This window comes from Stigmatopora argus, chromosome 13 (genome assembly GCF_051989625.1).
Source record: "Stigmatopora argus isolate UIUO_Sarg chromosome 13, RoL_Sarg_1.0, whole genome shotgun sequence".
NCBI lineage: Eukaryota > Metazoa > Chordata > Actinopteri > Syngnathiformes > Syngnathidae > Stigmatopora > Stigmatopora argus.
The window spans coordinates 5,097,748-5,169,836 of NC_135399.1; the positions used below are offsets into that span (position 1 = coordinate 5,097,748).

General features: G+C 38.9%; 1 protein-coding gene across 1 annotated transcript; it reads right to left on the reverse strand.

The window, feature by feature from the left end:
• Positions 1–16,867: 16,867 nt before the first annotated feature.
• Positions 16,868–52,095, reverse strand: satb2 (SATB homeobox 2). The gene is made up of 13 exons (XM_077617030.1): positions 51,885–52,095; positions 48,084–48,269; positions 40,540–40,666; positions 38,979–39,102; positions 38,376–38,478; positions 37,755–37,805; positions 37,096–37,685; positions 35,201–35,413; positions 35,020–35,106; positions 33,887–34,039; positions 30,590–30,784; positions 19,562–19,762; positions 16,868–18,567 (listed from the first exon to the last, which is right to left on the reverse strand). Exons 1-13 carry the CDS (start codon positions 52,054–52,056, stop codon positions 18,106–18,108), a joined length of 2,664 nt encoding a protein of 887 aa, XP_077473156.1. The 5' UTR covers positions 52,057–52,095; the 3' UTR covers positions 16,868–18,105.
• Positions 52,096–72,089: the final 19,994 nt, after the last annotated feature.

Here is a 72,089-nt window from a genome sequence, read left to right on the forward strand (position 1 = left end):
GACAAAAAAAATCACACATTTTCGTATATTTTTACTTTTCAATTCTGAGAATGGCTCTCAAGAAATAACATTAGAAAATATGAATTGCTTATGGCTCTCTGTCAAAAAGGTCATTTTATCTTTTGTAATTGTCACAAAAAGTATGCATAGCTTCTAAAGGCCCGGACTTGTTTCTTTTAATTGCAGTTTAATCTTACTAATCTTGTTACCTTTCAAGTGACTATGAAAATAATGAATCATTTTCAACAAGGTCTGCTTTTGCAGTAAGATCTTCCAAATAGTCAAGATCTGTGGCGAAGATTTAGAAATAGCATAAGATGATGTTGAATAAAAGGTAGGGTGTTTCTTTAAAGTTGCACTCCTTCATTAATCTGTGATTGGCTGGAAACCAGTTCAAGTTTTATGCTGCCTCCTGCCCGTAGTTGTGTGCGCTATTCTCCAGCACCCCCCTTCTAAAAAGGTGGCCTAATTCTGAGATTGAGGGTTCAATCCCACCTGGGTCCGACCTTCTTGTGTGTAGTTTGCATGATCTCCTGGGGCTTATCTGGTTTCCTTCCACATCCCAAAACCATGCATGGTGGCTTGGTTGAACATTTTAAGTTCCCCCATGGAATGAGTGCGATTGTGGATGGTTGTCCGTCTCTTGATGCCTGCAATGGGCTAGAAACCCTTTGATTAATTTTTGTTAATTCATAGTTGGCTGGGATAGGCTCCAGCAACCCTTGAGAGCCTTGTGAGGATAAGCTTTGTGCAAAAGTTGTGGTATAGGTTTTGATATACCATACAGTGGATGGACAGCCAACATGGCATCTCTTGAATGAATCAAACAAAGTCAACAAAGCAAACTACTTTATTATCCTATTTTTGTGCTATTTGTTTTTGAAATCGTGGATTGACTTTTTCTGAAGCCAATCAGGTTGTTACAGAGTGGACAAACTCATTGTATAAATGCCTCAATAAATTGGAGGAAAGGTCAGGTAACTTTTTGAGTAAATGGTTATAATACTGCATTTCTTCCAACACCAATATTGAACACTAATAAAAGCTTGACGGCCATTTGTGTTAATTATACATTTGAATTTGTATCTTTAGGTCTCTGCCCTTTCTCACCAATGCAAATATAGTGTGTGTCAGCTCTTTTGACTCCAACTGAAAAAAACGCTTTTGTGACAGCTTGTGCTGATAAATATTGAATACACTGTGAGCCCGTGTTAATGTGTGCGTGAGTTTTGAAAATGTACAACTGTGCAATAACTTCTGTATAATGACTACTATCTCTTGGATATACTAACTGCATGCAAAAAATGGCTAGTCTTGATTTTAGTTGATTAAATCACACAGATGATGAGGGACTTGTTTTGGCAGGCACTCATTACTTATTTTCATGTTAGCAAATATTTGAATCGGTCTTGTTTGTCTTTACTCTTAATGAATGGCTTAGGGGGCCTAGGGAGAGTAAGGCTTGTGTCCTGCAAATCTGCGAAATGATCGTTTGAATGTATTAAGATAAACACGCACAAGAAAATAAGTGACTCGTGGCCATTCAAGCCACACACCTGACGAGGTAGGCTCCTGATGCGGTTAATGTCTGATGAGAGTTCATCCTAACATTTGTAAATGCTAGTTACTTATCCATCGTTGGTTGTCTTGTTTCGAGGCCTTTATCCTAAGGTTTGTGTGCGTGTGAACAGTTTTACTTCAAAACATTTTGGTGTATTGGCAGCACAGTGGTTTAGCCGTTAGTACTATACAGTACATTCGGCTCAGTGGGGTTCAACATTCAACATTTCACTTTCTGTATGCATTTTAGATTAGATTATTAGATTAGATAACTTTATTAATCCCGTATTCGGGAAATTTCATTGTCACAGTAGCAAAAGGGTGAGAATGCAGACACAAGAAAATACATTTTAGACATAAATAGATAGGTAATAAATAAGTTAATATATAAATAAGTATATGAATGAATGAATAAATAAATATATAAATAAGTGTGTTGCTGAAATATATATATATATATATATATATATATATATATATATATATACAATATACATACACAGATGTATACATAAGGTTGGTCTTAACATTCAGCCATTTGTTTTGTTAAAGAGTCTCTTCCTTTACTTGTACTGCTCCGTCTCAAGTACTCTGGCTTCTTCCTACATTCAACAAACCATGATACAAGGTTCACTAAAGATCTGAATTTTCTATGCTGTAGTTGAGAATGTGAATGATTACCGTATTTTCACGCCTAAAAAGGTGAAGTTTCAGTTGTGGGTGCAATTTCTGTATTTTGTCCATACACAAGGTGCTTTGGCTCTATGGGCGCAACATTACAGTAGTGCTAGCAAGGGGGTCGGCAACCATCAGTTCTGGAGCGACATGCGGCACGTTAGCATCATCATATTGGCTCGCTGGTGCTTTTACAAAAAGTTTGAAAATGGTGGAGAGATATATTTTTGTTTTAATATTGTGTCTGTAGGAGGACAAACATAATTGGATTGGATAACTTTATTCATCCCGTATTCGGGAAATTTCATTGTGACAGTAGCAAGAAAAGGCATAGTTATAAGTTAGACAGTACAGTCAAAGGCCGCAGAACAACAAAGCAAAAGCAAAAAGCACAAAGTACAAAGCAAATCAAAGTCAATGGGATCATCAAGAATCACCAAATCATTAAGACAGAAAAGTAGCAAAAAGCAAAAACACAAAACGAGCTACGAGTTTCGGTAGCAAAAACGGATAGACTCAAAAAGACGTAAAGTTGGACAAAATCTTGAACACACACAAACATTCTTAACGTTTTCCAATGCTGTAAGAATGTGTGGAATAAATATTACATTTCTACATTTCTGCCAACGAAGATTTGCGCTTTAGCCTACCACACATGCTTTTATCAGCAGGGTGGGCTTTAGCTCAGAGCCAGAAATTCAAAGATAGGTAGTAAAGTACCTAAAAGAGGTTCGAGTAGTCTTTTTACATTTCCACAGTACTCTATGAATGGTTTTCCTTTCATAAATAATTTTCTTATGTTATTTTAAGTTAATATGTAACCAGTAGGCCTCATAGTTCTGAGATCGAGGGTTCAATCCTCGATTCCTTCCTGTGTGAAGTTTGCATGTTCTCGCTGGGCTTGCATGGGTTTTTCCAGGTACTCCGGTTACCTCCCACATTGCATGTTCCCTTGTGCCCTGCAATTGGCTGGGCACCAATTCAGAGCACCCCTTGTGAGGATAAGTGGTACGATAATGAATGAATGTAACCAGTAAAATCTATAAAAAATACCTATAGGCTCAGCTAAACTATAAAATTTAGAAAATCCAGTATAATGGTTTTGTAGGACATTCTACTGTTTTAGTTACTCTAGTCTCGTCACTTTCCAGGGTGTGTTGTCCAAGCAGCTCCTCTGTCAGGAAACATTAGAGCAGCGCTTAGATAAGGCTGTCACCGAGAGACGGCCCGAGGCAGCGACGGCCTGCGTACACCTGCTGCCCGCTTTCCCAAGGGAAGTTTGTCCAAGCGTGTGGTGGCAGAGTTTAAAATGCTACCAGCTGTTTAGATTGGTTGCTTCCTAACTATTGTTTTATAGTACATTTAAATTAAAAAAACGAATATGTGGCGGAAAAATCCCCATAGATCAATACAGTGGTACCTCGTCATACGACCGTTCGTCATACGGAATGCTCGTCTTACGGGGGAAATTTCGATCGAATAATTCGCCCGTGATGCGGTCAAAGTTTCGTGATGCGACCAAGCCAGGTTGCCATGGCATTTTTTTTGGCATATCTTTCGTGTATAACAATATTTACGAGCACCGGATGAGCTATTCAGACCAGGAAACGCACAACGCGCATGCGCGGTGAAAAGAGGGCTTTCTGGGTAATGAAGTATACTCGTGCTCGCAAAAGTATCCCCGGTAGCAACTCTATCATAGGCGCCGTTCGATGGGACGCGAACACAGATGCTACAAGCTAAAAGGAGCCGCTAGCCAGCGCCCCTGTAGCTCCCATGAGAAATCCGACTCGGATCGCTGCCGCCTGTGCGACGAGGAAACAGAGTCGTCTGAACACTTATGGCTCCGCTGTCCGGCCTTAATGACCGAACGCTACCATCGCGGCTTGGGCAACTCCCTGGATGAACTTATCCGTGTTCCAGTGGCAGCCCTAGCGCTGCTGAGGGTAATCCTCAGGTGCCTGAGGTGAAAAAGAAGAAGAAGAAGAAGAAGAAGATGAGCAGCGGGGCGATCGCTGATAAGACTGCTTGCTGCTCGTTGGCAAGTGGTCGTGCGTTCTCCGATTGTGAGGACATTTGTGTGCATCATTTTCGGAATATTTTGAAGGGAATAGTACGACAGCAAACAGCCCATCGATAGCGAACGTGAGGGTGGAGTGTTTGTTCTGTTTACGAGTGCGTTGTGTGGAGGAAAAAAAAAAACGAAGCCCCTCTCCCCTCGGCGAAATCCGGCCAATTTTAGTTAGATTAAACACTTTATTTCTATTAAACCACTCGTTATTTATTACTTTGTCAATATATGGCGAATTATAAGAAATAAAACATTTTTTTTCAATCCAATATCCTGTTTCTGGTGTTTTTTTCAGAGAGTTGGAACGAATTAAATTGTTTCCCATTCATTTCAATGGGAAACTTTACCTCGAGTTACGAGTAACTTGTCATACGAGCTCAGTCCCGGAACGGATTAAGCTCGTATCTCGAGGTACCACTGTAGTAATAACTGGCTGGTTTTAACATATTTCCCTTCAGATGCTTGAATATGTTTTGATTGAGCTGTGAAATGTATTAGTTTTTTAATCACATACACTGGAAAAGCTGTTTAGTTTATCAATTAACTCAAATTTGACTGTATTACAGTAACATCCTTAATGTACTGTAAACCAGTGGTCTCCAAACTATGCTGCAGGATTTCATTTCAACTAAACAGGACAGCGTCTTGTCACCAGTTCGGTGTCTTACGAGGGTAACCAGTTGATTGCAGTCAGTCAGTCACCTCAAAATTTAGCCGGGCCTGCAACAAATACTCAAATGTGACTGATATGTGGATTTTTTCCTCTCTGGCTACTGAAAACCTTTTTAGGCTGTACAGTAATACCTTGAGATATGAACTCAATGTGTTCCAGGACTGAGCTCATATGTCAATTTACTCGTATCTGAAATATTTTTTTCCCATAGAAATGAACTGAATACAAATTAATCCGTTTCCACCCACTAAAAAAACACCAAAAACGATAAAGGATAGTGGATATTATAGGATACCACAATGGAAAAACATCTTTTTATTTGTTCTAATTTACCACCTAGTCACAAAATAACAAATACCTATCTTAACATTATGATCTTCAAAACTAAAATGGAACATTATTCAGTACAGACAGACGGTGAATCAATAAAATAAACAACTGTATATTTGGCAGTGACTGATTACCATGTAAAAAATATATATATTGGGAACACAGCACAATGGTGGTTCTGGAGAACTGCACTTATTTGATCATGGTGATCTTTCTCAGTGCTATGTAATCTATAACATTTCTGAAAATTATTCATATTCAATCTACACAGTCCACACAGTTTTGTTCGTGTCTATAAACACGAACAAGTATTTGGCCAGAAATATGGTTTAATGATGGAAATGAAGGGCTTCTGCTCAAATCCATCAACCAGATTTTGCTAACACCTATTTTGATTTCTACTTTGTTCAAAAAGAAGAGAATTCATTATATATTACCATTGTATTATGACCTAGGTGAGTCTTTAAACTCATTTTATTTCCAGTTTTGCCGCCTGTACTTATCTCATTGTTTTCACTCGGTAGCCTTCTTGATTTAATCTTTTGATAGTGGAAATCATTGCATCATGCATCTTTCATGTCCCAGTCCAGATTAGTTATTCCAAGGTTTAGAGAAATGCTGAGTGTGATTTATTTTTAATCACAGCAGCTGTTTGCCTTCTCGTATTGAAAATCTAGGCTGACAAAGAGCCAGATTGGAGGAGACGCTTGTGACATGGTGCAACACGGGAGGGACATTGTTTATTCACATCATATTCAACTTTTTTACATGTAAAATTGTGTGTTTTGTTTTTATGCAGCTTGCAATGACCTTCATTAGAGGTTGGGACTCCAACCAGAATCCTAGATTCTTCTATTACCAACACCTGGCAACGCAGTAGTTGTTGCGAAATAATGACTATACAGTTCTCGATAAACCAGCTGGAGAATTTTTGATTTTACTGTAAATTAAAGCATTACGAAATATAGTTTCAAACCTCTTGTTAGTGGAACACGGAAACAACAGAAATACTTTCATAGTGACGATTGAAAGGGAAATTTTAGCAGCTTAATTTGTTCGTTAAAGGTTTTTTTATTTTTTTATTTTACTTTTTTTTTATCCCTCATTTTTATTTATATTTTCCTGATACTGTGTCAGAAATCAAGCAAGATGCAGTTATCGAGAAACTTGGTAGTCTTGCAAGAACTGTGTTTTGCAAATTCTAGACTGGAGGACCCTTGCTTGCGTATACAATTCCGGCTTCTTAGTTGCACACCATGTGGGCTCAGTATTTTCAACAGTCTCTTGGTTGTCTATTGGGTCACAACGTAGTCGACCATTTCAAATACATCATTTCTTTTTAATCACCTGTTTATCCATTCTTGGACAAACATTGCAACGTAGTGGATTTGAATGATCTTTTATCCTGACCAAAAAAATAATCAAAATTAATTAATCAGAAAAACACAGAGTTGAAAAAAATAATTTCTAAAAGCACCCACTAAAATAAATTACGTACAAAAAACATCTGAAAAAAATTAATTGAAAAACCCTACAAAATTTGTTAATCAGAAAAACAGGGAGTAGAAAAAAATATTAATTAAAAAAACAACCCCCAAAATAAATTATTTAGAAAAAACAGTCAGGGCTTTTTTTTACTTTCAAAGTAAATGCAATAGACTTCCGTAAAATTTCCATCATGTCATGTCAGTAGAAGTCCTTAAACCAAGTAATACTCCTCGTCGCTGGGAAAAGTGATTTATAACAGTGACGCTTTGCTCAGGTTTGATTCTATATATCAGGGGTCGGGAACCTTTTTGACGAAGAGAGCCACAAACAATTCATATTTTCAAATGTTATTCCTTGTGAGCCATACTACGAATTTAAAAGTCAAAATACATACATGTAAACGAGTGCCTTTTCAATTTTTTTTTGTAATTTCACCACTTTTAAAGTGGAAAAAACTGAATATTTTTTAACAGATTCTTATGCTGTTGCTAATCAATGAGGGTGCATTCCAGAAGAGTCTACTGCAAAAAAATGAAGATTATAGCAAAAAAAATGAAGATTAAAGCAGTTCTAAATGTAATATATCAGTTCTGTCAACAGCGATTTCCATATTTTAGCTCACAGGTTAGCAAAGAGCCAGATGCACCCATCAAAAGAGCCACATGTGGCTCCCGAGCCATAGGTTTCCTACCCCTGCTATATATGATGGTTTAAACTCTACATATATTCTATATATAATGGTTTGAACTGTACATATTGATTGATTGATTTATTTGATAAGGGACAGCACATGTTAATGAACATATATATGTAAATATGTAAGATTATAGCCGCCGGCTAATTTCCGTCTTTTGTCCCTTGTGTAGGAACAAGATAAACAATAACACACACTAGACACATACACGTAGCACAATTTTAGACAGCGTTGTGATCGCAATTTTGTTCGCCTAACAGCCAGGCTTTTCTATATGTAATGGAAAAAACTGGAGTACCCAGAGAAAAACCGATGCAAGTGTAGGCAGAACATGCAAACTCCACACAGGAAGGTTGGAACCCGCCGGAAATTGAACCTGAGATTTCAGCACTGTGAAGCCGACGTGGTAATCACTCCTTCACCTGGCCTGCCGCAGTTAGATATATTTTATCAGCATATTTCAAGAGATTATTTGTGGTTTGTGAAGGCATTTCACTTGACGAGAGCATTTAGTTGGATGTGATAGTGATGTGTGTAAATATTATTTACAAGCGTGTACTGTGTTTTATTAAAGACGCTTATATTTATTGGCAAGTATGTACTACTTGCGAGGGTTAAGCTTTGCATCCGTGTTCTAACATTGCCTTCTTACATCTCTTGTGGCCACAGCAGGGGATCACAGGTGTTAGAGCACCCTCTATATCGGCCCTCTCCTGTGATGCTGCATTGTGGGTAATAATAGCAACAGCAGATGTGCCCCGCCCCCATATTCACCCCTAATGTACTCTAATTATCCTTTTTCAGGCCTAATAATCCACAGTGGTGCCTTCACAGCTGCCTCGGGAGCCCTGGGTATCCACACACCTGTCAATCTCGCCCTCACGGGGATGCACAAACCCGTTAATTGTATCTGACTTTGAACATTAAGTGTCACTTGTCGTTTTTTTTTTTTTTTTAATATCCAACCTGGTCGTAACAGAAGTTGTGCCAGTTAGTCCTGATACTTTTCCCAAAGACAAGGGTGGCAATTTTAAGGGCATTTTAAGCAGTAACAACAAAAAGTGGTAAACCTTTATTTGGATGATTCTTTATTTGGATGATTCTTTATTTGAATGCGGGGGACACCTGAATTGTTGGCCAGCTAATTGCAGGGCAGCCCAGTGGCTGAATGGTTAGCGCGTTGGCACAGTTCTAATATTTAGGGTTGTATTCCAGGTCCGGACTTTCCTGTGTGGACTTTGTATGTTCTCCCTGGGCATGTGTGGGTTTTCTCTGGGTACTCCATTTTCCTCCCACCTCCCAAAAGCATGCAGGGTAGTCTGGTTGAACTCTCTAAATTGGCCCTAGGTATGAGTGTGAGCGTAAATGGTTGTCCATCTCCTTGTCCCCTGCGATTGTATTGCCACCAATTTAGGGTGTCTCCCACCTGGTGCTAATAGTTGATTGGGATAGGCTACAGCTCACCCCCGACTCTTCTGAGGATAAAGGACAACAATAGGCATAACACGACATGCTTTACTGGACTGCTGCCAAAGTGCCCCAATAAGTTGAAATCAATCAACTATGACGAGCTAATATTGACAATGATTAAAAAAATACTAAACCAGTGTGGGTGAAAACATGACAAGTCTGTATAAAATAACACTGTTTTAAGAATGTTAAAAATGCTTTGATGAAAACTAAAGCATAGAGAAAAAATGGCAGATTTCAAATCAGTGATCAGAATTATATGGACAGTCAAAAAGAACTCATGTAATAGAAAATGAAAAACAAACAAAAAAACGACAGTCAATGTTAAAATTCCAAATATGAAGGAATGGGGCCACTGATCATGATAGTTGACAGCAACCTGGCGCACCCCCCGCGTTGTCTCCATGTGTCTTAAGTAGATCGCAAAGAAAAGATTAATTCAATGTGGTTCAGACATACTTGGTCAGTCACAATGATTCTGGTTCTTCATTTACTGATTTTGTTTTATTTGAGGAACATTTGAAAGTGCATACATGGTATTTTAGTACCCCAAAATGCTGCATCCCCAGATGAGCAGCACAATATTTAAAGATGGACTGTAAATTCTTTGCATGCACAACAGTACAAACAAGAGCTGGGGTTCAATTTTCATTCATCCTTTGGCATTCCCTATGAAGGTGGCAGACTCCCATTATTAGATTAGATTAGAACTTTATTTCATCCCGTATTTGCAGTAGCAAGACAGACACAAGACACACAAGACATTGTAGATCTAGGTAAAAAAAAGTGGAGCCACACATATCCATGGCTGCATCTCTGTGTGGAAACGTATGAAGCAATCATTGCGTGAACAGTGCATTGTCACTGTTATTTCCGTCAGCACGTTTGTTAGTAGAAATCCTATTCATTCCGTACTTAACCTATTCAAATTGACCTTTGCTGTTCGCATATGTAAATCATAATAGCCACATTAGCGGTACAAATGTTCGTTTGAAATTTGACTTTGATCAGCTGACCTCTATCATCTTGACCGGGAAGTAGTAAGAGGATGTGATCACTTCATCCTTAAAGCTTAATGTGCCTCCTTTCAACGCGAGGTCAAATTCATTCCCCTCAGAGACTTCCCAGAAGGCTTGACTGGGGCAGATGCTGCACACACATCAATACGCTGACGACCACAAGAGCCTCTGGGTGGTCTTGCGTTTTGATAGAACTGTCTGTCTTTTCTACTGTATTCACCGTAGCCCACTCCCATCAAACCTGCTGTTTAACATTGAGAGGCTGATATATGTTTAACTGCTGTGACACTCTCCTGCCCACTTATTCTGAGCGTGTGTGTGTACGCGTGCGCTCACAGTCTTAAGTCTGCTAATGACTACCAGCCTCCACAGGACCCGAGGCAGAAGAAAGCAGAGTTTGAAGCCCACCAGTTGAGCAAATAATGACTTGAACCGGGAGATTTAGGGATGAGGTGGAAGAAGGAGGAGAAGAAGGGGTCGTTTGGAGCAGAATGGAAACCAGTGGTGCTTATTGTCACCACCGCAGCTGAGGGGGTTTGAGACCAATGATGGTGACTGTGGTGTGAACACAGTGCAAAATATGCCAATCCTCCTGGAATGTTCTTACAAATATATTTACTCTTGTTTTCAAGATGCTTAAGCAGTTGTTTTTGTTAGACGGGAAATAGGAATCTAGAATCTGGGGAGTACTAGCAGAATGCAAAAAGGAAGCCAATGGTATATTTTTGTGGTGTGATTTAAAATGTTTTTGGTCCTCCCACTGAGCCAGACTGTCATGGAAATATATATACATACTTTCAGCACTAAATATTTTATGTTCTATTAGAAACCCAAAAATGTAGAGTGTAATGTGTAATGTATTGTGTGTGCGTGCGTGCGTGCGTGCGTGCGTGCGTGCGTGCGTGTGCGTGTGTGTGTGTATATGTACATGTGTATATATGTGTAAATTTCATTGTCACAGTAGCAAGAAGCTGAGAATGCAGATACAGGAAAGGAATTTTAGACATAAATAGATAGGTAATAAGTAAGTTAATAAATAAATACGTGAATACATGAATAAATATATATAATAAATAAGTGTGTTGCTGATATATGTATATATATATATATACATATATATATACATAAATATATATATATATATATATATATATATATATATATATATATATATATATATATATATATATATATATATATATATACAGTGGTATCTCGAGATACGAGCTTAATCCGTTCCGGGACTGAGCTCGTATGACAAGATTCTCGTAACTCGAGGTAAAGTTTCCCATTGAAATGAATGGGAAACAAATTAATTTGTTCCAACTCTCTGAAAAAAACACCAAAAACAGGATATTGGATTGAAAAAAATGTTTTATTTCTTATAATTCGCCATATATTGACAAAGTAATAAATAACGAGTGGTTTAATAGAAATAAAGTGTTTAATCTAACTAAAATTGGGCGGATTTCGCCGAGGGGAGAGAGAGACGCACAAAAGGGGCGGGGGGCTTCGGTTTGTTTTCCACACGACGCACTCGTAAACAGAACAAACACTCCACCCTCACGTTCGCTATCGATGGGCTGTTTGCTGTCGTACTATTCCCTTCAAAATATTCCGAAAATGATGCACACAAATGTCCTCACAATCGGAGAACGCACGACCACTTGCCAACGAGCAGCAGTCTTATCAGAGATCGCACCGCTGCTCATGGGAGCTTCGGGGGCGCTGGCTAGCGGCTCCCTTTTAGCTTGTAGCATCTGTGTTCGCACCCCCTCGAACGGCGCCTATGATAGAGTTGCTACCGGGGATGCTTTTGCGAGCACGAGTATACTTCATTACCCAGAAAGCCCTCTTTTCCCCGCGCATGCGCGTTGTGCGTTTCCTGGTCTGAATAGCTCATCCGGTGCTCGTAAATATTGTTATACACGAAAGATATGCCAAAAAAAATGCCATGGCAACCTGGCTTGGTCGCATCATGAAATTTTGACCGCATCACGGGCGAATTATTCGATCGAAATTTCCCCCGTAAGACGAGCATTCCGTAAGACGAGCATTCCGTATGGCGAACGGTCGTATGACGAGGTACCACTGTATATATATATATATATATATATATATATATATATATATATATATATGCAAGTCACACTGGAGTAAGTAAGTTGGATATTTGGGAGGGCATTTTTAAAATTTCATCAGTAACCAAGAAAACACTTGTTAATTGTAACGATAATAAAATGGAGAACAACTGGCTAAATAGGCATCCATTAACATAAAAGTTTTGAAGATAATTACAGCCTAAAACAAAAAAAGTCACATTCGGTATTGACCTGGTCAAACTATGAAAAAAAGTGCCACTCAAATTGGAAAATCCGGTATTTGAAATGGCAACAAAGAGGGAAAAATGTCAATATCTTCAGTTTTGATAATGCTAGAAACCTTTCTGTTGATTAAATTCACAGTCTGATAGAAATAATTGGAATCATCTCATCTCATCTTCTTCCGCTTTATCCGAATTGGAACCAATCCCTGTTTTTTTTAAATACAGTATCATGGAGAAAGCCTATTGAGAGCAGCATGGAGATTCTGCTCGATTCCATTTTAATGCGACTGAAAAAAAACAGAATAAGCTGAATAAACTGCATTTATTCCAACCACAAGGACCCCAGACAATAGATAGTGACATTTCCATTTTTATATCCTTTCTCCATGTTAGTTTGCATAATATTTATTATTGGTTGGGCTCTGATGTTATATATTGATGGGAAAATAAGGAGTGCAACTATTCTGATGAAGTTTATTCTTGAATTTCCAAAGCATTTACTAAGAGCCCATGTGGCAATTCCCTTTTGTTTTCCAGAACAAACAATTGCATGCAAAACATTTTGCTGCTCCATTGAGGTTTTGGCTACTTATTATTAGCCCTTTCTTGCATAACATTGTGCCTTTCAATAACTGAGAGGCTGTTTTTGTGTGCTGGCCAAATTGTACCTTAGTTCTTGCAGCCCTGGAAAAGCTATTTAGTTAGACATTCTTTTTTTTCTATCTAAACAAGAAGCTGCATTGTCATCTACGATTTCCAGTAAATGTATCCCAAAAACATCTCAGGGTGTATTTTTCAACTTTGGTTTGGTCTGATTGCACGCATGTACAAATGAAGCAACATTTGGTTCCTGCGGCTGAGGCGGCTTCATCTCCCTCGATTGTTCTTTTTGCTCGTTTCTCGTACAAACCGCTGTTTTTCAGACAGTTTTCGTGACACAAAACAACTCAACGTGCTTTGCGCAGAGGGAAATAGGACAAGTTTCACGGACCAATAAAAATGGCAGCAGAGGGTCATGAGAAATAACATATTAATGTGTCATCCTTTAGAAATATATTGAAAATGTTTTATGCTGAAATTCTTCAGCTAGCTTTTTTGGGGAAAGATAGTCAGTGGACAAAAATCTCACCTTGTTATGAGTAGGAATTTATTGCAAATCGTCTAAACGTCATTTCAGTGAGACTTCAGAAGTTTAATTGAAAAATTGGGGTACTGTATTTTTCACGCTCGAAGTCGCACTTTAGTATTAATCAAATTATTCAAAATTTGTACAAGGAAGAGGAAATACGCAAATGAGTCACACTGGAGGTGGAGTTGGGAAAATGTAAAATAACCTTACCTGAGGCAACTTACAAATTGGTATTTAGTCAAAGACAAGGAACAACGATTTTAAATTAAATGCATTTTCCATTCTGCTTATCATCACGAGAGTTGGGGGGGGGGGCTGGACCTTATCTCAGCCAACTTTGGTTAGTGGGCGGGGGTTGCCAGACAATTGCAGGGCACAACGAGACCAACAACTAATCACGCCCATACTGATGCCTCGGGGCAATTTTTACAGTGTTCAACCTGCCTACCATGCATGTTTTGGGCATGTGGGAGGAAACTGGAGTACCTGGAGAAAACCTATGCACATGCAAACTCCACACAGCAAGGTTGGAAACTACTTGGGATTGAACCCTCAATCTCAGAACTTTGAGGCGGATGTCATAACGACTCGAACACCTTGCCATCCTTATTTACATATATTTGGATTTTTTTTTACGTGTGAGAATGACAGACATTTAAAACAATGAACACGAGGAATTTCCAAAATATAAGTAAAGAAAACTAATACGTCTTTTTGTCCCATTCAACGCACTGGAGTGAGAAAAAGCTTTGCGCAGATCTGTAAGATAAAATCGTTTTCTAGGGGAGAAGGGCGCAGTGTCGTGATTTACTGTGAATATCTGCAGGTGTAAATCATCCCTTTGTGTTGAAATCGCAAGCGCTCATTCTATTTCCTATTCATGTGTGCTGCAGATGGTTTAGACGGTTTGAACCTTCAACGACAAAGATGTTTTTCCTCGCCACCGTGTGGATATTTTTCTGACAAGGTAGATGATTCAGAAGATTTCACACAACAAATGTTAACTTTATGTCTGCCAAATGGCCCTTGATTGACACATCCCACAGGGCGATACTGTGCCTGTCTTACAGTGTGAACCGCAGCCCATCTTGAGTCAGTTTAGTTAAGGTAGTTTTGCCCGTTTCAGAGAAACCTCCGTGACCCATCAATTTTCAACCACAAAGCCACAGACTCCACTCAGAGCCAAATTGACTCTGTCTTGATGAAGCGAGTGAGGCAACAAGTAAGTTGAAAGGGTCACTAAAGATGACACTGTTAGATCAAGATCATGTACATAAGGTTTGTCACTTAAATAACAGCAGGAGTTACGTACTGTATCTCACTTTGAATTACAGAGCTGTGTTTTAAGCCACTTTCACATTGAGATCCTGGATTTTTTTCTCATCAGAGTCACAACACTAGATGCACCATTTAACCGCCCTTAGACTAAACCCAATGAAACGGGAGTTTGCTGTAACTGTGTATTCTTTTGACTAACAAAGACTACCAACTAACAGATAATTTGACACAGGCCAAGGTTTGGCGTACAAAAAGCTGTCGAACAGTTCTTCTCAACACAACAAAGCGAAAAACGTGTTAGTTAAACATTGTGGAACACCTTGACACGCCTTTGTTACGTTAGTGATGTTTCCTCCGAGGCCAGGGGTACCAATTACATAGCTTGGGATATACTGGAAGATCGCAAAGGAACTAGTGGTAGATCGCCAAGGTACTATTGGTAGATCGCACAACAATTACAGTTTGATCCCTCACTTCTGTCGGTTTCCTTAGCTAGGCCAGGGGTAGGAAACCTACGGCTCGGGAGTCACATGTGGCTCTTTTGATGGGTGCATATGGCTCTCTGCCAACCTGTAATGTAAAATAGGGAAATCGCTGGTGAGAGAGATGAGTTCCGAACGCACCCATAGGAATCGTGGCGTTGACACTACTTCTAGCGCCACCTTATTCTTTTTTTTATTACACTCTTCTTCATGTATACACACATTGATCCTCATTGATTAGCAACAGTGTAACAATGTTGACAAAAAAATCTGAGACTTTTTGTACTTTAAAAGTGGTGAAATGACTAAAAGATGCACACATTTTCATATACGGTTTTTTTTTTATTTTAAGTATGGCTTTCCATGAATAACATTTGAAAATTTGAATTGTTTAAGGCTCTCTCTGTCAAAAAGGCTCCCGACCCCTGAGCTAGGCTGTTATGAATTTGGCATGTGTGCATTAAGGTTTAGCATGACTCAAGAGTGGATTTTCACTTCCATTCCCTATCGCTCCCATACATGTTGTCTAATGCGAGGTATATCAACATAGATAATTGCTGAGCTTTGTCGGTGGCCTGTAAAAAAGATAGATCGTGGAAGATTAATTCCTTGAAATGTAGATGTTGGTGGAGAAAAGTTTGAACCCCCTGTCCTAGGCCATGACATTCTAAGGTCACCTTCATCGTTTCTATTTGTGGTAATGCTGTTTTAAGGGCACTGTGAAATTGCAAGTAACTCATAAAACTTTACGGTCCTTAACAATTTTGTCTTTTTTTATCTTCGTCTTTTGTGACATATGGTAACATTCTAACCAGAATCAGTGTGCAAATGCATGCATTGTTTGTGCTCATTGTTATAAGAAGCTAAACACAGATGTTTTTCTATTGTTAAATCCCTCCTATTAATTAATTCCATTTGAATTGGGAGGGCTGGCAATGGCTTTTCAGTTCAAATTGCAGTTAGCCATTGAGTTAACCTCCCTGTGAGAAGTTTATTTAACTATGGTTTAAAAGCAGAAAAATCTTGAATTGTGTTCATAACCATCAATATATTTGGATGACTATGAAGTTCTAAAATGTTGGATCCAAATTGATGAAAATAATAGGTTTATAGTATAAAAAAAAGACACTTGAATTCACAAATTTTATTCACTTCAACACTGAATGAACATTGAAATGAACAATTTCATCGGAACTGTATTCAACCCTGATTCCTGTCTTACAGAAAAGAACAACAATATCTTATCCATGTTAACGTGATAATTAGAAGGCAGATCGTCTGATGTAGTGTACGGTCATGAGAAACGATCCATTCTCATATAATGTTTTGAACATATGTGTACACCACGGCACCGGACAATAAACACTAAACACTTCACTTCTTAAATACTCTTTTTTTTTTTTAAAAAAGATCGGATTTAGCTGGCACAATGCAACAAACTGATTTCACAGAGTTGACATAAAAAAGAGAAACTCTCCTCTGCTGCTCCATACTGGCTCAAACACTTAAAAGTCATTCTGAAAAATGAAAACAAACATAAACTGATAACAACTTATCCCACATTGGGTATTTACAAACATTACAGACCAGAATTTGAATAGCTCGGAAAAGTAGATTGTCATTAACTGCAGGAAAGTAAAGCACAAACCCCCGTTTTTTTTATTAATTTTTTATTTATTTTTTATTCTCTTCTGGACGTTTTCCCTGCAAACAACTAAATAACATAGAAATGGCTATTTTTCTTTTCTTTTCTTTTAATCAGGGATTTTATTTTTCCCTCTCAAATATCAATCAGTAACTGCTTCTTTTTAAAATATTCCCTCCCCTTTTCAACCCTGTGTGGCTTCTTATCAAAATAACTGCCCTTGTTTAAAGCCAGAGACAAAAAAAATGAAGTAGCACTTAGCAATCCGAACCATAAAAACAACAATAATAACAATAATAATAATCATAGATAAAGATAGCAATAAATAGGGTTGGTGAGATTTAAGTGCAGGAAGGTGTGGTTAGACACAAGATCATGGGCATCAATTAGAGAGGGGGAAAAAGAGTTGGATAGGGGAGGTGGTTGAAGGAAGGGATAGACTACCGCTTCTAAAGTGAGCGATTGCTTGCCTGCTGAATCTTCGCACGATAACCTCTTTTCATTTTTTGGGGCCTTCTCCCTGCCACATGTGATAATGGTGACCGAGAAAGCTTTGAGGTGTGAAGTTGAGCGTCCTTCTTGCGCTCATCATTTGACTATGGCCCCCTTACCAAACTGTCTGCAGTGTCCTCTTAAGGTTTCTTTGTACAGCTCGCAGTTAGTGAGATTAACAAGGTGAAATGGCGCTGGGTAGGTCAGGTGGGCTGGGCAGGGGTACACCGCATTCATAAAATAGTTATAAGTGCTAGATTGAATGTGTACTTATTCTTAAGGGTAAGGGAGTTTTGTCTGGTCTTCCTGTCAAGGAAAAGCAATAGCAACACAAGCGTCCATCCTGAGGTTTTACGAGGTGACGAGAAGTCCCAGTCTGTTAAAGTCTCTCCTTAAGGGTCTTCCGTCACTGTGCTGCTCAGACTCAAGAAAGAGATGACGCCAACGGTCTTTGGCCTGAGCTGATCCTACCCTGCCAACCCATTTTTAGAAGCACTTGAGTTGTTCTTGAGTATGTCGACTATATCAACAGCTTTATTTCCACTATTGAGATGTTTCACATTTACACTGGGCCCACCAATTGCGTCTTGGGGCCAAAGTAATTAGTCAGTCCACGATTGTCATCCTGAATCATTTTTGGCCAGTGGTTTATGGCTCATGTACTTACTTCAACTGTACACTTTTATCATACTCCATTTATCAAGAAACTATAAGTTTAATTGTCATTTCAATCGCTTGTCCTCTTGCCGTTTTTTTGTGTGTTTTTATTGTCTCTACCTCTGGTAGTCAGGCTGCTCTCTTGGACTAGATGAGGCGCTTCCTGCGGCCAGAGGACCACCTGGTCGGGAGAGACCCTTGTCCTTGCCCTCCTCCTGAGCCAAGTTGTTGGAAGAAACCTGAGGCTGGAGCCCTCCTGTGCTCCCAGCAGCACTTGCCTCAGACTGGTAGATTTCCTCTGCCCCATCCTCACTGGACTCTGGATCCTCGGAGCCTGAGAGCAACTCTTCCTCGTGATATTCGCTGACATCCACACCCCCGCTGGCTGTGGCTCCCTCGCTAAGCTCTTTGAGGCGGCCGTGATGTTTGACGTGATAGCGCTGGTTCTGAAAGAACTTGATGATGGTGTGCTTGGGCAGGTCTAGCTGTGCCGACAAGGTGTGGATGGCTTCTTGGTCTGGATACAGGCCAACATCCTGGATGAAGCTCTGCAGAATGCCCAGGGCCTCCAGAGAGATCTAAAATGGATTGGTAGAAAATATTCAGCCCGGCCACAGTAGCATTCATAGAATGATAGCTTTTTAGGATTCCCAAATTATGGTGTGGTTTAGACCATTTTGCAGGGATAATCATGATGCCTTTATTGGCTATACCATTGTGCAATAGTGTAGACTTATGCTTCTGACACCACCACTCCTTTTTTAAGAGGGTGTCAAACGTTTGTCTAACCACAGATTTGTGGACTACTGCACTTGGTTCACATTTAACAAATAAGTGACCCAAAAATGGACCAAAGCCATCAGAATGTGACACAAAATCAATAGGAGGCAACCTCAAAATTCCACAAAATTACAGAAAGTGACCGATGAACAGTAAGTGTGCCGGAAAGAGCCTAAAGTCAAATAATTCAAAATGTACACGGAATGGCTTTGAGATAGCCCAAACAGTAAAGGAAATGAATTGTAAGTAACCTAAATTCTTATAATGAGAACAATATCTATCCAATTCACTTAAACCGAGAGGAGTGACTGAACACTCATTTCTGTGCTATTGATGACACTAGACGTTTCGTTCATTTTGCCTTCTCAGTCCAAATGGATTGGACATCTAGCGCCAACAATACCAGCCAGTAAGATAAATACTGTATTTTCTCGCATATAGACCCCCGCCGCGTATAAGCCATACCCTTAAAATTGCCTTAAAATCGTAGAATTTTACGATTTCTCTCGTATAAGACGTCCCCGATTCACATTTTTCACCCCCATATTCATGTTTTTAATAAGGAGTACAAATGTGTTACTTTGAAGGGAAAATCTAGAGAAAAATCATCGCACGTGGTATTTCTGAGATACTATATCAATCGAAAGGATTGTATGGTGGATAGCACATTCCGAAAGTGTGTTGCCTGCACGTCTCTGGATGCAATAATAGCATGAGATACACATTATGCAGGTATCAAGGCTGATATTTTAATTTGAATTTGTTACACTAAAAGGCCCATGTAGTCTATACCTTTGTGCGCAATCTGGGCTTCTTGCTGCTGCCAGAGCTAGCAGTGTTGCTCTGTGCACTTCCAGCGGCCGTTACCACAGTCTGTGTGTCCTCCTCGTTAACAGGGGCTGATAAAAGCTCCTCTCGTATGGGGGGTGAACGGTGCTCCTTCATCTGGGTTGGAGGTGGTCTGTGGAGCGCCTGCCGAGAAAGGCAAAAAATCTAATTAATGGGGCGCGATGACCCCTGATCAAGACTACAGCCTGGATAAAATTACTTAAGTGAGTGCCTCAAATAGGCTTCATTTCAAATGTTTGGGCATATTTTCACCCTGAGCTGTTTTAGCTTGTCTTTGAAGCACACAGTATTCAAGGCTTTCGGGGTGAAATGAGTCCACCATCACAGTCCATAGTTTGTCACGCACTATTAACCTGCATGACGAACTGACAGTCTAACTACTATTTATCCATTGTACCTTTGACCTAATGTGATGCAGGCGAACAGTTCTAGTCAAACACCAACTTTACATGTCTCTCAATTATTACAATTTTAACTTATTCATAGTGAGTGATTCAAAGTGTATCTTAGAGTGATTATTAAAAGACACCCATTTAAGGCAGGGAATGTGTGAGAGGAATGGGTTGGAATTGTGATTAATTTAATCTATTTAAAGAGATTAAGAAAGGAGAGCACGGCATCATAAATTGTTAGTAACTTGAAATACATCGGATTTTGGAGCAACTAAACAATGCATTTGTAGGATACTCTAATTGTCTCGTCAACCCCTGTTTGTCTATTTAAACTCTTCGTCTTTGTCAGCCTCATGTCGAATCGTCAGTTCCTGTCTGCTGCCCAGTTTTGCTTGTGTCATCCCAGTCTAGTCTTCCTCGTGCCGCCATGTTTCGCTCCGTGAATTTGGTTTCTTTGCCATAGCAGTTTCCTTGTTACTTTTCCCCAGTTTAGTTATTAGAGTTTTTATTATTAAAGAACACCTGTTTTTCTCATTCCCTCGTGTCTACCTTCTTCCCTGCATTTTGGGTCTATTCCTCCGCTTCACTCCACAACCCGGTTTTATCATTATAGTACTAGTTTAGATCAGTGGTCCCCAACCACCGATCTGTGGACCGGTACCGATCCGTGAGACACCTGGTGTGTCAGCGTAATAAATATTAAGGTTTTCGATATCGCCCTCCTACCTGAAATGAGAAAAGTTGTTTTAATAATAATAAATAATTGGTATTATGCTTGGGACTTTTTTTTGTCATCGTGGACATCATTTGTGAAACGACCCCACCCCCACACAATTTTGTCTTAAGTTGTCGCCCTTCCCATTAGCCGGTCCGCGAGAAAATTGAAAGAGTTTTACCGGTCCGCAGTCAGAAAAAGGTTGGGGACCGCTGGTTTAGATTACTAAAGTGTTGGTTGAATCAAAATTTAAATGCCCTGGTCTGATCTACAGCACACGTTTGGGTAATTCTACTCATGATTACCGTATTTTCAGACTATAAGTCGCACTTTTTTTATATACGACTAATACTCAAGTGCAACATATGTTTTCTTTTTCTTTCTGGCCTGTAATATGTTGTTTTTTAGGCTATAATTATATGGAAAAACAGTTATGTTAATCAATGCCTATTTAACTAGTTAATTTAATGTATGTTTGTTCTTGGTTTCTGATTTTAAAAAAATTCTGACCTCCTACAGTACAACTTATATATTTTTTCCTCTACATTGTGTATTTTTAGGCTATTGCGTCTTATATGCGGGTGTGACTAATAGTCCAAGAAATATGGAAAATTGTGGTATTGTTAAGTCTCTCCAGCTAGGAGCACCTTCGGTGTAATGCTGGGTGTGTGGCCAGTCACTCAGCCAGTTGGGGAGATGTGTTGTCTTGGTTCTATTGCTATTCTATCTGCTTTGTATTCCATTTGGGGTTTTTATCTAAAAATTAGCAAAGTAGTACAGTTGGGAGTTGGAATTAAGCACTAAAGCTTCAGATCAATGAATGATGTCTTTGACTCCGCTTAATGGGCAGAAATGTCATCGGTTTTGATTTTCTTTGTCGTCTTTGTGTTCCTTCATGTTAGATGCTAAAATGTAAAAACTATTAGTTGAAAACTCTTATGTTACATTTGTTTTCTGAAGTTAAACACTACTTTGCCATATTTGTTTGCATTTCAAGCTATGTACGTTATCGGTCAAACTAGATTGCACGATTTACATTGCACTGTAAAGGGATAAAAGAGGGGTTTCTTAAATATTGTGTGCCGTAAAGATGCAGTTAATCTGAAGTATTGTGCCATAAAAATGTAATTCATCAGAAGCAGAAGTACATAGATATTTTCGGCGTTTTCATTCCCATCAAAAATATCATCTCACAACTTGTTTTGAAATATTGTAATGTTTTTTTTACTATACTGTGAGGCAGTATGGAAGAATTTGCTAGCGACCTTGAGAGTCGCACAAAATTATTGTTTAGTGGAGTAAAATTAGGCTGGGACTGTGAACGCTTTTGCTATTCTGTCGGTTTTGGGATCGAGTGTTGCGAGACTTGGCTTGTTTGTCAGAAGGTGGCGGCATGTTGTGGTCGTGTCACTTAAAGAGCAGGGCGGGGTCCACCACCACTGGTATGTCCAGCTATAAATCTGCGGCGCATTAAAATTAAAGGAGTCACGTAAAGATAATAGTCATTCTCTCTTGAATAATGACAGGGTATTACTTCAATAATGGTGAAGGCAGGCTCCAGTTTCAATCGCAGGGGGGAATGGTCAGCTTACAGGAATTTGGTATGTTTATATTTTCCCTCCCTGGCCGTACTCGCCTTCTTTAACGGAAAGTGACATATTTAGATGTCGAGACATTCCTTTCAAATCTTTCCTTCGTTCTATCGTCCATCCCTGCTCACGTCTAATGGATCATAAGCGATTAGTTGAAAAAGGCCTCTATCAAGCTCAGCCAGCTCAAAATGGATGATGCCCAGAACTCTGCATATCCGCCACTTCCTATTTTATTCCCACTTTTTATTCATCATGTTCCAAAATTGAGAGGAAAAAAGAACTATAAATCAGGAGGAAAAAAGTCAGCAAATCGAGCTCCCTTTGTCAAAAAGAGTCTTGTTGATCCTAGATTCTCTTTTTGATCACATCTGAAAAGTAAACGGTATCATAATTTCCAAAGATGTGCAGACAGCCATATTTTCTAGAGTACATTGTAACGTGATGTCATGAAAATGAACATGAAATCAAGTTGAAATGATCTTCCCAATCCCATTTTGTCTGAGATTTCTTTTAAAAAAGGAAAATTGTGAAGCTCAGGGACTAGATGTTTCCTTTATATTTCCAAAAGATTTTAAGGCCTTTTATCAATGATGAAGTTCTCTGAGAAGTTTGGTTTAACTAAATATTTGACACCTTGCTAAATGCTCGTAACACGGCAAAAATGTTACGTGTGCAAACGTTCATTTTACTTTGAGAAAAATAATGTGTTTGCACTAAAAGATGGTTTGTAGTTTGCAAAAGCACAGTCAATATGGATGCGATATCTCTTAAATTTACCCACAGAGGAGCATTATCAGCTTCATCCTTTCACCTTACTTGTGATTGTCAAACTTATCGGCTGAGTTAGAGCAAAATGATACAATCTTAAACTCCTTGAGCCACATTGTTTTATATTTTTGTTTAAAAATTCATTGTAATTCTTTATATTGTTTGCGTATTTACTTCTAAACCACGAACTCTCTATGCACGCCTTTAAAAAGAAAAAGTCCAGTTTTCCGTAAATAGAGGCAAATTAAGACGAAGAACGATAAAAGAATTATAAAACATCAAATATTCATCGCCTTTTTAATGAGTCCTAGTCCTGTGAGATGGGAGGCTGGGACCAGCACACGTGTGATCACAAGAGACACCATTAACACAGAGATAAATTTGTAATGAAGAGAAAAAATCACTTTTCTGTTAGTTTTGTGCTTGACTTAAGACATCCTGTTATCAGTGAGTGTGTTTTTTTGTTTGCTCATTTACTCACTTTTAGGTACCTATGTGTGCGTGTGGATGAGGAATAGATGAAGTCACGGCACTTTTTTCTATTACTATGTGATGATTCTTAGATGAAAAGACACCACACATGCCGTGCTGAAACCAGACAGTCTTTGAGTCAAGAATTTGGAGAGTACAGTTTTCCTTTAATCCAAAGGCCTACCATTATTAGGTTTTTTTTTCTGCAATTCAAATGGCTGCTGCGTTAATTGTGGCATACTCGAGAAAAAAAAATAGCTCCACCCTGCCAAAGGGTTCAAAAGCTAACCAGACCGCTAAATTCTACTTGTTTAATTAAAAGCTTTATCCAGTTGAAACAACAATTCAAAGAATTCTATCATTTTTCCTAAAGTCACATTAAAACTGTAACAACTAACATCGATCTATTTTTTTTTTGTGGCTGCACTTCATTTGTCAGAAAGGGTGGACATTTTGAATCATTATTATTATTGCGTTACTTTTTATTTATTTATCAAGATTATTTCTTGAGTCGCCCAGCAGTAGAGTGTTTAGAGCATCGGCCTCACAGTTTTGAGTTTAATGGTTCAATCCCAGGTAGGAGTTTGCATGTTCACCCCGGGCTTGCGTGGGTTTTCTTCAGGTTTTACGGTTTCCTCCCACATTCCAAAAAACATGCAGAGTAGGAACATTCTAGATTGCCCCTAGGTAGTATGAGTGGGAGCAGGAATTGTTCTCTGTCTCCTTGTGCCCTGCAATGGACTGGCCACCAATTCAGGGTGTCAGCCTGGGATAGTCTCCAGCACCCCCTGCGACCCTTGTGAGGATAAGCGGTCCAGAAAATGAATGAAAAAAGAATATTTAAATATGTTCATTTATATTTCATTAATGCAGAATTCATCTCTATAAAGCACAGGCTAGCACCTCGGCGTCGCACGTCAATAGTTCGCGGTTTGAAACAACCTTCTGATGAAGGTATTTTAGCCAAATATTACGTAGTTTGGTCTGTTTGTTTTTGTGCCATATTTCAAAAATTCATGGTAGATTATTTTGAAAACCCTAATTGTCTATCGGTGTAACTGAAAGTATGAAAATTTGTTTTTTAGCTGAAATAGACTCCAAGTCACCTACTACAACTGTAGTGAGGAAATGTGCAATAGAAAATGGATGAATTAGCTTGTGTTTACAAAAACACCCCCTTTGAATAGAATTTTTGAAGATGTCTGGTGTGACACCTGACAGCAACAACATGGGCAAAAGGGTGTCTGGTGTTGGCCAAAGCCAAACTAATGCATTTACCGTATTTTCTCGAATTTAACGCGCACTCGAAAATAACACGCAGGTAATTTTGGGCCAAAAACATCTGGAAAAACGCAGTAATCGAATATAGTGCGCACCTAAAATTTCCCGTAGTCCTCCGGCATCCTTTGGGCAATTGACGTTCTCTTTCTTACAGATAGGTCGTGCCGTTGCATAAACTTATAGCACCAACATGCAGACGATTTGAAGCCGGAATCCTTGTTGGTTTTTTTCATGATTTTCAGGGCGAGGATACGCAGCTCGACTGTGTTGATGGCACACCCTGCAGCTCTTCTCTCAGCAATCGTTTTAAGAAGTTCTTTCTCTAACTCTGGGAACATTGCTTTTCTTCCACGTCCTGATGCTTTTGCTGTTGCTTTTTCTTTCAATAATGAGTCTTTCTTCTTCCTCCAACCACGGATGTTAGCTTCACTAATATCGAATTTTCTTCCAGCTTCTCTGTTGCCCAATTCCTCTGCCACTTTGATGACTTTTCTTTTGAACGCTGCGGTATAACTTGCTCGTTTTGATGCCATGTTGCTTGTACAATGTCCAAAACTGAACTGAGAGAGGGTGAACTGAGACGAGTACGAGGCTAGAGGGGGGCAGTGGTGGTCTCGGCTTTCCGATTTTCGATCGGCTTTACGAGATGACGTAAAACCGAAAATTTTTCGATCAAAAATTTGTAATTTATTTTAGTTATTGATTATAACACGCACCCCATCTATTGGAATTAATTATATAGCAAAAATCTGCGTGTTATAATCGAGAAAATACGGTAGGTGTCTGTACTAAAGGAATATTGTCAATATTTGTCATACTGGTGAATCAGTATTGTGTTTATTAGTGTCAGTCAGTTAATTTACATAATAGGTTGGTCTTTAATTTACATAATAGGTTGGTATTTATCCAACTCAATATGCATTCATATAAACCGTCAGTATTACATTAAAAGCCAATACAACAGTTTGCATTTGTAGCATGTAAATCATTTGATGTAGATGAAAATCATTATCTAATTTTGTAATATTGCTCCTTTTTGGCTTTAAAACCCTTTCACCTCACACCTGATTCACACTATTCTAATTCCAAATTATTCTAAACATTGATGCGATTTAGGGTTCAATTTTCACTTTCCACAAAAACCTCACTTTTTGACAAAAAAAAATTAAATCCAAAGGCGCTTTCATAAAAATTCCTCCAATTCACATTGTCATTGATTAGCACCCACAAAAATGCTTGCATTAATTTCTATGATCCAAAAACTATCCTTTGTGGAGCCACATTATTTTCTAACAAAAAAAATGTGAGCTGTAAATGTGCCCAAATCAAGAGTAAGTTATCCATAATCAACAGGAAATGTCCCAAAAAATGTTTATAAAGTGAAGTTAACTCAATGAAGAAGTGCCCTAAAAATGCCCCAAATCTTAACAGAAGTGATCCAAGAAAGTATCCATAATTGACCTAAAATCAACACGAAGTGATTGGAATTCCCCAACAATCACTTTTCACTATTCAGTATTATTCATTCATTCACAAACAACTACACTAGAAATGGCATTTTGTAGTTCACTGATATCAACGACAAAAGTGAGTGTGGAAATTTTTCATCCCATCTATTAAACTCAGACACACACAGAGTGGCACAATGTACCCAGGAATTGTTTCTTTTCTTTCTTTTTTTTCTTTTCTGTTCCATTCCTGGACTCCCGGGGTCCAAACTGCCTCTACATAAACCAAAAGGCACACCCACAAACACTGTCTTGCAGCAGAAATCAATTTAGCAAAAACAATACAGCAATTATTTATAAGGGCAAGCTGTGCCAAATTAGCTGTGGGACGCACTTAACTGCAAACGCCATATGAATAAAAGCTGTACACCGAGCGTGGGGGCCATGTCACTCGTGAAGAAATGTGAAGCTACTGGGGTGGGGTTCATTCAAACACGCACACACCAACACACCTTCACCTGTGCCCCTAATAGACACAGTCCCAAAAGCCCTCGACACAAAACAAAAATGACACACTAATGTACACACAAGTGTGTGTGAGTGTGTATCTAATGTACATCCATTTTTAATTTAGCATTGTGTGCCTGTCCCATTGTCCATAGACAAAGGAGGACCTGGCTGCTATCAATGTGTGCGCAACACATGGGATACATGTGTGGCGGATTTGTGGTCACCTCCCACGAAGGCATATATGCACATCCCTGATACAGTATATTTAGATTAGGAAATAAAATAAAAATAGATTAAATATACACTGGCACCCACATCATTTACCATTAATAAGTTAGCAGCCCTTCACCACATGTGGTCACGGGTGGGGAGGCTTTAGAGGTTCTAAAACAGCAACAGTATTTCATGAGAGCGAGGGGAGTGGAGGAATGTCGTCACGTTGCCACCGCAGCTTCCTTCCTTCCTGTCCCGCCATTAGTCGTTAATACAAAGCTCGCCATTTTCTCCCTGAGTCATGAAATGTGGTGAGGGGGTAACAATTTTACACTGGGAATGTGAAAGACTGTTGGCCTTTGGTCCATGTATGTGGATATCTAGTATCTATCGACCACTCGAATAAATCTCTTTTTAAATCTTTTACATTTGAAAAGAGATTATCAGTCTTTACTCATTAACATAAGTAAATTATGGCAAAATAGATTTATATAGAGTTAGGTTTACTCAACTGAGGGTGAATTTGTGATTGATGGGTATCAGTCTTATGATAGAAACATTAAAGAGACATCCCACTCAGCTAATCATTAACATTAATGTTTACTGATTTTTATTTTTAAAAAAGGGTTCTTCATTGTCAAACACAAGCCTTCAGATATGTTGGATTTATTTATTATTGATGGTCGAGCTGTCACCATTCTAAAATTTGTGTTCATACTTAGATATTAAGTGATTGACATTTACATTTAAAGCAATATTAATAATATAAACACAACAAAAGTCGTAAGTAATCACTATTAACCAATTTGAATGGTCACCCTACCAGTTAGAATGGATAGGAGATCTATTATCATCAGGAAATGAGAGACACAAAGAATTTCTCTGGTTTTCATTTTTTAGATACTGCCTCTGGTGAGTGCTTATGTATTTGCCTTCTCTCTAAAAAAAACTATGAATAAAAAATGAAATACATACAAGCAAACCCTTTGAACCCCAACTCGGAGGTCAAATTCCGAATTTAAAAATACACTTGGTGTTTTATTCAAAAGGTTTTACTGAAATGTATTTCTTTAATGGAGAGAAAGCCACGTTAACCCTCTATGTAATTAACTGCTTGCGTTTTGTTTGGTTTTCTCATTTGTAGAGTTGTGTGTGTGTGTGTGTGTGTGTGTGTGTGTGCTCTGCTTTATTCGTTGACATTCTTTTATCTGGGAAAACAGTTTTAAACATTCAAAAGAACAAATAAGGCAGAGTGGTTAGCACATCCACCTCACCGTTCTGAGTTCAAGAGCTCAATCCCTGGTGGGTTCTGCCTTTCCTCAGTGGAGTTTGCATGTTCTCCTCGTGCCTGCGGTAATTTTTCTCCAGGCTTCCACATGCCTAAAACATGCATGGTAGGCTAGTTGAACAATCTAGATTTTCCCTAGGTATCAGTTGAGGGTGAATGGGTGTGTGTCTCATTGTACCCTGTGATTGGCAGACAAGCAATTCGGGATGTGTCCTGCCTACTGCTCCAGCACCCCCGCGACCAATGTTCCCTCTAAGCTGCGCCCGTGCGCAATTGCGCACTACTCTCGTGTTCTCTCTGCACAGCAAACATATGCGGTGCACAAAATATAATCCAACCTGAATTGTAAAAAAAATAAACACATTACAATTTTTTCTGTGTCATTTTACAACGCAACTCAGAGAGTGGCAGCTTGTCCCTGACAAACGACAAGAAACGGTAATTATGGATAAAACTATGACTAACACTGTGTCCAGCCAATGATATGATGCAGTTCACGTCACGTGTGTTTTCTTCCGCGGCATGAGTACATTTTTGACGACATTGATTGGCGGTTAGTTACACGTTTTCCGTAGGTGTCTGTGTTTTGCAGGTTAGCATATAGGTAACAGTTCGGTTGACCTGCTGCCAAGCCTTTATCATGGTGAAACGACCGGGCTGTGGCAGGGCCACTCAACAAGCCAAAGTAAAAAAGAAATGAGGTTCCTTTAAGATGGAATGGCTGTCAGAATATGTGCAAAAAGAAGAACAAGCAGTGAAATTGGGTGAGAAATGTTGTGAAAAGTTGTAAGCAAGTTTTCCGATGGAAAAATATTGCATATAAATGGAAGCTTAACTATCTCAAGTGACACATTCAGCAGAAAAGTCATTTGAATGAGAAGTGAGAAGGACAGACGTGAAAAATAAGGGATTTGTGCATATTCTAGTGACATATATGAATGTTTTATTCAAAGATATTAATCATTAAATTTTATTATGACTAGATCATTTATGGGTTGTAGACATGCACCTGCTTATGGCAGGTGTGATACTGGTGTGTGCCCATAGTGAGAAAGTATGATGTTGCTCACACTGGTCCTCAATGTGCCCAGACATGAAAAATTAGAGGGAACGTTGCCTGCGACCCTTGTGAGAATAAGAGGAACTGAAAATGAATGAAAGACAAAATACAGCTACTCCATGATGCTGTTTTCCTTTTAGTTTCATTTAATTAAAAAAAATAAAAAATGTTGTTTTTTGTAGAGGTACTAGAACCAAGGAGGTTTGCAGTTAAACTAGTTTACATAGCCTAAAATCCCCCCATGTTTCGTAAACTTACTAGTCTTTGTGTTTAATGTCAAACCAAGAGAGTAAACGTGTACACATTCCCTCCGTTAGACCTCCTTAAAATGTAATGTGGCATTTCCTGTTGTGCCACCCAGCAACAGTGTTTATTCCTCACTCAACTGCAGCAAAAGCAAATGACAAAGAACCAATATAGCCACATTTCTACCCAAAGTCAATTTATGTAATCATTTCTATAAGTAAAAGATTCAGTATTCAGATGTGTTGGGTGGTACAAACCCTGGCCAAGATTCCTTGACCTTTAAAAGTACTTTGTAACATTATCCCCTTTAAGTTATAGTTAAGAAATCCATCTTTCATCTGTTTCACTTTTGCTCCTCTGGGGAACTCTGAACGCAATTTAGACAATAATTTTGGTGCTCCTTAATTGATTAGCTACAGTCGAAATGTGTGAATGGTCTAAATTAAAAGCCTTGAGGGCACATTTGTAAGCAAGTGTATTGTGGCAATATTTGCTGATAGGACAAAAGATAAGAATATATTGGACCTGTATTTGGACATGGTATAATGTTAACGAGATTGTAAACCAACCAAACCAAATGTCACGTTTAAAAAGGCATTTTTACTTGTTTGCTGCTAGTGCGTAAGTTAAGACCTTTAACAATCTTAAGATGAATAGGTTCCAGAATTTAAAAATCATTGCTTCAAATCATAAAGACAACATATAATGGTTACATCTAGTCATGTACTTATGTATCCTGGGAAAACGCTGATTTCTGTATTTAAAAATAATCATGAATAATAAAAGCATGGGAAAATAAAAATTCTCAAAAATGGACTTCAAATGGACTTGTTTAAATATTGTAGCAATTGAATTCTTATGAAAGGATGTACATGCTATGGCAAAAAAGAACGATGGAAAATCTTCCACGTGGCCATCATGAACAGGTGTGTTTTTAAAGACTTTTTTAAGTCAGCCAAAGGACATTTGAAGGTGTTTTTGTTTTACCTGTGTGTCCTGTGGCAGGTGAAGGACAGTGTGTAGCCTCTCGCTGTGATGGTGCCGAGACTCTTCCTCATATGCCAGGTCCCTGTCGATTTGTGGAAGTGCCAAGAACCGCCGGATGGTGCACAGGTTCTCCCACAGGGTTCGGTTCTCAGGGCTAGGGTTTTCCTTCCAGCGGAGCAGCTCGCACAGCCAGCCCTGTGAAAACAGTTTTAAAGCTATTGTTAGAAGATTTATTTTGATACATTGGTGTCTGTGTAACAAAAGAACTACTCAATTGTTTGATGTGTTGGACTGTGGCCATGGAACGGTTTTGACGGAGGGCTAAGTGATGTGACAAGGCAAGAAACAAAAGTTAAACCGTTTTTCTGTGGAGGTATTCACTCTTCACGTATGATCATTGCATCTACTGGCCTTGACTCTATACAATGGGTGGACAGACTGATCCTTGAGGGGCACTGTAGGTGCAGGTTTTTGTTGCAACTGATCCAGCAAAGACACCTTAACCAATTCGATTTCTGCAGAAAACAAGAAGCACCTGACTGCAATCCACTGATTGCACTTGCAGGACACCCGATTGGTGAAAAGGTGTCCTCTTTGTGGGTTGGAATGAAAACTTGCACCCACTGCGGCCCTTAGTGGAATAGTTTACCCACCCCTGCTCTATACCAGGTGTCCTCAAACCGGTCCTCATGGGCCGCTGTGGGTCCTGTTTTTTTTTCCAACCAGTTTAACCAATGATTTTTCTGGTCAAACAAGGAGCACCTGACTGCAATCAAATAATTACACTTGTAAGACACGAGTTTGGTGAAAATGTGTTGTCTTGCCTGGTTGGAATGGAATCCTGCGGCCCTTTGTGGAATAGTTTCGAGACCACTTCTCACAACAGAACAAAGGTGGTGTTACCAGGGGTCACGAACTCCAATCCTTTAGGGCACCTTTCTAGTCTGTTTTCCATTTCACCCTCCTCAAACTCACCTGAATCAAATGATCAATTCCTCAACAATCTCCCCAGAAGCCTGATAACGATCCTGATTATTTGATTCAGTTGTGTTGGAGAAGGGAAATATGGAAAGTAGACTGGTTTGGAGCCCACGAGCACCAGAGTTGGTGACCCCTGTGTTACACTATCAAACTTGGGGGCAGACAGTTTCAGTACTCCAAGTACATTAAAATCTATAGAAACTGTGTTCCTAATCACCATTTACATCAAGCATCCTCGAAAGAATGCAAGAAGCTAGCTACTCCATAGAATGGGGATGAAATGACAACAAAATGCATTTCTAAGGCTGCAAGGTGTGTATGATAAGTGTATATTGAGAAAGGGAGATAAAGAAGATTTGATTATGTCTGGTAGACTGGCTCTGTTTGTGACACCAGCTGTTGTGTTCAAGCCGCCACCTCAGGCAGCATGCAACACTAATAGCCTGATCATCTCTTGCTGCTGCTCACACCGTCCTGGTGGCCAGCTGCAGCAGATGGGTGCACTCAACTGTGACCCCCCCCTACCCACTAACCAACTCCCACCCGACCTGGGGGACTCTGCTAATCATGCACACACACAAGCAGAAGCATGCAAGTACTGTATAGAAAGTGCAGATCAGCCCTTCATGGTTTCAGGCCTGATGGCAGCTACACGCTACTGACCTACTGGTTGAATAGCTCGATTCCTTGGATGCAATCAATGGAGTTGGACATTTTTGAGAAGAAAGAATAACTTAAAATGTCAGACTAACTTTTAGGTGAAGAGCTGTTATGGAATAATTTACTTCAGCCATTTAACAGTTATTATTCAAGGGTTAACTTTAATTTTGGATAACTTTATAACTTTATTCATCCCGTATTCGGGAAATTTCGTTGTCACAGTAGCAAGAGGGTGAGGAGCTTGGGAGCCCAAGCAATGAAGAAAGTTACAAAAATGCTTTAATTTACAATGAAATATTTTAATAATAACGACTCAATTGAAAAAATTTCAGGTATTTCAACGCATACTGTTAAGAGTATAATGCAGCTTTAACCTCCTAGGACCTGGTGTCCACATGTGTGGACATCACATTTTTGGTTGTCACAAGACTACAATGTTACATTTTGGACCACAATGGCTTGGCGTCCAATAATCATGTGGACATCATTTTTCTCAGAAACTACTACATGTAAAAAGATAATTCTTTGTTTTTACACTCAGCAGGTCCCAATTGGATTGGATAACTTTATTCAGCCCGTATTCGGGAAATTTCGTTGTCACAGTAGCAAGAGGGTGAGGATGCAGGAATAGGAAAGGCATTTTAGACATAAATAGATAGGTAAAAGGTAGGTTAATAAATAAATACATAAATATATAAATAAATAAGCGTGTTGCTTAGCACATATATACATACATACACATAAATGTACATGCATGCATACGGTAGGTCTTAACACTCAGCCATTTTTTTGTTAAAGAGCCTGACAGCTGATGGGAGGAAGGATCAGCAAAAGTTTTGATTTGGTAAGTTTATCAAAGTACCTATAGTCAGCACAAACTGAGTATTTGCTGTTCTTCTGAAGTACATATTTTCTCTTCATTCATTCATTTTCTGAACCCCTTAACCTCACTAGGGTTTGTGGGGGGTGCTGGAGCCTATCTGAGCTAACTACTACAGGAATCAGGCAAGGGACACCCTGGATCAGTGGCCAGCCAATCGTGAGGCACAAGGAGACGAATAACCATTAACGCTCACACTCATACCTAAGGGCAAATTAGAGAGTTCAACCAGCCTACACTGCATGTTTTTGGAGATGGGAGAGGAAACCAGAGTAACCGGAGATAAACCACGCAAGCTTGAGGATAACATGCAAACTCCACACAGTGATCACCGACCGAACCCTCAACCTCAGAACTGTGAGGCCGACGTACTAACCACTTGGCCCCCAGGCCGCCTGAAGTACATCTGTCTAAACAAAGTACCTACTTTGATTTAGATCTTGTGTGGCTGATTTAATGCATATAAGATATGCGCGGTGATTTATTAATAGCGTTATTCTTCACTCAAATGCCTTCTGTGCCAGTAATGCAAGTTTAGTTCTCACTAAATTGAAAGTGTGAAAGTGAGTCTAAATGGCTGCTCATTTCTACATGTGCTCTGGATTAACTGGTGAAAAATCCATGGTGCTTGACAGCAAGACACCTTAACACGGCAGTGACTAGCATTCATTTGATTGTTGTGAATTGTTACCCGAACCCAACGTAAATTGAGCAAGTAGCCAATTATTTTCTGTTACCTTTTATGTTATATTAAGTGGGCAGTCCATTTTCCTCACCTGACTCTTGTTGGCAGCCACTTTGGCAAAGAGCGCTTGGGAAACCTTTGCTCGCTTCATCTCCTGTTGGATTTCGTCATAGATCCCCGATGTGATGTTGACCAGTGATTCCAACTTGATTGGTAGGTCAGGAACAGGGCCTGTTGGCTTTGGCTGAAAAGGGAATAAGGTCACAGAAACACAGTTAGTGTAGGTTTGAGAAAATTCTAAACACTAAAACAATTAACTGTCATAATAAAAACGTTGAATATATATATATATATATATATATATATATATATATATATATATATATATATATATATATATATATATATATATACATACATACAAATCCCACTACATTACAAGGTTGGACTTCATTTTGCTGTTCATCATTTCTTTTAAAGAGGAATTTCATATCTTCCTCAGGCTCAACTCATGTCTGTAATTATAATTTGCTGGGTCCTCACTCCTGTGTTTACATGCTAGCTCCTCTCCCCCCTTTTTTCCAATTGAAATATTAGGATTTGAGTTACATGTCTTTGCTGTCCAGTAAGATCTTATTAGGTAGGAAGGTTACGCCTCAAAAATATGCCAAATGTAATGACAAAGCTATGTTTTGCTTTGCCTCTATAGTCAGGCAGTTTGGCAGTTTCACTGAATGTTTTTGAACAACTTTGACAGTAGTATCATAAAGTGTATAGATAGTGTTCAAGATGATGCCTTCTGGTTCCCCTTGACAATGTATTGTTCTGTAAAACTTGCAGAGATGAAACATATCTGCAAGTCAACGGTTACGATATCATACTCATTTCGTTTTTCCACCTCTATTATATTCATGCTCTTCTTTTTCGAGCTCTCAGATCACTCGCCTTATTTTAAAGTCGCTCACAAAGACGTGTACAAACAAGACTCACTTGCATTCCAGATACAGAGATAATTTAACTTAGACATAATAAATAATAGCCCACACGGCATCAGAGTTAAAAGGTCTTATCACAAAACATGCTCTATTACATCTTTTATGTTTACAATAGGCTCCTATGATAGCTTTGAAGTTGTTGTCCATTATACATGGAATTTGTTTGGAAAAAAACCTGTAGACATTATTCACATTATTTATACGATGTGCAAGATTGCAGAGAACTCACTGAGTTGGCTATCTTATTCTTGTTTTTCCAAATAGAGGCCCACGTATCAGGTGTTATCTGCTCATCCAAGCTTCTCTCCCAAACTTTCTAAGGACAAACACAGGACACACAACATGTTAAATTTGAGTGTGTCTAATGCAGCACAATGGGGATTGAACCTATAAGCGTAGTTTAATTCTACCTGCGAGAGGCGCGGAGTGCCAGGATTGGACGAGTTGGAGGCAGGAAGGCCCACAGTGGGGTTCATGGTGCGCTCCCTTTCCTCTTGGTAGATGCGGTCGCGCTCACCCTCTGGCAGGTTGAGGAAGTTCTGCATGGCCTTCAGATTGACCAGCAGTGACTGAGAGGCTGTGCGAGGGTCCTCCTCTTTCCTCAGGATCTCAGACAGCAGTCCCTGAATTGCGAATTTGTGTTAACGTTGTTGAAGCACCTTTGAGCCATGACTAAATCCAATTAAATTGGTGTAAATTTTTGGGATTTCTTCAAAATAGTATACTACCTATCCCTAGTTGTGCGCTCAGGCCCGTCCCCTCGGCCTCAGCAGTATGTTCACAAACAAATGATGTTTTAGAGCCGAGAAACCACTGAACTAGATAATAGATGCATCATTTCCTTCTATCCCCTGCAAAATGCATTCTGCATAATTATGCTCCTAATTTTTTGGGCAACTCATTATATTTTTGCAAATTTTAATTAGCCACCCAAAAAGTGCAGCGGTTATTTCGTCTGGCTTCAGTGTGGGTAGTCTGGGTTCTATTCCTGCTCGGTGGCAGCATGTTTGTGAGCGTGAGTGGTTTTCCGTTCCGTTGTGGCCTGTGATTGGCTGGCAACCAATTCAGGGTGCCCCCCACCTGTTCCCCATGGTGGGCTGGGATAGGCTCCAGCATCCCCGTGACCTTTGTAAGGATAAGCGGTATAAAAGTTGAATGGATAATTTTAATCAATTAAAGGTCATTTCTTTTTGTACCAATTAAATATCGGAGGCCTGGCGGCTTGAGTCGTTAGCGCATCGGCCTCATATATCTGGGGTCCTGGGTTCAAATCCAGGTCCTCCACCTGTGTGAAGTTTGCATGTTCTCCCCTGTGTGGGCTTTCTCTGGGTACTCTGTTTTCCTCCCACATTCCAAAACATGCATGGTATGCTGATTGGACATTCTAAATTGCTCCTAGGTATTTGTGTGAGTGTGCATGGTTGTCCGTCTCCTTGTGCCCTGCGATCGGCTGGCCACCGATTCAGGGTGTCCCCCGCCTCTTGCCCGGAGCCAGCTGGGATAGGCTCCAGCACTCCCCATGACCGAAATGAGGATAAAGCGTCTCAGAAAATGAATGAATGAATGCATTAATTAAATATTCAAACTATAAAGTCGTACTTTCAATTCATGGAGAGTAGCTTGTTTCAATAAATGAGGACAGGTTGGTTTTCCTAGTAATGGCTACGCCTAAGGTCAAGACGGAGATAGTTAATAAATTTAAAAATATAAACTTTTTTTCTTTTATTCCTTTTTTTATTTTTTACTGATTTTCAACCCATTTTTTTTTACCAATACCTTAAAACATTAACCCTCATTTTTTGACTAGCCAGGTCACAGCATCCTATCAAACTTCGCTGGCTATGAGATTCATAGTCTCTGTATGACAGACAGACAAATTCCAGTCAGTAGTAATATGTTAGAGGTCATTTAAAAGACCATTGACGACTTGTCTTCAGTAAGTCCAACAAAGCATGTTTACATTGCTTTATCGGAGCTTGCTGTAAAGTGTTTAGTTCAGCCTTGAGGGCATCAGGTGCTTGTGTTCCTATGGTGGAAAAACAAGGGCTAATGACCTGGAAGCTACCCAACCACGCTTTTGACAATCCTGCTGAAAATACTTCCAAGGTGGGTGCCCGCAAATGAGCCCAACCCTGCGTGAAGAAATAAGTGTCTATAATTTGAATGGATCTGAATCAAGTACAGCAATTATCTCCTCTCACCCATAGTTGATGCAACCTTGCTCTTTGTGTGATCAGAATGCATAAGAAAATTTTTCAATTTCCCAAATTCACCTGACTTCGTAGTGCCATTCACGTTTCCTTACTTGTGTGCGATTGAAGGCCACTCGTGCAAACACGGCCTGGGACACGCTGGCTCTCTTCAACTCATCTCGGACTTGCTGGTAGATTTCAGAGGAGACCTCAGAGGCTGAGGGGTTGCTTCCCGGATGGTCCCCGCCAATTTTGGACGGACCTCGTGGGATGGGGGGGTGGTTGAGGAACTGCTGGTTGATGGCTTGTGGGTGCTGGTGTGCCAGCAGCCGGCTGACGGCTATCTGCTGGTTGATGAGGTGGGCCATGGCGAGCTGCTGGCGTACCAGCTGGGGGGAGAGTTGAGGTGAAAGCAGCCCACCTGGGCCCAGCAGGGGTTGGAGGGCGCCAGGCGGATGGGGTGGGGGTGGTGCGGGCACGTGGCTTGCATGGAGAGGGGGGCTGTGGTGAAGAGGGCCGTGTGGTGAAGGCTGTTGCTGTGGGTGAGGAGGCTGCTGAGGAGGCTGCGACGGGGCCTGTGGATCTCCAGATCCCGATTTCAAAAGGGGACTGCCACCAAGGTGACCGAGCTGCGCAAGGCCAGCCAAGTGAGGAGGTGGTCTCTGGCCCAGCATGCAGAAGTCAGCTATGTTGTCCCGTTCAACTATAAAGAAAACCGGACTGTTATTTACCCCAAAACTTAGTTTATGTTCAAAAACAAAAGTAGGCCTACTTTTGATGTCAGCAGGATCTCGTCCTGACCACATCTTCTCCAAATAATCCACTGCTCAAAGCAACCACAACAAGTAAATGTTCATTAGATACATGTACACCAATGTGCAGCAAAAATTGACTATTCAAAAAGAGAACTAATATCTCCTACAAAATATCCGTAGTCTGTTTTGGAACCTTGGACATCTACTGTATCAATTTTGTCATGGAGCTTTTCCATTCAGAATGATGAACTTTATATGCCTCTTCTCACATATTTCGTAAATAAAAATTCAGGCATTAGGGTAGTTAAATTATAAACTCATGAGAATTATTTTAGGGCGGGTATTGCAAGCCATTTCCACACTGACACATTTAAATGGTGGCAGCAGCATTATCTATTTTCTTTCAGACTGACTTTGGAGTCCTACCCAATTGGCATGTACATTAACCAGGTAAAGTTCAGTTACCAGAGCACCAAACAGGCCAGTTTAAGGCTTTAAATAATGTCTAATAATGTTTTCATAACCTACATTTTATTCAATGAACACAAATCAGTCATTTTTCTTCAGTCACAGTTTTTGGGGTTAATGTTTGACCCCATCCGAATTGTTCATGTAACTTTATGCTGTATCAAACTTACCTTTGATTTTCTTGTACTTTTTGTACCAGCGACCAAACTCCTGGCATTTTGCGGTGGAAACGTTGGCATAGTAGGAGCTGTTCACTATAGACGAGATCATACTCTGTGAGAAAGAAAAGACGGGGACAAAGATAATTAATAGCCAGTGATACCAAATGTTTATAGACAACTAAACATAAAAAATACCATGTGAAACACACACACACACACAATTGAAACAGACAGTCAGTAATCATGACTGTAAGCCACCCGTGGCAACTTGAGCTTGCTGAGAGCAGCTACACTTTGCGCGCCAGAGTATCTCCACTCAAACACATACACACATATGCTTGCAATTGATCCACTTGCTGCCATCAACGCTCTCTGCAGAACTCCATTAAAGCCCGTAAATCTCCCAGAGCAGCCATTATAATGCGGCGAGAGTGCTAAACATGTAGCCTGGGAGTTAAAACACGGCAGAGTTTGATTAAAATGTAGCAACCGTTATTAATCATGTTCTATTTTTCTAATTATTTTTCTGCTTTCTAATTGTGTCCAAAGAGAAGATAGACAACCTTGTTCACTTGACTAGGTGATATTATGTTGTTGTTGTTGTTTTCTAACCTGTGACAGAGGACACTCTTTGGCTAGAGTGCTTTGATTCATTTCCTTGAGGAGTTCTTTGAGGGCATTCCGGACAGTCGCGTGGTTCCATTGCTCACAGGGGAGGTCCTCAAGCTTGGAAAAACTACAAAAAACAATATTAGAAAGATGGTCAGAGATGGCAAGTATGAAATATCTCAGATGTATGAAAAACTACTAGTAAGTCAGCATACCAGCGAGTGTCAAAGGACAGAAATGCTATGCGATACAAGAATGGTTTCATTAGAGCCTTAACGCAGAAAGACTTAACGCAGAAAGAATTTATCAGGAGACTTGAAATTCCCAGTAATGAGGAATCTCAAACAGGAAGCATCTTGTGTCTGCTGCAATTTATTTTTGGCAACGCTCTTCAAGTATAACCAGTGACGTGACACTACTGCGCATTACGCCATAGGTCATTTAACGTTAACACTGCGTGGACATTTAGAATACTAGCGCACCTATCCTCGGGTATTTGCACTTTGGATTAATGTCAAGCCATTTCTTTCTGTTCCAATCACTTATACAAAATATATCTTCTTTCAATGAATGGGCACTGGTTTGTTTCCATGTTAATGCTGCCCTATGGTGTTGGAACTAGTCATAAACGTTGGCCGTTAAGCATAGCATATTAGTGATTTGGTGACCATTTCATAATCAAACACATGAAATATATTAACTCACTCTCCCCTTGGCTAAGATACACCCTCCTACCAGGTTTGGCTGCCATGCAATTAGTAATCTCAGTTATATACCCAGACACAGATTCTGGTAATTATGGTATGACACTTTATAAAGATAGTAATTTTCTTCTGAACGTATTACTAAAGAATGCCTTACCTACCATCTTTTTTTCATTCATTCATTTTCTTAACCGCTTATCCTCACAAGGCTCGCAGGGGTGCTGGAGCTTATCCCAGCTAAGGTGGGGAACACCCTGAATTAGTTGCCATCCAATCGCAGGGCACAAGGAGACGGACAACTATTCCTGGTCACACTCATACCTAGGGGCAATTTAGAGTGTTGAACCAGAATACGATGCATATTTTTGATATGTGGAAGGAATTCGGAGTACCCAGAGAAAACCAACCCCAAGCTGGTTGAGAACATGCAAACTCCACACAGTGAGGACCGACCTGGGATCGAACCCTCAACCCCAGAACTGTGAGGCCGACGCATTAACCAGTCTTTCACCAGGCCACCACCATCTTTTATATTATTATAAACTAACCGAAGACCACGCGCACAGCTCTGGCATCGTTATGGCTATGCGACATATCAACAAATCCCATTTGGTATGTGTCCAAGAAAAGAAAAGAAAAAAAATGCCTCTCATCTGTACTTGATCTGGTTTTATCTGTTCATCAGCACCCTGGCTCCACTCTTTTTCTTGGAGTCTGATGACAGATAATTCCTTACAAGCTTGAATAGAGCTTTGGTAATCAATTCTTGATGTGCAATCAGCTGCAGTGACATCACCACTTGGGCTTCACTGCTGTATTGTGACCATGAATGCCAAAATCTTCAAATGAAATAAAGTTACCTTTGTAGTTGGATTCGTAGAGTGACCATGTGGTAGACCTCCATGAGCATGTCAGCCACTGTTGCCTCTGGAGCATCGGTCAGAAAATGGATGGGCAGAGGATTCCACCTCCCCACCTTGATGATACCTGGTTTGAACCAAAGATTAAATCAATTGATTTTGAAATACTCAAGTCTGAAGGCCTTGATTCAAATGAACATTTTGTTGTCTTTACCAATATTACTTGTAAAGTACAATACATCGACATTGAAAGTTGCAATTCCAACTAAATAAAATCATAACCGAGGTAATTGATAGATAACACAATTTTGTGGAGTAGTAAAAATTCACTTGGAGTGTAGACATGTTTGAGTTGATGATTCTTTTTTGGCTAGCAACAGAGTTTTAGACTTACCTTCATAAGGGTTCCATTTTAAATTAAAGCCCTATCCCCAATTTACACTTTGAATTCATTATCCCCCAAAACACACTTTAATTACTTTAACATGGAAGTACTTGTCAACCACGTGGATTTCATTTAGTTGTTAAACACAGAATGTGCACTCCAACATTAAGTTATTTTTTTATAGATACATCTTCACCATTTAGACTGTGGTCATGCTTGAGTTTTGAATGAATGAGTTGTTTCTTGTTTGTGTAGTTTTGCCATGGTGTCAATATGGACCTCTTGATTCAAACAATATGTTTAACGTCTGAATTAGGATTATGAAAATCATGCGCATACATAAGAGTACATTTACGTAAATCTGTAGATAGACATGCACACATATCTCCACTCATGTATGCACAGGCTAACTGGAGCAGTAAAAACTAAACAAAGCTAATCACATTACTATCCTCGAAATGAGATCCAGGCCAGTTTAAGAGTAAACTCCCTCTCTTTTTTTCTTTCTTTCTGCCTTATTTTGCTCCTCAAATTCCTGTTTCTTTAAAATTATCTTTTTTAATTCCCCTACAATCATATGCCATTCAACACATTTAGCATAGTGGGGATCAGTAGTTCAGAAAATTGATAGATGGTATTCTTACGGGTGCTGGCAGAACTTTGGAGCATGGATAAAACTCTCACTTTTGCAAATCCACTTTATTTTATAATGTGATTTTTCTGGAGTCCATGTCAGTCAAAAGATCCCCTTCCTTGGAGGCTTCTGCTCAAGACCACCAAGAGAACATCTGTTTGCAACGCCTAACTTGGTTACGAAAATGTGCGTTGTAAGCTAATTATCAAGAAAACATAAATGTTCATTTATCCCTACTAGTATTTCCCCTCTAAGCAGTCCGCAAAACATAGCCGGAAAAGTTAAATATAACTTTGTATTTTCTTTTAACACGAAAAGATTCATTGGAGATCACCACTATGAACTGCTCAAATGATTGTCTGTTAATGATAAACTTTGACATTTTTAGAATATTTTGTGGATTTTTTTTATTTAGAAAATAACGTAATCTTGCAAATATATATATATATTTTTTAATTTGAAAACTAACAAAAACATTTGTGCAGATGCCTGATTTTCATTTAACAACATTGAATATATATTTTTTGATTGGCGTCCAATGAAAGACATTCTTTATTTGTATGTTTACATACAATACATAGAGGGAATATAGAGTATTATCAATTTTAAAACACAACAAAAAATTGACCTAATCTCTGACTCCATCTGTCTCTGTGGTTGTTGTTGTCTGCACTCAGCATGCCTGATAATCGGTTGTTGGAATCAAACGTGTGAATAAGCAGACAAACATAAAAACCTACAGAAGACGTGTCTCTGCAGCCTCTGGCATGCAACCACACACACACACACACACACACACACACACACACACACACACACACTCATGCACTCTCACACACACACAAGTACACTTTCATTGTGACGTACATAAATAATTGATTTATCATTTCTGGTCAGCAAGGAGGTCTCTGGTTGTTGTCTACATTGCAAAGTTAAAATTGTTGTCTCCCACATGAAACATTCCAAGTGCCATCTGTCTTCCAGCATGGATGCCCTGGCACATATACACATTCTCAATGCAACCTTCATTGTTCCATGTTGTAATAAGTTTAACAAGGCTAGACATTTTCAAGTGAAGCATTATTTTAATGTGGATAACATGTTTAATTAACATCTTCTGTACCTCTTATGCTCACGCGAGTCACGAGGGGGTGGGTGGGTCTATCTACCAGTTAACTATGGGCAAGAGACGGGGCAAACCCTGAATTGGTTGCCAGCCAATCGCAGGGCACAACTAGATAAATCACCATTCACGCACACACTCACACCTAGAGGCAATTCGGAGTGTTCAACCTTTGGGATGTGGGAGGAAACCAAAATACCCAGAGAAAATACAGGAAGAACATGGAAACTCCACACAGGAAGGTCCGAACCCACTAGGGATTCAACATTTGATCTCACACGTGAGGCGGATGTGCTAACCACTCTTACACCGTGCCGCCCACTTTGTCAAAATGTTAATGAATAATGACTGCTTTCGCAATAAAGTCCTTCACAGAAAGCAGTAGCCAAAATGACCGGAACAATAGTGACTAATAGAAGGGTAAACAGGACTTCAGAGTCAAATTACTTCCCCTGCACAGCGACTACTGCAGTTCTATTATGAATGTGATCCTATATTTTACTGCAATTTCATCATCTGCATCAACAATCTGCAAAAGGGACTAAAGATGGAAATTAGCCCTCAGCTAGAATCTTATATATTTACATATATATGTCCATTAATATGAATATGTTCATTACTATGGGCTGTCCCTTTATTAAATAAATCAAACTTCAAACAACATCCAAAGTAGGTTGTGTCAGTCCCATGAAATCATATACAATGCATTGCCTTTTTAACACTCTCAAAGTACAGCGTGATTATGCTCACTTGGCTACTTTTCTAGTATATAATGACTCTCTGTAATGAAGTGCTTGAAAAAATATTTTGGTAATGTTGCACAGTCCATACAATGTTTTCTATATTGTTAGGGACACTGCTACAGTCTGATATCTACCCACTGTAAAAATTGTATATTAATGTAAAGACCCTCCAACAATCCAGATGGAAATATTTAGGATTGTATGATTCAGAGTGGGTGATCTGAAATACACATCATGAAACTTGGTAGCTTCACAACTGTTTGAAAGTCTTTAAATATGTATTCAGTTAATGCAGGGGTGTCAGACTCGGGTTGGTTCGCGGGCCGCGTTAACGTCAACTCGATTTCATGTGGGCCGGACCATTTTAGATATAATATTTCGATTTTTTTTATAAATGGATTAAAAGAACTGGATTAAAAGCCCTGAATATTCAGTTTTTTATAGATCTAAAACAATGTTTACTTTAGCTTTTTTTATATTTTTAGATTTTACAAGATGATTTTCGAATTAAAAACACAGAAAAAATTGATTAAAAAATTACAATTACTGATGTAAAAGGGGGAAAATCAGAAAATGTAATATACATCTATACTCTTCATTTTAATTTGATCCTAAAACAGAAAGTCGGCACTCATGATTTACTTTCCCGGGCCACACAAAATGATGCGGCGGCCCAAATTTGGCCCCCGGGCCACCACTTTGACACATGTGATTTAATGTGTCTGGATAATCTATAAGAAAATAGTAGCTAAAAGACCCAAAAAAGTAGAATGTCCAGATTTTTGGTGCCGCCAGGGCCCATCAGACGTGGCAATGTAACAATGCTGACCACTGTTCACTGTTCGCCAACGTCAAGCCCAAAAGTACACGTCTGCGCCCATCCGTGCTATAAAAGCCTTCAGCCCCTTATAATTGAAATAAACAATATCTCCCACTTAATTACCGGCCTGGGCTAATTAAAGAATGGCCGTGGTCCTCGGCCGAGCCTTTAAATACACCAGTGGGACGCAAGAATGCAGGACACAATTCAAACAGGCAGAAAATAGCTGGGACTCTGTGTAATTTTGGTCGTGGACCGCAGAGGGAAAAATGTATAATTTAAGCCAGAAATTATTCAGTTAACATAAATGGTTGTTTTAAAAAACAAAAAGTATTCATTAGAGAGAAGCCGGAGGGAGGCACGTCTATTTTGTCTGCGACACTGTATGACTACACACTTCTTCTCACAGGGCATGCATGTGTGTTTTGGAGGGCATCTTAACCTAGGTTAAATCAAGTGGACGTCTGTGTGTGCGTGTGACTGAGTATGTGCTTACATATACAGGCAGTAAGTGAGAAGCACTGCACTCTCATTGTTTTTGTCATTTTATGTGATGCCCACAAGTATTACAGCCATGTGGGACAGCACACCAGCATAACCAGTGGGTGGCATTTTAATTTTAAAAAACAACAACAAAATTGTTGCCGTTTTAAAACGTTGGGGTCTCATAGCAAAAAGTTTTGTCAAAGAAGAAATTTGTCCCACCCTCATAAAGACACACATTTAATGTAATAGATTTCTTGATTATTTTTTACTCTATGAATTGAGCTTATACATTCCTTTTGCAGATTTTATTTGAATCTATGATTGCATATTTCTTTTGGTTCAGCAGAGAAATATATTGGGTGCTGTTATGTGATTTCTCTAAATGTGCTCTAATTGTGTGCGTTTTGTTGATCTGGATTATCTATACCAGGGATGGGCCAACCGGACCTCGAGGGCCGCTGTTGGTGCAGGTTTTTGTTCCAACCGATATAGCAAAGACAGTTTAACCAGTGAGATTTCTGCAGAAAACAAGAAGCACCTGACTGCAATCCATTAATTGCACTTGTAGGACACCAGATTGGTGAAATTGTGTCCTCTTTATGGGTTGGAACGAAAACCTGCACCCACTACGGCCCTTTGTGGAATAGTTTGTCTACCCCTGATCTATACCATCTTGGTGCAAGGTTTCCACCAAATTCACAAACAGGTGCAGCGAGGGTTGGACCAGCACAAAATGCACGATTTTATTTTTTTATTTACAATAGTACCTCTTCCTACAAAATTAATCAGGATCAGAAGTTTTTTTGTAACTTAGATTATTATTTACATTGAATTAGGATATACAAATACAAATTTGTTGCACAATCTTTAATACTAAATATTGTAAACCATTTAGAAACTATAACATGTAAGTATACCCATTTTGTATGAAATATGTATGCTTATGTATGTATGTATGCAAAAAGAAAGCAAAAATATCTCATCTTCTGAACCGCTTTATCCTCATTAGGGTCGCGGGGGGTGCTAGAGCCAATCCCGGCTGTCTCCAGGCCAGAGGTGGGGGACAACACCCTGAATCGGTGGCCAGCCAATCGCAGGGCACAAGGAGACGGACAACCATGCACACTCACACCCATACCTAGGGGCAATTTAGAGTGTCCAATCAGCCTGCCATGCATGTTTTTGGAATGTGGGAGGAAACTGGAGTACCCTCAGGAAACCCACGCAGCCCCAGGGAAATCAATCAAAAGCACCTCAGTTCAAACATGCAATCACTGAAGGGGTTGGTCCAGCTCAAATCTCTCTCTCTCTCTCTTTTCCTTCCTAGCATACTCTTACTTTTACAGTTCAAATCTGCAAAACACATTTGATATGGAAAGCCGCCAATGTGTTATTATTTTGGTTTTTACTTCATTTTTGTCTAAAGGTATTCAAAAGCATTACAGATTTCTCAAAAGCATTGTTTTACTTTTATTTTCCAAATTGGTGTTAAATTATTAGGTCCTTTGTTCATTTATAAATAAGTATTAATGTAATTTGAGATAAATATTTTTCAGATTCCAAAAAAATCATTTTGTGTATCAACTCAGGGTTCAACAATCGTGATATCAATCATGTTGTGAACATTTGTATCGTTACAGCCAACATAAATCTAAAAGTGCCTCGTAGCAACTTGTGTATTATTAGTCTTCACGAGGCATAAGAAGTCCTGACCAGGTGCAATGCAGCCTGATAAGAAGCAATGACCTTGAGGAGGTGAAAGTGAATGAATATGCAGCAACATATTTTCAAGTCAGGAAGAAAATGACAAACTCCATCACCCTGGATGTGTATTTATGTGTCTGCTAAATTGAAGCGGACCAGTGGCTGATCACAAATGCAAACAGTTGGGTTAAGACTTCCAACAGATGGAAAATAATGGAGCCCCATGTCTCAACAATGACTGTTTCTTTTTTCTCCCCCTATTTTTTTGACCAACAGTGCAATGCTGTGCATGCAGGAGGCCAAGAGTGTGTGTCACTGTCCTTTTGTAGATGACTTCCATGTGTGAAAAATGTGCCCGCTATGCTTTTATTCTTCTACATACTGTATACATTCTTGTGTATGCATAACACTCACACACAAATACACACCCAAAACCACCCACACAATTTTGTTGGCTCTTTGGTGCCAATGAAAGACTAACTGGTGTAAATGTAACTGATTGATGATTTTAACAGGAAAATTTGATTACTGTAAAAGTACAGCGTGTGGTGTAAGCTGTAAAGCTATAAACTCATCGAGAGCTCAGTGTCTGACTTAAACACAATGTAACCATTCAGTAGCATTGTATAATTGGCGAGACACATGGTGAGGCAACGTATTCGTTTTCAATTCATTTTATATAGAATTAGTGAATATTGCCAAGGCTTTTGGGGCAAAGCGACATGCTAGACCTGGCCGATAAAACAATAATGTAACTATCATCAAATATTTTTTGTGAACAATAATAATAAAAAAGTTGATTAATATAACCTGCAATTACACCACCTGAACACCACAAAGAATGGGGGAGCTGATGCAATGTGAACGGTAATTCCAGACCAACGTTAAGTAGTCGAAAAAGAAGGTGAGGAACAGCTAATCATATAGCATGGTTAGCAATAGAGCGGCACACACAGACCATGAAAGTGAAAGGATTATAACACAGCCAAAATGAGCGCTTATGAGATGCTGGACACCAACGAGTCTACCCACTAAAACATGGGTGGCCAACTCCGGTCCTCGATATCGCCCAGGCCTACAACACACCATAAATACTGCATGTGAAATTAATTTCATCTGTTTTTGCACACACGGACCTGTGACACAGTATAAGAAAATAGGAAACTGCAAGCAAATACCTTCACTGTAGGACCACAATCATGTCGGGAACTCATCCCCATGAGTAATAAACAGTGACACTGTTATCGTATCGAGTGTTTGCAAGTCTCTTTTCATCACAACAATGACTCCCATCTGCTTTTGTCAGAGGCGTTAAAGCCAAAACACTTAATTGACAACAATGCGCAATGACAAAGCAAGCAGATTGAAGAGGTTTCAAGGACAATGGTTGATTTTAGTAGGAAGAAAAACATGGGTGCACTATCTATCAACATTTTCTGGACAAACTGCTGCTTAATCAGACATAACTCACAATTGCCTTTTATATTAAATCTATGGATGGGACTTTGTGTTAATCTTTTGGGATTAATTTTGTTAAAATGTTAGTGACCAAGATCAGTTTATTAGGAGGTCTCTAAAAATGTGATTTTTAAAAAATCAGCCCCAAAGCTAAATTTGTATGTGCACTATAATAGTTGTATGAGACTGACCGTGAGCTTGTGCGGCTGAGCTGTGCGAGTATCCAAGGGCCAACAGTGCTGTCTCCACCAATTGGGAAAAGAGAATGTCCTTCCGCACTAGAACGAACTCTGCATGTTCCTCCCTTCCGTCACACCCGTCCACCTGGATCCCTGCATCCGCCTGCTCCACCACACAGTAGACGGGAATCATCAGACCTAGTGAAGGAGTAACAAGAAAAATAACAATCACAATTAACGCATTTTCCCGAGTAGCAGTGACACATTTTTCATAGTTTGGCTGGGCCTGTGACTTATATTTGTTTTTTTCTCTCTCTCGCTCTCTGACCACCGACAGCCCGTTATATAATTTTTTTAGCTATAGTTACCTGAAAAACTCATGTTAACAGATACCTTTTTAGCCTATTTTCTCCGTTTTACTATTCTTCCTTTATCCTGTTTTGTTCTTGGTTTCTTCACTAGTGCGACTTATAAATATTTTTATCCTCTTCATTGTGTAACGTTTGGCTAGTGCGACTTATAGTCCAAAAATACTGTAAGAACACATTTATTGTCCCTTTTGATGAAAGCTACTGTGTTTAAAAATGAAAATAAAAAAGACAGTTTGAAGGTCGTGCACTATATAAGTGAACACTCTCAAATAACCCAGGATTCATAAAGGTTTTTCATTCCATTTTGCGCAAGCAGAACTAGAAAGCCAAGATAGGCAAAATAAATAAAAGTACACTTTTTTGTTTAAAGTAAATAAAATGAAAATGTTGAAATAATAAAACATGCAAATACACAGCTACTTAAAAAGACTTAAATAAATACATAAAAAATAAAAATGTTCAAATACCGTATTTTCTCGCATGTAACCCGTATTTGTAACGAAAAAAATATATAACTGAATGAAGGGTACGGCGCACAGGACTTGCCATACTCTTTCACCAGTAGTAGTAACATTCACTGTTTTTCTTAAGATTTTCCCTTCAAAGTACTCCGTATTAAAACTCCCTATTAAAACCATGAAAACTCCCTATTAAAACCATGAAAATGGAGGTGAAAATTGTGAATCAGGGGGTGGCTTATACGTGGGAAATTGAAAATTCAACAATTGTAAGACCATTTTAAGGGTGCAGCTTATACGCGAGGCGGCTTATATGCGAGTAAATACAGTACATTAATTTTCACATTCAAGGGTTTCGCCATAAAAAGACCCTGTCCTTCTCTGCTTCTGTAAAGGTCTTTCAGGACATCTCTCCACACACTTTTTTTTCCATTTACTCGTAAAAGCGTTTTGTTGTGGAGTCACCTGTCAGTTGGCACTCCATGAAAAGCTGCTTGCGTCAATATGATGGATTTGAGAGCTAGGCAGCGTCCCAGCTCTTATAATGCACCGTGGCATTAGCATCCCGACCTCGGCAGCCCCTCCTGCTTCAGCTCCATCAGGCTCATTGTTTTAAACAGTCAATTCCTATATTTCTATTTACCCCTCATTAATCAATCCACTTGCGGGCCCTCCAGGCGCTCATGGAGTGAATTACACACTGGCGCAGCGTGCCAATTGGAGTAAGTGAATTTTTCCCCAACAGGGAAATATAACTGTCAACACACTCCCTTCCCGCTCTCTCTCTCTTTCACTCCCTCTCGGTTTTTGTTGTGCTAGGAATCGCTCGCCACTGGATGCTCTGGTTTGGATGATACGACGTGGCCTCAAACCTCTAATCCTTCTAATATGTATGCGGGGGGTTTAAAATAAGACGTGTGTGTGTGCGACTTTGCTGCGGCAACGCGGTTTTGGCCGAGACACGTCCAGTTTCCTGAATTCAAGGAAAATACTGTCATTATTCCTGCAACGGGAAACCCCTTTCTCCTTCATCGTCACCTTTTTTCTCTTCCTCGCATGCCATCTAAACTTGCGCATTGCTTTGATGACCTCTTTGACCTGAGGTCGAAGCCATTCTGTTGCCGCAAACTGCTCAATTTTATGTTTGTCATTCCAGCAAAAGAACCCCAGGAATGTTATATGATAAATATTGGGAAGGAGCGGCCAAATGTATAAATGTCCTTCTAATTTTAGCGTGAGTCAAAGGCAACATGACTCTTTGGGATGAAACTTGGGGCAAACATATGGCAGCAGCATGCACACGTGCATAAATAAGAGGAACTCTTGCTCCATGAAGGCCAGATCGATAATCCACAGTGGTCTGCGTAAATCTTTTTTGTTGCAATCACATTTAATTGTGATAGTAGTCGCTTGATGGTAGAGGGCAGGGGTCAGGAACCCATGGCTCTCGAGCCAAACATGTCTCTGCTGACCTTTAAGCTAAAATGTGGAAGCCACTGGTGAGAAAGCGGAGTCCCGAAAGCACCAATAAAAGCCTCGCATTGGCACATCAAAGTGACACCAACACTTGCCGTTATATTGACCAATGGGAGCGACGCGTTGGCACATTTGTGTTCGCGACACTATTTCCAGTGGCGCAACATCGAACAATGGGAGCTGTGCGTTGGCAAATCAAACTTTAAATGCCACCGACACTAACCCTCGCATTGCTTTAGTCATAATTTTTTCCTTTCAATAGATTCCCGTTCTCGTGCTGCATATACTCACTGATTAACAATGTACCAATGTCATTAACTGTAATTATTATTTCTTTCGCCACAACAGGAGGCAAGGCACACTGGTAAATATTATTAGCATCCACAAAGAAGATTTTATTATTCTCATTAATTTATCCACAAATCCAATTATACAGGGCAGCCCGGTGGAGCAAGTGGTTAGTGCATCAGGTCTCACAGCTCTGGGGTCCTGGGTTCAAATCCAGGTGACGTCCACCTGTGTGGAGTTGTCATGTTCTCCCCGGGCCTGTGTGGGTTTCCACTGGGTACTCTGGTTTCCTCCCACATTCCAAAAACATGCATGGTAGGCTGATTGGACACTCTAAATTGCCCCTCGATATGGGTGTGAGTGTACATGGTTGCCCCCTGCAATCGGCTGGCCACCGATTCAAAGTGTCCCCGGCCTCTGGCCCGGAGTCAGCTAGGATAGGTTCCAGCACCCCCCGTGACTCTAAAGAGGATAATGTGGTTTGGAAAATTAGATGAGATGGTATGTTGACAATAAAAGGATTCAATTCAATTCAATGTCAACTTTTTCCATATTCCTATTTTCAGTATTCCTTAGACGGAAGAAATAAAGGAAAACTCCAAACTACGTCACTTTCTGAGGAGAAATCATTCAACTTTGGCATATGCCACCATTTTTTTCCACCTCATCAGTTGTCAGTATTGTTTGAGGAAATTGACAACACAGTAATCCCTCCCCAATTCACGGCTCCAAAGTTTCACTGCATGGCGGTATTTTCCATAAGAAGCTAAAATCTAAAAAGGGTCATAAAAATTTCAAAATTCAGGCTGAAACACATGCGCTCTATCCTCCCCGAAGAAAAAACGCCAAAAAGCCTGATTTAACCATTAAGACCTTGTTAGAACTTTTTCCCGAAAAAAATCTTTGATGTTTATTAAAATATTAGGGCCATTTAATAGATTAAACAGAACTTTAACAGATTGTGTAGATGTAAACATCTTTCAATAGATCAAAGCAAAAATGAAAAATCTTACTTAAGTGTAACTCACTCGACTCAGTGAATGACAACTTTGGAAAATGTACATTTGAATGTGACATTTTGTGTATATGATATTTAACTAGCACTCAATTGTAACGTGTCAGTCCTCAATGAACAGATCAGGATTTGAAGTCTGCCTTCAAACACTTTTGGTATAATCCATTCGATAATATTTTTTCCTCGCGCCCACCACGTTGCCTACCTCCAAGGGGTCTGAAGAGTGCCCCATTTTGCCGTAAACGGGGCCCCGTGGGGCTGCCGTTGAGTTCTGTGCGGCCCTTCTTGCCAGGTGGGGGCAGGCAGCCGAGGTCTGGGCTGCCCCCTCTGCGCTCGGGACTGTCCTGAGTGACGGGACTCTCCCCTCCTCTCTCCATCCTCTTCCAGACCCCCAGTGGAGCTCCAGCCAGAGAGAAAGATGCTGTGGATGAACAGAAAGTAGCATTATGCAATATTCAAATCATTTTCTGCTATGATACAACACAAGCAACAAATATATGTGTAGTTGTTGTCTGATTTTGGAATCAAACAAACTATTGGCAGTCTTAGTATCCAAAAGATTTGTAATTAAATGGCTCATAATGTTATGTGTAAGTCTACTTAACCATTGCAAAATATTTCATGTACAACATTACGTAACTGTGTGGGGATAAAGATTTTGAGTTATGGCTCTAAATTAAATAAGAGTAGATGTCTAGCATTTAGGAAAAAGTGCCAGACTTACAGTCAAAATAAGCATGTAAGTACTGTTTTGCACTTATATTTACACTTCTTTTAAAAACATTTTATGCAGTGGTTTTCTTGTTTTTTTTTCATTAATGGTTTTCTTCCGACATGTCGATTTGTGTGTAATATTGTATAAATGTTACTGACAGAATTTTTTAAGTTATACATTATATTAAAACTGCCTGTTTTTTCATGAACAAATTTCAATGAAATTTAGTAAGGATAATTTAGAGAAACAATCCTTTGAGATCAGTTTTTGATTTTTTTTCCCTTCATTTTATAGTCGTCACTTGAGATTGAAGTAGGTTTATGTAAGAATTGTGACATATTGCTTCTCGAATCATGAAACATTTGTTCAAAAAAAAAAAGTTCGGAAAAACTAAGACACCCCTGCAAAATCTTTTTGCAGGGGTGTCTTAGTTTTTCCGAACTTTTTTTTCACAGTTAAAAAGTAAATTGGCGGTAATACACTTTATGGTAAGTCTTTTAAATAGTAAAGATGTTTTATTCATTGACAGTTTTTAAAGTTTATTTGTCTGGTTACTGTCTGGTTTGCTACAGTGTTTTTAGTTTTAAGTCATATTTCCATATGCTGTTTTGGTGCATTATTTTTCTTTTCATAAGAACTGCATTTTTTTTCTCATTCTGTACAAATATTAACACATACACCATTCAGAATAGACTATGAAACGTTTCCATCCCCATCCTTTATTTTATAATCTTGATTACTAGAGACAAACGGGGCAGAGATTTGAAAAATAATAGAAAATAATACATTTTGGAGTTTGCGTGTGCTTGTGCGAAACATTATGTGTTTCAGTGTGTGTTTATACAGTCTAATGCGCATGTGTCAAAGTGGCGGCCCGGGGGCCAAATCTGGCCTGACGCATCATTTTGTGTGGCCCGGGAAAGTAAATCATGAGTGCCAACTTTCTGTTTTAGGATCAAATTAAAATGAAGAGTATAGACGTATATTAAATTTCCTGATTTTCCCCCTTTTAAATCAATAATTGTATTTTTTTAATCATTTTTTTCTGTGTTTTTAGTTTAAAAATATTTTTTTAAATCTAAAAATATATTTAAAAAAGATAAAATAAACATTGGTTTAGATCTATAAAAAACTGAATATTCAGGGATTTTAATCCAGTTCTTTTAATCCATTTATTTAAAAAAAATCTAAATATTATATCTAAAATGGTCCGGCCCACATGAAATCGAGTTGACGTTAACGCGGCCCGCGAACTAACCCGAGTCTGACACCCCTGGTCTAATGTTTTTTATAAAACTGAGCCAAGCCAGAGAAAGCTTGTTTATGACTAAATAGACATTCTATCATTGGTAGCCTTGGACAATCTCTGCTGACATGTGACTAAAGAGAAGGGGTGAGCAAGCACTATTTTCACTATAGAATTTGTCTATTTGATGCAGAAATGGAGGATGACAACAAGGTGGGACTTTTCCCCTTATTCCATCAGAGCAAATGAAAGTGAATGCTAATTGTATGCATTGACGTTCATAAACACTTGATTAGAAAGTGCTCCCCTCACACTTTTTAGTCCTCGTGCACTTTTCATGTACGAGCTGTTCAAAGCCCGCACAGAAAAACAATTGCCTCTGCCAATCCTGATGAGACAACATGTTGAATTAAACATTTCAGTTTTAAAATATGTAATAAAGTTCAAAAATAAAATGTTTTGAAAAAAAAGGTGCAGGTTTTCAAGAGACTCTTAGAGATAAATATATTTACGCATTTCTAAATACTGTGTAAGGCAATAAATGTATCAAGCCATGATATAACAATATTTGTTTTTTGACTGTTTTTAATATTTTGGGGCTAGGTTTACACATTCTTTATATGTTATACACTGCATGGTTGCTCTCTTTAAGATGGGATAGCTATCTTCTGCGCAAAAAAACTTAATGTCAATGAATTAAATCATTGTTTTTATGAGACCATTTCAAGGCAGTAATATAATTTGATCATTCATTTTACGAAAAGTAAAGAAACTGTGGTAATTTGCAAGTCTCACAGAAGTAATGGTAAAATGTGCGTTGTCACTTGAAAATCTCACACTATGGATGTTGAATGTTGTACAGAACAATTGCTTGTATTGTCACAGATTAAACAGGCTAAATTGAGACTTAGAAAAATAAGGACTTGGAGATTGCATCTACATTATGTCGTCTATAACAGGTCCTGACCTGTTGTACTATCTTGATGATGCCTATCAAGCGCGATCTAGTGGTTGGCGACATCTCGCCATCTAACCAGTACACGACGTCATCATCCTCATCATAATCCAGCACTGTGGTCTCTAACCTAACCCAATGACATCTTTTTTGTGGTTTGACCAAGCAGAACCAAATCTGATGGGATTTCAAAGGAAAGGTTAGTACACTATTTCTATTAAATTTACCAAACAACCATTGTTTTCTGGTTTGCTAGAACACAAGCTTGATTTTGGGAAACAATGGCCAACAATGCCCAGTCACAAAAAACCCACAATGGCCGCGGTACAGAACCTCCCTCAAATAATTAGCTTCAGATTTCTCAAATCATTCTTATTCACAGCCACCCCAAGAGGAAGTGCCCATTGGCGACCCAGCTCGTCACGCGTACACCACTCTCATGTTTTTCGATTATTTCGTGCTTAATATCGCTTGTCATCGTACGCCTTTTCTTCGCACTACGTTTCATTGCACCTGTTTGCTTTGGACCCATTGTGTTACCCTCAATTCTGCACTAAGTAAAGCAAAACAAAAACCACAGAAAAAAATCCAATGCTCCGCCCAGTGCTCGTAGATATCTTTACACGAGGGAGGTGCGGCGAGAAAGACAGTGCGCTGTTGTCATAAGCAGCCTCTCGCGTCTCAGCCACCTGGCTGACTCGCATGCTCGTATCTCAAAATTTGTCTCGTATCTCAAGGCAAATTTTTGCTCGGAATTTTACTCATATCTCAAATTTTTCGTATGTTGGGGCACTCGTATGTCAAGGTATTACTGTATTTAGTGTCACTATTCCTGACAAATTGCTGAGTCACCGTGGGCCTCTACTCTGGTCAAGATGTTACATGACCTAATCCTGAGTAATAATAATGTAAATATATCTGTGCAATATTACCCGAACATCAAGCAAGTGATAAAAATGGTGATCTGTACTTTATGTGCCATGTTGGGCAACCCCATTTCTTTGGAAACTGATAAGTGAATACTGATGTGTACTACGCATCAACGAGGAATCTAAGCAACCTTTTCACAGCGTTATCGCCCCCCTGATGCATCCCCGAATCAGTCGACGAATAGGGCGTGTGATCGTTAAAGCAGTTAATAAAGCAGCGATAAGAAGCAATATTACATATCGGCCGTGAGACTTGTAAAGTGTTTTTGATAAGGACCAGTTCAGAACACTTTTTCCAATTTATTGCTGTATAGGAAATAATTACCAACATTTTTTTGGTCCCAAAAATGTATTTTTCTGGAATACATAGTAACTAGCACAAGGTTTGTTTTGATGCATTGCTGCTATTAAATCCACAGTGTTGTAACAATTGTTTATTATTCTACAGTATGAATTTAATAATATAAAGGACAAAAATATGGCAACAAGTATGGAGTTGCATCATCCTTTTCTACGTGAGCAGCAATTGAAGCTTATCAATTATTAGCAGAGATAGCACAGATAGCGGAGATAAATGAAAGCCTCTTCACTGAGCAAGATGCATTTTTATTGCATTATGGAGCCATTGGTTAATTCTTGTCACTGCTGATAAAAAATGGGGCAGGACGAGACATTAAAAGATAGCTGTCGGTATGTACCCAAAACGTGATATGCAAAAAAAAAATACTACATATACAAAAGGTCACATGTGATTTGGTGTTGTTTTCCTTTGTTTTGGGAACCATTTTCATGTCTCGCTCCAATTCAGTTCATTTGAGCACAAAACCATAAGGATTTTATATGATTATTACTTCTATAATTATATATATATATATATATATATATATATATATATATATATATATATATATGTACATATATAAAATCTCATTTTCTGAACAGGTTTATTCTCATTAGGGTTGCGGGGGGTGCTGGAGCCAATCCCAGCTTTCTCCAGGCCAGTATATATATATATATATATATATATATATATATATATATATATATATATATATATATATATATATATATATATATATATATATATATATATATATATATATATGTAGATTAAAGGAACACTGAAGTGTTTATATTGGTGTTCCATTTATTTTTTCGGAACAAAGTATGTAAATGTATATGTATATAATGTATGTATATCCAGGGGGACGCCCAAAAAAAATGGTAAATTATTTTAAGTGTGTATTGGCAGACATGAGCAAGTGACAGCACTGCATAACAACAAGCTTGAGCAAGTAAACACTCCACCGTTTTAGAACCATGGTGAATTCAGGATGCAATTCACAAAATTCCAGCTAAGATGTTGAGGCTGTCAATGAGGAATCTCGACATCACATTTTAAGAATACATTCATACGGTAAGACGCGGTCTGAAGGACATCTGTTTTAGCAAATAAAATTAATTCCATGGGCGTTTCTTGAATGGCATAGTTTAAAGGTTTTATTTACTAAGACCAAATATGTTTGTTTCTTTCATCACTCTTGATTTTTATTGTATTATTGAAAAGTTCATATTCTTTGTGTGACATCCATTCAGTTCCCCATTTTTATTCCATCGTTTTTGGTGCATTCTTTTCACATACTCCTCTTTTCCCACCATTGGCCATTTTGACTACAAGATTTTTGATTCCATACTTTTATCTTGTGGTTACACACTGTTATTTGAAATAAGAAGTCTCTTATTAAAGAAATATTTTGGGGATTCCACAAATACTCCTCTGTTGACCTATTTTGTTTTGCCTCCTTCCTTTGCTCACTGGGTTTGGTCGTCATCGAGTAAAACGTAACAAATGTCAGGATTTTGAAGGTAACAGTTTGTAGGAACACCTTAAAACACGTGTGTCAAAGTGGCGGCCCGGGGGCCAAATCTGGCCCGCCGCATCATTTTGTGTGGCCCGGGAAAGTAAATCATAAGTGCCGACTTTCTGTTTTAGGATCAAATTAAAATGAAGAGTATAGATGTATATTAACTTTCCTGATTTCCCCCTTTTAAATCAATAATTGTTTAATCTTTTTTTCTGTGTTTTTAGTTCAAAAATCATTTTGTAAAATCTAAAAATATATTTTAAAAAAGCTAAAATAAACATTGTTTAGGGATCAATAAAAAACTGAATATTCAGGGCTTTTAATCCAGTTCTTTTAATCCACTTATAAAAAAAAATCTAAATATTATAAAGTGTCCGGCCCACGTGAAATCAAGTTGACGTTAAAGCGGCCCGCGAACCAACTCGAGTCTGACACCCTTGCCTTAAAAGGCTCACATTAGTTAATTATTGGAACAATTTACTTAGTTCAAAATGCTTAGTAATATTGGTCAACAATTTGGAATACAAGTGTGTTGTTTTAGACCGAACAGCTTTTTTCAATATGTTTTTGGGTGGGGAATGTTTTTTTCTCCACAGCTTCCCTAAACAATATGGTATTTACTAACCATATCCATTGTAAAAACTTCGAGAATTTGATAAATGTCAATACCCAACTTATATTACTTATTGTGTTTTTAATATATTTTAAGAAAACATGGATATTTTAATCTTCTCTCTCTCTCTCTCTCTCTCTCTCTCTCTCTCTCTCTCTCTCTCTCTCTCTCTCTCTCTCTCTCTCCTTCTCTCTCTATCTATCTCTTTCTATCTCTCTTCCACGCATACACATGTACCCACACAAGGACCACACATACAGCGGCACACATGTTGACAATGCACACTTTAGAATATGCTACAGTCGAAAAGAGAAAGCAACTGTATCCATGTGTTTCATCCTCTAAGTTGTATAGTAACAGTTTGTGTAATGAATGCCTTTAAAAAGATGGGAATTCTTAAATATTAGATTACTGTATAAATTTAGCATATGTTGTTATTTTTCATACAGTTTGTAGCAGTTGATTGCACTAAGATTTTATATTATAGTCACATTTTGAGCTAAAATAACAATAATAAATGAATAAATCCCCCAAAATTATTGGAAACAGCTTAATGAATGCTGAGTGGGCATAATTTAAGCACAAAAACTCACATTAAGAAAGTCCTTGATACATTGTTGTAATGTATTGAGCATTATTATCTGTGTGAGAAGTTATGATTATTCAATAGATATTGCCATGGTTCCTAATGAATTGGCCAAGTGAGAGACAAAAGTCAAGTTCCCAAGAAACAAAAGTAAATTTACTAGTTTATAGTCAATGCTGTACTAAATATTAATATATAATAGCATAGAAACTGAGTAAGGAAATTGTGCTGAAGGTCCTGAAGTGAACCATCGTGAAAATAATAACAATATGTGGAATAGTTAGATGCCAGGATGTATTTGATGTATTGTATTTGACTTTTTTGTTCACACACTTACTCAAAAAAAGTTGTTTTTGTTCTTGTTTTCAATAACATAAAACTGAAATATAAAAAAATCACATTCATTAAATATAATCGTTAATGTTTTGAGTGGTCAGTGTCAGAAGTTGGCTAAAAAAATAATTTTGAAAAATAATGTTTTAATAAAATATAATGTTTGGGCATATCATTAATATTATAGTAATATTATTTTTTCCAAATTCAAGTGAGGTGATACAGAGGCTTGATTTCACGGGTTCAAACTATGACGAATGGGAAAGTGCTCATGTTGGGAAGTAAAGAGTTCATTTGACAAACGCGTTCTGTCTCACACGTTTAAAATTCATTTTTAGAAAGTTTGTTTTGTGTAATCATATTACCGCACTGATCTTCATTTTTGGTTGCACATTTGTGATTTATTTGATGTAAATCCGATCACAGAGGCCTTTTGTGGTCGCTTCTCATTTAGTTTTACTGCACGGAGTGATGTTTTAAATCTTAATTCTCACTATTGACAGTATTAGATACTAATCATTTGTTATTTAAAAAAATAATTTAAAGTGATTTTCCACGTACTGAGCTTCAAGAAAGTTATTTTACACGCCTAACTTGCTCGTGTTGAAGGAATATGCTTATACGGTTTACTTTAAAATGAACTACACTTTAACAATATACTATAATTAAATTGCAAGAGTAGTTTTGTGAGCGCAGCAGTTTACAACATTTATTTGAGCACTTAACTGCTTTAAAAAATATATATTGTTGAAGATAGCGAATCAAAACTATAGCCATAATTTGGATAATAACGGCAAAACGAAAACTGCATTTTTTTCTTTATTATTATTGTTGTTGTTGTTGTTATTTTTATTATGGGAAGGGGGTGACATGTGAACGCAACACCACCTGTTTTTTGGTCTGTGTGCGTCGGTACCGGCCCGAGAAGTGAGCAGGTGGTCGTGCAGGCGACTGCCGGGCTGGCTCCGGTAGCCCACCCGCCTTCATACTCACCGTTCACGGCGTGTGTGTAGCGCTGCTGGCCGCCGAGGAGGTTCTGTCCATTGATCAGCAGTAGTGAATCCAGGGCTGGGTTTGGTTAGGTTCGATGCCCGGACGGATCACACTCGAAGCTGGAATGGAGATCCCCCCCACCCAAAAAAAAGTTGCAAGCGCAGGTGAGGATGCGACTCTTTTGGTCTTCCCGAATCGAAAGCGAAATGACTTTTTGCTTCTCCTTTTGTTGTTGTTTTTCTTTCTCCAGAGAGATATTCGAGAGGTAAGCGACGGAGAAGCGGCTTTGGATCAGCTTTGTGATCAGAGTCACTCTCAATGAGTGCCTCATGCGCGCTGTTCAACGAGTGAATGACGGAAGGAGGGAGGAGAGAAAGAGGGGGAGGTAGGAAGGACTGGGGAAGGGAGGGGAGGGAGCGATGGAAGGGGCGTCGCTTCTAATCACATATATTAGAGTTGATAGGGCGGCCCGGTGGAAATAGTGGTTAGCACGTCGGCCTCACTGCTCTGGGATCCTGGGTTCAAGTCCAGGTACCTGTGTGGAGTTTGCATGTTCTCTCCGGGCCGGCGTGGGTTTCCTCCGGGTACTCCGGTTTCCTCCCACATTCCAAAAACATGCATGGTAGGCTGATTGGGTATAGGTGTGAGTATGCACGGTTGTCCGTCTCCTTGTGCACTGCGATTGGCTGGCCACCGATTCAGGGTGTCCCCTGTCTCTGGCCAATAGACAGCTGGGATTGGCTCCAGCACCCCCCGCGACCCTAATGAGGATAAAGTGGTTCAGAAAATGAGAAAATGCGCGTTACCCAAAAAAACTTATTCTGCACATATTTCTGCTTCTAGTACCTCGCAATTTCTAATGATTCTACACTTGTTTGTTAATTACTCACTACAATTTTTCCCACGTGGACTTTGCTTATTTTTCCATTCTAATCTAATATTGTCATCACATGAACTGGATCTCCCTTAAATAAAAATGTTTCTTGTTCTGATTCTCTCCATTTTTTGGGAGTTTGAGTTTGATTTATTTAATAAGGGACAGCACGTATTAATGAACATATATATATATATATATATATATATATATATATATATATATATATATATATATATATATATATATATATATATATATATATATATATATATATATATATATATGCGATTGGCTGGCCACCAATTCAGGGTGTCCCCCAGTTTTACTTCTCACTGTGCTCATATTTTTCCGTAATGCGTACTACTGTGTAATAGAAATAAAGTTACTTCGCCTGCCCCCACACACACTCTTCTGAAGTGCTTTATTTTATCATTTAGTCTGCAGAAGTCTGTATTTTTTCTTATCACTGGATATTTATATGATTTTTTTTAAAGAATGTTTTCATTTCTTTCAGTATTTTTTAGGATAACATATTCCTGACAACACGTGTTGCCTTTAAGTACTAAAACTAGGAAGTTCACAGTACTTTAAATTTATTTTTAATTCCGTCATACCCACTGTTTTAAATGTAATTTCTCAAGATGTTCCACAAGACAGTTGTTTTTTCTTATTGTTCTTAAATTGTTCCCATGCATGCACTCACTCATTGTTACTCACTGAAGACCCCCCTACACACACACACACACACACACATACACACACAAACCACGCTTACATGACACTTTTACAGCTTTTCAACTGTTCTTTTAAACACTGTTTGAAAGTGTCTAATTATAGATAATCTGTGTGCCTCTAAGACAACCACTGCACATGTGTATCATTTGTGAATATTTGTTAAGCACCCTTATTATCAATAATAGTCAGGTTTTAGACACACTATATCTTTTAGTGTGTCATCAATAAGTAGAAATCCATTTGTTTATTTAAAAAAAGACGTCACCCCTCACCAATAGACACGAAAGAAATAATAAACCCAATATTTGCTGCACAGGTGTCCCTGAAATCAGTTCTTGTTTTGAAGTAGGAATTATGTATTTTGCAACACACAAATCATGTGAAAATGATGATGATTATGATGATGGATTACATATATAAAGCCACAAAACCTATAAATAATGTAATATTCACAGTGGTGCAATGATGAACATGTAATGGAATTGACTAAATTTGTAGCTATATACTTGTTTTTCCAACCGTTTGAATATTTTTTTGTAATTTTTCTATTTAGTTTTATTGAATATTGTTAAATTGCTCACACTGAGTTATAAAGCCCACCCAGAGTCACTGTTCCATGGGGACAGTTTTTCACTGTTTAAGCAGCCCTAAGCACCCACCACAAGACCCCCCCCCCCCCCCGCCACCACACACACACACACACACACACACACGCACTATATATATATATATATATATATATATATATATATATATATATATATATATATATATATATATATATATATATATATATATATATATATATATATATATATATATATATATAACATGAATCTAGTTTTTGAATGCCAACTGTCCAACTCGTTTAAAATGACTTAAAATGAGTCAAAAGGAAAAAGTGAGCCTTTTAACAATGAAAAAATAACAAATTCCATTTTAAGTAAGCTGAGTGGTAGCGCGTCGGCCTCACAGTGGGGGGACCTGGCTTCAAATCCAGGTTCGGGCCTTTCTGTGTGGAGTTTGCATGTTCTCCCCGGGCCTGCATGGGTTTTCTCCGGTTGCTCTGGTTTCTTCCCACATTCCAAAGACATGCGTGCTAGGCCTATTGGACCCTCTAAATTGCCCCTACGTATGAGTGTGAGCGTGAATAGTTGCCTGTCTCCCTGTGCCCTCCAATTGGCGGGCTACCAATTCCGGGGTGTCCCCCGCCTCTGGCCCGAAGTCAGCTGGGATAGGCTCCAGCACCCCCCGCGACCCTAGTGAGGATAAAGCGGTTCAGAAAATGAGAGATGAGATAAACCCTGCTAATGTATTAATGGGGATGCACGTTCATTTAAAAATGTATATGCTTACTTATATGGACTTAGGCACAATTAGAGGTAAACGTTATTTACAGTGCTCCTTTTTAAAACTATTTTCCCACACGCCTCCGTTTTGTCATTTATTTGATTAATTACGAGTCTACATTGCAATTTTCCTGGGTTAAGGGCTATTTTGTTGAAAAAAAATTGCGCCTGAATAATTGAAAAAAAAATCTTCTTGTCTTTGTCTAGTTTGAACTTGTTGGGGGTGATGAGCAAGCGCACGTGCACGCGCAAACAAGCGTGCGGAATAAAATATTGATCTTAAAAAAATAACCCCTGCGGACTGACATATTCAATTATGAATGACATGCCATTCGCTTCGTCGTGGGTGGTTTCCGTGTGCGTTCACGCACGCGCCTCATAGAAATGTCGAAAAATAAAAAGCATATCGGCTTTTAACGAGGAAAAAAATATGGACAAATGTGTTAGAAAACTCATTGAATGACCCATGATTAAAAATCAACAACAAAAAATGCCATCTTTGAATAAAACCAAGAAATAGGAATAAATAAGAATTTTAAAAAAAGAATAAATAGTGTGCAATATGTGACCCAATGAATTAAATGGAAGAAATATTGCACAACAATGTCATTTGTGCCGCATATAAACGCATTAGTGTCTTTTAAGGCAATGGTCAGGTGTGTGATATTGAGGGAAAAAATATTAATATGAATATAACGAGATTAAAATTGAAGGTTAAAATCAAAATATGATGAACGTTAAATTATAGATTATACAATAACACGATACAAATTGTGTCATTTTGTTTGGTATTTTTCACTAACATGAACCGGAAGTTGGTTTTTTTTTCTAGGGCATCAATTTTTGGCGACGTAAAGTCTGCATGAGCACAAAATATTTTTGTGTAAAATTAGATTTAAGTAATGTCATAAAGTCATAAAATTATGTGATTAAAAACATGACATGACTTGTTTTTGCATCACCCAAACCACAAGTTGTTCAGACATCATTTTTTGGTGAGATTAGGTCAGTGCGAAAAATTAGATTATGGAATCATTTTGAAGGTTTATGTGATTCCTGTTGATAAAACTTTGATGAGAGTGACTATTGTTAATATATTCGACATAGTTTTAAATTAACTGAGAAAAATGAAGAAACAATGAGTGTAAAAATACAAAAAATCAGAACTCCAAAATAAGCCCTAGCAAAATCTTACTTAAACGGCCAATTATTCCAACAGCGAGGACAATATTGATTGTATATCTTACATTATGGACAAATACGACATATAGATAATGCATAATAGAGTATAATCCTGGTATTATGAAAGGATTTTTACTGCATGCGTTCGTGTTCCACTGGCAGACGGACATTTTGCGGCAAATTGAGCAAAAACAGAATTAAAGCGAGGTTGAATAAACTAATGATGATGACGATGGAGCGAGCCTTGTTGTTCGTCAATCAACAACATTGCATCTCTTATTTATTTATGTGTATCAAGTCACTGGAGGCGTGCACACACACACACACACACCATACACACACGCACACGCACACACACACACACACACACACACACGCACACACACACATCTGTACTATAAGTGTTCAACCTGCTGGCCTCTAAACAGAATAATTAATAATACATTCAAGAAAATGTGTTATGGGATTTTATCAGTTCCAATAGCCAACTATTTTTTTTATTATAGGCTTTCTGGGGAAGAATAATGAATGTTATCCATCTTATTAATGATGATAGTGTTAAGTGGACGTTTGTCAAATGGTTATTTCTCTTTTTTTGTGTTTGTACTTGATTTTTATTTTGCAATCTGCATTCTTGGACGCGTCATGCTTCCAATCAACTTTAATTGGAAACGAAAGCAACAAATAACAAGACTAAAAGGAGAAGGATAAAAAGGGCCAGCAATAAGGACAGAAAAAAAGAATAAATAAACGTATTATTTCCATGCATGGCGCCTCATACTAAATTCTTGTATTTTTCGATTCTGTGCTTAGATTGTATTTGGGTCATAAAACAAATGGATCAAATGTTTAAAATTTCCCCAATTTGATTGATATTGTCTTTGAAAATGACTAAATCTAAATGTCATACTGTGGGTGTTGTTAGTCAGTCATAATAAAGAAGAGAAAAATGAAAAAATGTTTTCATAATGGCCTTTCTCTCTTCCATCAATCATAAATTTGACTTTTTTTTTTACAAAATTGCTTTTATTGTTGTAAGGGCGACTTGTTCATTAATGTTCCTTCCTGTCATTATGTACCTTGACTGCTATATATGAATTAATGTTTACATTTTATTTTTAAAGCAAGTCATATCTAATTTTCCTTCAGCTAAATAATTAAATAAATATAATTGTCATGGTTTTATCCATAACATCTGTCATGCAAAACTAAGCAAAATGACATTACGTAAGGCTGTCCATGATTCCATGATGAACATAAGCTTGAAATTTAATTGGAACTCATCAATACATCACTTAAACTTACATTTGAAAGTTATTATACATTACACTTCTCCAACAGAATAACGTGACTTATTATGAGTGTGAAAATGACTTAAAACAGAATTCCTTCCTTATATATAAAATAAAATTTAAAAAAACTAACAAGTTGACCTTGAGGATGTCTCACTTATTCTCACGAGTCTTATTTTCGGGGGCGAATTGCTACTCTCTTTGGAGCAAAAAAAAGATTATTTTCCTCCTCTTTTCTGCTAAATGCCTCCCCGGCACCCGCCTCCATTCCCCCCAATGGACCCCCAATTTGACTCCCTACCTGAAATGAAATCAGGCCCCTTGCTAACGAGGAGGTTGTGAGTGTCGGCACTCTGCACTTCGTCATGGGGCCGCAACTATTTGACAGTTGGAATTATCTGTAAATACTTTTTTTCAAGTAAAAGTTCCACCCAATATTCCCCTTCATGCTGCCTTTCATAGCACTTTTTTACACATGTTAACATAAACACCGCCAAAAATTCTATTGGTAACAGCTTGGAACACATTTTCCCTAATACAAGCCTGGCAATTCAGTCTATAGTGTAAATACGTACGTGAAATCTTTCGCTGAGTCATTAAAAATCCGTTTTTTTTGCCCACGACTCTCAGTATGTGAATCGTCAAATTGTCGCAACAAAGCAGCCTAATGAGGCTTTGGAACGTTTGGCTGCCAACTTGGTATGTTATTAACTCAAAATGTGGAAAATAATATACCACTCAGTTCAAGCCCCACCAAACTTGGCCCCTAATTGTGCACTTTAATCAAATTAAAGTGGAATCCTTTCCCTTTGCGTTTGATATGTTTATACTATTAAGTATTTGCTTGATGGCGTTCCTTTCAAGGTTTTTAAATAAAACGAAGCATTTTAGGCACAATTAAGTCACAACATGTCCATCCTAATAAGTGCTAAAGCGAACTCTGGCTAGCCCTTGAGGCCCATGTTTAGACGGGATGGAAAATGATACAGGGGAGGCGGTCCGATGCATTATTAGGGAGAAGGTAAGGTAAAGGAGGGGGCAGTTGAGATGTTGCTTCCAGATCAGCGAAGAAAACCACACTGTTGATTTTCATCCTACCGTGAAGAAGCTCAGCCTCACCAAGTCGTCAGCGCCTCCCGAAATATCCCAAAGTCTTCTGGGTAAAGAAAGGTGTGGGATTTCACTTTGAGAGACAGGGGCGGGACTAATGAAGGAGCTGTCAATCATTTACTGTTAGACACCAATGAGGAAGCACTTGTCTGCTCTGTGATTTGTCTAAAAAGAGTCAATGATTGAAAACATGTATGGAACCGGACGCCTATTTGCCAGTCATGGTGTGCTTAAATGTATGTTTGTTTGATAGTGATCTGGCGGGGCGCGCGGTTGGTGTGGGGTCAGAGGTCACCCCGCCGCTGTGATCCCGTGTTTGTTTTTGCTATGCTGCCCTTGGACGGGTTAACATAGCACACGAGTGCGTCAGCTGGCATGTGAACTTCCTCTGACACACACTCATACAAATCCATACTAGGGGTCACTTCCAAGCGTGTTGATGGGCCTTAAGTGGCTTTATCTAAACTGTGAAAAATTGGGAGCCCAAGCAATGAAGGAAGTTACAAAAATACTTTAATTTACAATGAAATATTTTAATAATAAAGACTCAATTAAAGAAAGTTCAGGTATTTCAACGCATACTGTTAAGAGTATAATGCAGCTTTAACCTCCTAGGACCTGGTGTCCACATGTGTGGACATCACATTTTTGGTTGTCACAAGACTACAATGTTAAATTTTGGACCACAATGGCTTGGCGTCCAATAATCATGTGGACATCATTTTTCTCAGAAACTACTTCATGTAAAAAGATAATTCTTTGTTTTTACACTCAGCAGGTCCCAATTGGATTGGATTGGATAACTTTATTCATCCCGTATTCGGGAAATTTCGTTGTCACAGTAGCAAGAGGGTGTGGATGCAGGAATAGGAAAGGCATTTTAGACATAAATAGATAGGTAATAAGTAAGTTAATAAATAAATACATGAATAAATATATAAATAAATAAGCGTGTTGCTTAGCACATATATACATACATATACATAAATGTACATGCATGCATACGGTAGGTCTTAACACTCAGCCATTTGTTTTGTTAAAGAGCCTGACAGCTGATGGGAGGAAGGATCTGCGGAAGCGCTCCTTCCTGCAATGAGGGTGCCGCAGTCTATTGCTAAAGGAGCTTCGGAGGGACTCCACAGACCCATGCACGTCGGCCTCACACTTCTGGGGTCGATTATCAATTAGAAAATAAAAATGGGTCTTAGGAGGATAAAGATGCTTTTGAAATGTTATTTTACTTTCTGACATCAGCTATCTTGGCTATAGCAAAAGTTACCTTTTAATGCGATAGACAACATTCATTCTTTCATTTTCTGAAGCGCTTTATCCTCCTTATGTTTTTCAAATTAATTACACATGGAAAAATGATTTTTTGTTGTTAATTCATTCATTTTCAGAACCACTTATCCTAATAAGGGTCGCGGGTGGTGCTGGATCCTATCCCAGTTAACTATGGGTACCAGGCAGGCGACACCCTGAACAAGCCAATCGCAGGGCATGAGGAGATGGACAATTATTCACGCTCACACTCATACCTAAGGGCAATTTAGAGTGTTCAACCAGCCTATCCTGCATGTTTTGAGAAGTGGGAGGAAACTGGAGTACCCGAAGAAAACCCATGCAAGTAGAACGTGCAATCTCCACATAGTGAGGACCCACCTGGGATTGAACCCTCGACACCAGAACTGTGAGGCCGACGTGCTAACCCAGGGGTGGGCAAACCGGTCCTCGGGGGCCGCTGTGGGTGCAGGTTTTTGTTCCAACCGATCCAGCGCAGACACTTTGACCAATTAGATTTCTGCAGAAAACAAGAAACACCTGACTTGTAGAATACCAGATTAGTGAAAAGGTGGCCGCTTTATGGGTTGGAATGAAAACCCGCACCCACTGCCGCCCTTTCTGGAATAGTTTGCGCACCCCTGCACTACACCATCAAGTGGCAGTAGTGTTTGTGTTTTTCAAATTTCCTACACTACATGTATTAACCAAAACTCTGGCTGCCACACTAGTAAATTAAACAGAAGGGGACGAGTGCGCGTATGGTTGTTGCATCACTCATTAGTTGTACTGCACGTAGTATTCTCGCCAACAGTGAAATGGGATTAAAACAGTTTGGGTTTTTTGCACTGTTTTGTTGCATTTTACAAAGAAAAGGGCTGCGGGTCAGCAAAGTCCAGTCTATCGAATTCAGTAAAGTATAACCCCCCACTACCACCTCGTGATGGGGGCCTTTAAAACACTAATGTAATAATAAAATGAATGAGCTGTGAGAAATAAAACAAGGTTTGCGATATCAGTCTGGCAAACTGTGTCAACACTAAGATGGCCTTTCACTGGGTCATTAATCTACATAGACACAAAGATAGGCACACACACACACACACACACACACACACACACTTGGGCCTGCTAATGCAGATGCTTTGTCAACGAAATCACCGCAAATCTGGCCAGTTAATCAGTGACACATGGCGGGTTCTGGCAAAGTCATCTGCCATTCTTCTATTAGCACCACTTCCATAAACAGCCTAAGCAGAGCCGTCTGCATGCACGGTAATGCCTCCGTTGCCTCCCATCACTCATCGTTTCCACCACAGCAGCATGTATTTATGTGCATGTGTGTTTTTGCATTCTATCATATCCCTCACGTGCACGTGTAACGCACAGCATATAAGAACACAATCAAAAGGATTGGCAAACTATTTGAAAATCTATGCTTATTCTGGCCTCTTATTACAGAAAGCGGGTAGTCGAGGAACTTCACAACAAGTTGTGTTGGACGCATTTGTTGGTATGGTCTGGCCTCATGAAATGTAATGTTAAATGATGATTTCAGAGTATTTTTAAAGATTGTTACTTTTAGGGTCATTGTGCAAAATCATTTAACGTAATGTTCATTCATTCATTCATTTTCTGGGTACTCGGACGTTTGGTCGCCGGACGTTTGGTCGCCGGACGTTTGGTCGGCGAACGTTTGGTCGCCGGACGTTTTGGTCGGTTTATGCTCGCGGGAGGGGGGGGGGGTATGGTGCCTATCCAAGCCAAATACGGGCACCAGGCAGGGAACACCCTGAATTGGTGCCCAGCCAATTGCAGGGCACAACGAGACAGACAACCACTCACACTCACACTCACACTCATACCTAGGGGCAATATAGTGTGTTAGACTTGCCTCTCCTGCATGTTTTTAGGATGATGGAGGAAACCGGAGTACCCAGAGAAAGCCCACGCAAGCAAGAACATGCAGACTCTACTCAGTAAGGACCCATCTGGGATTGAACCTTCGGCCGCAGAGCAGTAATGCGCTAACCACTCACTCACTCACTCATTGGGCCGGTCTTAGTTATTCATATGTAGAATATGAAGGGGCCAAAGTCATATCCCTGAGGAACCCCATTAAAAATTATGTAAGGCTGAAAGTTACCTGTTAAAAATTTATTCCATTCAAAATCATGTGTTGGAGTTACAGGAATTCAATGAGCCAACACTATTGTTTTGAAAATGGAGTTGACTGAATAGGTGATTATTTTTTCAGTAATGTGTGCGGAGTAATAAAGTTGAAAATTTTATGTGTCATCTGTGCAGATTTTTTATTAAGATCATTATTACAAGAAGACAAGTGAAAAGTTATCAGGCCGAGTGTGAAAATGATATGATTTGCATCATCACATCCTCTGTATGTGATGACAATGCACTTTTTGATTACATGTGCTCTCCCACATTTAGACAGATCAATCCCAATGTTTTAAAATACAAACAAATAAATACTGACTTTAACCCGCAAACAGGCTACATGTAAACATAGGTTGTAATGTGTTTGCCCTTATTGAAAATGAAAGGAATGCAAATATTTTCTTGAAAGAATTCCACAAAATGTTTAATCTAATTGTCATTTTATTGGTTCTTCAGCATTGTTGAATAAAATTACTTGTATATACGCACGCACACACAATACTGTAGTGTATCATTCCACAAAAGGGTTTGATAAGGTTGCTTTTTCACACAAAAGCCTGTGAGAACAGAAAAAAATGAATTCATACAAAGCCTTCCCACAAGTTGGACGCATTCATGTGCTTCTAAAATTCAAGTAGTTGTGATTGATTAACTGATTTAGTGTTGTCTAATAGTTTTGTCTTGAAGGAGGAGGGAAGTGCTATGCTGTGCTTATTTGAAGAGAGGTAACAAAGCCCCATGATGGGATACTGACGATTAGGGGGGCATTCTTCCTTCTGCACTGCACTCCTTCCTTCCAATATGCTCCCAATTAGGGGGAGCGTGTGTCTTTGTGTGTGTGCGCTCCACGTTTTGAAGCATGAAAGTAGAGAAGGGTGGTCTGCACGTTTGACGCACACAAAACTATCCTCTGACACCATTACCATACCTCAGATGGCTCTGCTTGAATACGGTGGAAGCTGTGGACCTCATTGCAAAGAAGAGTTGATGAAAAAGAAAGAAAGATATCAAAGAAAGTTTCAACTTTGATGCTACTGTATTACATCTAATTCAGTTTCAGAAAACTGGGTACTTTATCTAAGACTTTAGAGCAGGGGTAGGGAACCTATGGCTCGGGAGTCATATGTGGCTCTTTCCATGGGTGCGTATGGCTCTCCACTAACCTGTGAGTTTAAAATATGGAAATCACTGGTGAGAGAGCTGAGTCCCGAACGCACTAATATGAGCGTCACTGTGGCGTTGACACTACCTCTACCACCACTTTAATCATAATTTTGTTTTTTATTACTCTTCTGCATGCATGATTTCATTGATACTGATTTATTAGCAACAGCATAACAATGTTGTCAAAAGAATTCTGAGACTTTTTGTACTTTAAAAGTGGTGAAATGACAAAAAAATCACACTTTTCATGTATTTTTACTTTACAATTCTGAGAATGGCTCTCAAGAAATAACATTAGAAAATATTAATTGTTTATGGCTCTCTCTGTCAAAAAGGTTCCCGACCCCAGCTTTAGAGCAAGGGTGTCAAACTCGAGTTGGTTCGCGGGCCGCATTAACGTCAACTCCATTTCACATGGGACGGACCATTTTAGATATAAAATTTATATATATATATATATATATATATATATATATATATATATATAATATATATATTATATATAATATATATATATATATATATATAATATATTATATATATATATAATATATATTATATATATATATTTTATATATATATATATATATATATATATATATATATATAATTAATTCAATAATCTCTGATGGTGCAGTAGTACATTCGTCCGAGTTTGACGCAGGTGTAATTCCCACACAATGATGGTGTGAATATGAGCTCAAATGGTTTTCTGTGTCTAAATGTGCCCCTTAATGGGCTGGGTTAACCTGCTTAAGTGGTTAGAGTGTCAGTTTCACTGTTCTGGGGTCCTAGGTTCAAACCCAGGTCAGTGTTCTTGTGTGAAATTTGCTTGTTTCGGTCTCCTCATGCTTGGGGATTGGCTGGCCACCAAATCAAGGTCAGCTGGGATAGCCTCCAGCACCCCCGGTTACCCTTGTGAGGATAAGTGGTTCAGAGAATGAATGAATGAATATAAATTTCACTTGAAAATTAGATGCAGGCCCAGCCAAACAAGGAAAAAGTTTCTT

Coding starts and splice junctions, on each gene's coding strand:
- satb2 (XM_077617030.1), bottom strand. CDS start 52,056: ATGGAGAGAGGAGGGGAGAGTCCCGTCACTCAGGACAGTCCCGAGCGC. Junction 39,103..40,539: donor CTACGAATCCAACTACAAAG/GTAACTTTATTT, acceptor TGTTTTTTGTAG/TTTTTCCAAGCTTGAGGACC. Junction 19,763..30,589: donor ACCTGCCACAGGACACACAG/GTAAAACAAAAA, acceptor CCCATTAATTAG/ATTTTTTGCCTTTCTCGGCA.